The sequence below is a fragment of the Scomber scombrus genome, chromosome 4, assembly GCF_963691925.1.
Source record: "Scomber scombrus chromosome 4, fScoSco1.1, whole genome shotgun sequence".
Taxonomy (NCBI): domain Eukaryota; kingdom Metazoa; phylum Chordata; class Actinopteri; order Scombriformes; family Scombridae; genus Scomber; species Scomber scombrus.
Window position 1 is genome coordinate 13,877,221 of NC_084973.1, and position 62,088 is coordinate 13,939,308.

The window sequence follows — 62,088 nt, forward strand, 5'->3', positions numbered from 1 at the left end:
AGAAAATAAGGACGCTTCTAATTCTGCCAGAATAATTGCCTGATTATAATGAGCTTCTCCCTCTCTCTCCCTCTCTGGCTCTGCCTTTATTTCTCTGTGTGTCTGTTGCTGCTTTATGCGCACACACTCACACACCCTGTAGCCTAATTCTGATATAAATCAGTCTTCAATTGAAAAGGAAAAAAAAAAATCTGCATTAATTTTTTCCTGGTGCTGCAGCGGCACAGTGCAGTGTTTGGTGAAACCTGCTATTTTCTGATGACTTCAATGGGCAGTTTTACAGCAGGAAATGAAATATAGAATAAACAATATACAGTAAAATGACCCAAGGTGACACCCAGCATAACAATCAGACAATGAATTGATTTTGTGGCTTTCAGATAGATGATAACGCTGCCAAATGGGAGGCTAAAGTGATGCCAAGCTCATGCCAATGCCTTACAGTGTGTGTTGCATTGATAGTTTAGTGATTTTCTATGTGTGAGAGATAAAAGAAGAACAAAATTACTGCGGTAGGGGGTTGATCTGACTTAACGAACAACCACAGAACCCAGCTTAAGTCAAGAATCACACCATCATTTGGGGCATTCCTGAGTAACCTAAAACCCAATAGGCCAGTTAAATAAAGTCAGTATGGTACATTTTGGTACATCTTTAAATTATAATATTAAGTCAGTGTAAAGTGAGAAACATATACTTAATCAATGTTTTAACGTCTAAGATTTTCAATAAACACAATAAGTATTTTATATTTAAATAACCATGAACAGCTTGATTATGTCTAATTTTATTGTAACACACTATTTTCAAACATATTCTATTTGAATTTTACAATAAAATACAATGTCAGCAGTGTTATGTATTATTCATCACAATATAATCAACTATATAAAAAGGGATTTCACTTGTGAAATAGGATGATGTTCTACTATGTTTATACACAAGCATCAAATGTTTAAAAGCTATATAAAAGAGAAATACATGTAAGAAATTGTGAATGTGAATAATTCTGTTTTTGTTATTAAAAAAATAAAAAAGACAAAGATGGTAAAGTCTGTAAAGTCTTAGCAAAGTAATGCACATCAACAACAAAAGGACTTCCCACGACAAAAGTGAAAAAAGTATTGGCTTGGTATATGGTGCAAGCTACATAATGTTCTGGGGGGGGGGGGACATACAAACTTTTTGAGTAGTTGTTATTCTATCTGCAGTGTTTTTACTTTGGCTATAGCATACATTGCCTTGTTCCACCAGGATTTGTTCTTCCATCCCTCTAAAGCTGTCTAAGCCCAGACGCAGGCTAAATGAGCATGCCCACTCATGAATGCTGTTGCTTAATTACAATCCCTGATGGAAAAACCACTGAGGGAGAAGCCTGACAAAACCACGTAAGGATAGAAACAGGAGCTTTTTTTTCCTTTTCTCTAAACAAACAAAAAAAAAGGATAAAAACGTATGTGTTCAAGTGTATATGAATGTCATTAAGTGTAATAACTGCAATTTTCCCAGCCGTCCTGCATGTGCTTCAATTTAATTTACAGAAAATTAGATTGATGTATTGAACAGGAATCGTGAAAGGTTTTATTAGTGTGTTGGAAGCAAAAGCACTGTAATATGTGAGAATGGGATCTAATGTCAACAGTGGTTTGGACTGACATTTACATACAGTATATAGGAGGCACTTACATATCAGATGCCATGAACAAGGGAATAAATTAATGTTGAAAATGAAAAATAATAATTCAACCACTGTTGGCTATAACCTACAGTAACTTCAGGTGGAATTTAAACAGTTTGCTCTTACAGTTTTGTCTAGCCAGAGCAGGCCCAATTACACATCAACAAAGAGGTTATAGAAGTGAAATAAATGTAATGTTTTAACTAGTAGGACAAAGAAATGTCTGTTGATTGATGTGTCCAGAGCTTGACTTTGTCTGAAATTTAGCAATATGGTGAACACATAGTACAAGAAGTCTGTATTTGTGATAATATGATTCAAACATGGAAACTGTACATAAATATTCCTGCAAAACCTTAACAAAATTGATGAGCTGAGTTTTACATAGCGAATTCCTCCGGTGTATTTCTACGGTTAACCAAATGTCTGTTCCCAATGCCACATTACTCTATTTAAGCAAAAAACCTCCCAGTTTCTGTAAAGGAACTCACGCTACACATACATTATTCAGTAGTATTTGCATTTGCATTGTAATTTTCATTCTTGTAGATTACAGAGAATGGAGAAGGAGGCGCTGCACCAAAGAGAATTACATTCTAAACCATTTTCCGTCTTACTGGTGAGGAGTTGACATGGATTTTTGTTCTATTTTCCTCCTCTGCTTCGAGGTATACTGCTGAGATCAGTGACACACATTTCAAACTGTTGTTTGATTAATAAAAGAAGGAAACGATGTATAATGCTCACCAACACTCACGCACAAAAAGCCCTGCCATTAAAAATGAATTGTGACATTCAGCAATGAGTCTATTTGATTGACTAGGCTGAGATTTTTTACTGTAATCTTCTCATCATCTTTATTTATATTGTAAGGCTTGTGAGTTGAAACTCAAAAGAACCAGTAGGCACTGAGGAGATGTCATATGGATTAAACACTAGGAAGGGGTGTGAAACTCTCACAGTACACTGAAGATCCTGGCTATTATGTTTCATCTAGAAATAACAAGCCTGACTAAAACGAACAGACAACACTGAATAGGAAAAGGGGGAAAAAAACACAAGCTCCAGAGAGAATAAAGTTCAAACAGCAGCAGTGATAGTGCTGAGTGTGATATGGAATACAACGCGAAGAATGTACAGTATGAGACTTCCTTCAATTATAAATGAAAAGGACATCAGTGTGAAATGTATGGAATAACCCAGATACTGTAATAAAACATTGTCAGTGTCTCTCTAGAGCCATTTTAGGAAACCACATTCAGATTTCGAAATAGTAAAGATTTCATGTGTCTTAATAATTTTTCTTTCTCTCATGTGAAATACTGCATAGCTTTAGCTTAATTGCATTCATAGCTGACATCATCATTAGTAAACAGCGATCTTTGCAGAGATGCCTCATAGGCCTCGGGGCAGAATGGTAATTTTTTTTAACAGGGGAAATGTGCAATAGGGTAAATTGACACAGGATGGAGGCACACTCCTGCAGTGTGTGTGTGCGCATCTACGTGGCATGAGAGGCTGGTACGATGCATTATGGGGGTGGGGTGGGTATCCCTGCAATAAGAGAGGAGGGCTTAGCCAATGTATGCGCATGTGCAAATACAGCCTAGCCCTTATATAGCCACATGTTAGTGAACATGCCACACCGTGTACAAGCATGCAGGTGCAAACACAAACATGTGTAATCAGTGTTTGAAGATGATGCATTTGATCATTTTAAAACTCATTTAAGTCATTTTTGACACTGGATGTACCTCACTTCCACATAAATACAGTATGTGAAGAGCAAAAACTCACATCCAAAGCTAAATGCAAAAGAGAAAAGCCTCCTCTTTCATCAGGAGAGCTGTCAAAATATCACCACTAACAGTAAATTGTTGTTGAACTTTAAGCTAATTCTTTATTCAGGTTAATCTTATTGGGATCTCCACAAATGTACCACCTCAGCACATTATGAAGAAGGTCCAATCTCATTTTAAGTGGAGGAAAAAGTTTATCTAATGGAAACATATAAGAAGTAAAAAGACCTGCACTGAAAAGTTAAGCTAAATGTATTTAGTATACATGGATCTGATATAAAGTACTGTGTATTAAGTGTCTAAAGAATTAATTCAGAAAAAACAGTCACTTTTAATTAATTTAATAATAATGTATTATAAACAAAACGATTTATTGATTCATTCAGGTTTTATGCTGTATGTGGTGCAGACAGCACAATGCCACACTGTAGCCTACACACCCTGCTGTTTGACATTTCTTACCATTGATTTTACATGTAAATGCTGTCTTATAGCAGGTTGCAGGCTACTAGGTGATCTTCAATGTCAAACAAGGAGAAACAATTTATATAAATTAAATAGCCTTACAAAACATCACAATATGATTGATATAATTAAAGCTGGTTACACAATGTTAAACCTGCGGGCTGTTATTCTCATCAATACTCACAAGGCCATCGTCAAAGAATTGCAACAAAGTACAAACACTTTGGATGAATGAAATGGCCTCACAACAACTTTCTGACTGCAGTCCCACCTTTTTATTTCACACACACACACACACACACACACACACACACACACACACACACACACACACACACACACACACACACACACACACACACACACACACACACACACACACACACACACACAGGCTAGTATTCCATGTTGCAATTACACATGGGATGTTGGACAGCAAGGTGACAGCCGTGGGCATGGATGTATTAGAGCTGGATAGGGTGCCATCGCTGAGCCTTGCAGCTATTTTTTCCCAATGGTCACTTGCAGTATTGCAGTGAAATTTCCCCCATGCAGCACAAAAAGCATTTTCCCCATAGACCACCATTGGACACCTCCAACTGTAAACAAGGTAAATTATGACTCTTTGTATTGTGATTTTTTGATCCAAGGAGGTTTTATGTTTATAAAACTTTCCTCAAGCTTAAAAAGGTGATTTAAAAATCCATGACATCATCCTAATGTAAAGTCTATAGGTGCGTTCCAGTTGTACACAGATGTTGGAATTTTCGAGTTCCCAGCCGGAAATTTCAACTGGAATGACCCCTGAAGTCAGATTTCCGACTCAGAAAGTCAGACCTCACCTGCTCTGACCTCAAAATCCAAGATGGCTGCCCCGTGCGATGACAGTGTGAAAGTTGCTATGTTGTTTGTATCACAAAATAAAGCAAAATGCATTTTAATCAACTGGTATTGCTATCAATGGCTAACCTGGCTAACTTGGTTTTCTGACTTCTAAATTGGAACGATACAAACTTGGGAGTGACATTATTCCCAGCTCTGACTTCCAACTTCTGTAGTAAATGCAACGCAGCATATGCAGGAACTCATGGGTGGGGTCAGTGGGGATAAGTCTACTGTACATTCTCAGTGGGCTGCACAACACAGAAGCAAACCCAGAGGCTACAGACTTTTTTTGGTGTATGCACCAGCTGAGCAATTCTTATTGGACTCAATGGGAATAATTTTTGGTTTGGTATCCAACTCTTATAATACATCCATGAGCTGGATAGGGCACTGCTGCTCAGTCTTGAAACCAATTTTCCCCAGTGGACAACTGACAGTGTTGCTGCGACAAATCTCCCTATAGCCCAAAAAGTATTTTAACCATAGACCACCACTGTAAAAGAGACACCTCCAACTGCAAACTTTTTTTTGGTGCAGTCAAGTAATTGTTGTAGGACTTAATGGGCACCATTTTTGGTCTGGTATCCACCTCATATAATACATTCATGAATGCTTCACACACACTGATCTTTCCCCACTAGCCTGCCCTGCCATTGTCGCTGTTGAAACATTTTAATCAGAATTTCAAATGATACTGAGATTTGGTTACGGCTTATTTCAACCAATTACTCTTTTTTATATTTTGATCATCTCCCTCTTGCCTCTCAAAAATAGAGGAGGGGCAACCTCCTCTGCCTACATGGAGGAGCCTCGTCTAATTCAGACACTGTGTGGAAAAGCTCTGCTCTGTCTGTCTCTCTTTTATGGCGCTTTTCCACTACACCGTTCCAGCACGACTCGCCTCGCCTCGATTCTTTTTGCGTTTCCACTATGGAAAGTACCTGGTACCTGGTCCTTTTTTAGTACCTGCTCTGGTGAGGTTCCAAGCGAGCCAAGCCGGTACTAAAATGTGACATCGACACACTGCTGGCCGCTGATTGGTAGTTGTCGCTGGAAGAGTCATGAGCCGTCCCACATAAGAATCAAACCCGGCATTTTTAAATACCGGCAGCAGCGTTACAACCATAGTTACAGCCATACGGCTCAATGTTCTTGCTTTGTGTGTGACAAAAAGCCAAATACAGCAGCAAGTACACCACTGCCTCAATGTCCTCCATTGTTTATGTGTTTTGTGTCGCGTATAAAACGAAGTCACGGCAGTTTCGCGGAGCCGTGCTATGACGACCCCGCCCACGTTGAGTAGGTACTTTTTTGTAATGGAAAAGGAACCGTGCCGAGTCGAGGCGAGTCGTGCTGAAACTGTGTAGTGGAAAAGCACCATTAGTGAGCTGTCAGTCTGCTCCGATCAACATGTGAAGGGTTCAATTGAACCAACTGGTCCAAAATTTCAATTTTTTTATTTATTGCTTGTTTTTGTCAGTTGCTGAAAATAGTAAAATGATCATTGTTGTAGACTGCTTAAATATAACCACCTGTATGACTGTATGATCGTTTATTTTTAAAAGACAAACAATGGGGTAACAAAACCATAACTTTATTCCCCCTAAAGGAATAATGGGGATGCATTTGCACCACTTAAGGCCTGACCAATACTGGATTTTTTGGGAAAATGCCAATATCAATAGTACGGAGTAAAAAAAGTCCAATATCAATATGTCAGCCGATAATTTTATATATGTAAAGAACATATACATAAACATACTTTTTTTTGCAATTATCCCTTAAATGTAATTATCAAACATCTGTGACAAAGATATGTCACAATATCAATATCAATATGTCAGCCGATAATTTTATATATGTAAAGAATATATACATAAACATACTTTTTTTTGCAATTATCCCTTAAATGTAATTATCAAACATTTGTGACAAAGATATGTAATAAAGGCCTTGATATTTTACAATTTGACAATAAACTTTATTGTATAAATTGACATTAATGGAGTAAAACAGTGAACTTCACTAGGAATTTGATAATTATAACTAACTAAACTAACTAAATACAAAAAAAACCCAAACATATATATTAAACCCAAATTAAGAAAAAGGATCAAATATACATTATAGTGCATACATATCCAAAAAATTCCGGCACATATCGGGCAACATATATGCCCATACCAGTACATCTGTGTATGGCCAATATTGGCCTTTAATATCGACTTACTGATATATCGGTTGGGTTCTAGCACCATAGACATACATTTGTATATATGTCTATGTCTAGTACCACTTGCTCCATTGCTCAGGCACCTATGTTGGTGACTTTTCTTTAAAACTTTATTAACAGCACAGTGATATTACAATACAGACAATACAGGACAGGGAGTATTGTAGAAAAAACACATAAGCTAAACGTGTACAGTGTGATAAGATGCATATTACAGAAATACACACAATAAATAAATATAATTTTGATTGAAAAAGTAATATTGCAAACCAGCTTAAATCATATGTCTATGGTAATATTGTCCACATTTGTTTCTCATGGGTGGCTCTTCCGGCTGTGGAGGTCCTAGTGTTCATTTTTAGTAGCCCTTAACTAATCCTGTGCAAAATTGGACAGTCAGTTTCATTTTTTTTTAAGTCATATTTAAAGTCGAAAGGCATTATTTTTACTCTGTGTTTTTTTTTGTAAGGGTCGTTGTGTTTATAATTGTTGTGAGTGTGAATAATGAAATCCTCGTATTTTATTTTACTGTCACCGCACAGGCATATCTGAAGACACCGTTCATACCCAGAGCTTTAGCGTGACCTCTACTGCAGTTGAAAATACTTGGGAGCGGAGGTTGAATCCATTGATTTTTGACGATGTAAGTCATCTCTGGAAGGATACGGTGACAAATTTGAATGAGAAGCTCCTTCTTGTTTGTGTATAACCATTGCAAGAAGGGCTTATGTGCTCCTCGCCGCTAAATTTCCGACTCGGGGTGCTCAGTGTTGTCGGGGTTGAGTCCGTTTCAGCTGCACTGCATCAACATGGTGAGTGAGATTTGTCGCACTTCATTGATAAAGCATCAGCTGATAACATAGAAATATCATGTATATATCTACTGCGACTTTGTTGACATGTTTTAATTCAAGACGACGTTTGTGTTTGCAGTGCAATGATTGCTTTATCTGTGAGCCACGGCAGGTGCTTTGCTAATGTTAGCTGCAATAGGCTCATCAGCTAGGTGAGCAGTGGTGCTGAGAATATTCAAATAGTCTTGATTTAAGCGGTGTTCACTTACACATAGTGTTTTCTATTGATATTAACTGGTGTTTTAGGGTACATACTGAAGAGAAGTTTTAATTTATCAGCCTGTATCATTCAGTTTTAGCAGTTAGCATCCCATTTAGCTGACAGCAGGATACCTTTTTTTGAGAAGTCAAGGTGTGTTCACCTACCTGAATCTGCTCAGTTTGACCTCAGGGTGCCCTCAAAGGAACTGTGGAGTAACATTATTGTAAAATGTCATTATTTCTTAATCTATTCATAACTTCACAAGTTATTGTTGAACACTATCACATTTACATTTCATTGTTGACAAGGAATTTAGGAGTTGATATGTAATTTACATAATGTTAATTTACTGAGGGGAATCACACCTGTAAATATATATATATATATATATATATATATATATATATATATATATATATATATATATATATATATATATATATATATATATATATACACACAATTCTGATTGCATCCATTATAGTGTTATTAAAATGATATATTATTTTGTCTTACACCCCAATAATGTCCACAGTTTCTCCCATAAGACTGTTTTTATCTCAAATCTCAATTTAACTGGCAACAATTTAATTTGACAATATCAACAGTAAGCTTGGAGGGAATGTAATAATATCAGGCAGACAGGTAAATAATGATTCATTTGTTTAATTAGTGTCAGTAATAGGGAAATGATTGGCAGGCAGGTACAGTTATTAATTCCTCAAATTAGAGAGGGAGAGCTGATGGGTTCATAAGGTTCTTGTTTAACTGTTAAACCAACATGGCATATTGTAACACTGGGCAAAGAGAACACAAAAAAAGCCAATAAAAAGGTAAGCTGCTATATCTTACCATAATAATGACAACATCTTATTGCTTATTATATGATCTTATTGCAGTATTTGTATTATGCATTATACATACTATACATCTCTAGCAGCAACTACAGCTGCAATATTGCGATGAAAAAGTCTTAGATGTCCTACTCTCAACAGTTTACAGCTAGATAAACACACCCGAGAGCAGTCAAGATGAATAAAAAGGGGGAAAGCATGGATCAAAAAGAGGTTTAAAAGTTAGTTTCTTGGGCAAAATAGTAGTGAGATGTTCGAGCTCTTATGGATGTTGGTTATCACTGCAGCTCCCACTCCTCGCCCCCCACAGATTTCATTTGGTTGTTGGGTGGAGGGGGTCAAGCAGACTGGGCAAGATAAGAGAGTCCATGCTGGCTCAATTTCCCCCAGGCCTGAGATCCTTGCAGGTTTCCCACAGAGAATGGTCAGCACCCACCAAACCAAAGATGTATGCTTTTGACCTATATAGCATGACCATTACACACATGGAGAAATGTCTTGAGTCAGAGAGGTTGTTTGGCCACGCTTCACATCTGAGCAAGGATAATTGCCAAGTTGATGGCACCCACTCTCCTCTCTGTGGCTCCAGAAGAGGTATTGACTTCTGCTTTTTGGAGCTTAAAACATGCTGGGTGACACAGGGGATCCCCATGACCAATCCAACATCTAGGTCTAGTGTGCATGTCTGGCCTCATCACCTCTCCTGTCATCCTCATCCTCCTTCTATAGCTTCTGCTCTCTGAAATAGCTTTAACCACCACTCGAAAACATGTTTACTAGTGTTAAGTACATGGGTTAATTATTGTGATTAATTTTTTCTATGTGAGCAGAATATGTGTGAGGTAATGTTAGCTTGTTCAACTACCTATAGTGCAGTGCAGATGAAAACATTATTGCTAATTGGGTAATATTTTCAAATATGGGAATGTCAGTGAAAACCAAACACAGCTTGTATGTTTTAAGCTATTTTGAATTGAGCTTATAGATGCACCTGTTAAAAGCTTAAACAAAGTTGCTAAAGGTTTCACCAACAATATAGACTTTCCAAATCAACACCATGACACACTTTAGAAAACTAGCTGTTCAATTGTATATTTAAGAATTGAGTGAGGGCAGAGAGTTTTGTTTAGCCTGATATTGATGTTTAAACTGCAATTATACTGCATGAGGGTAACGCACCTGGCCTATAATCAAATGGACTGTGTTATAATTATTTGTCCTCTTAGAAATGGACTGAAATGTCATGATGTTTCATTAATCTCATGTTTCCTTTCCTTCACCATGAATTAACTGATGCAAAGCAGTCTGTATTCAAATTGTAGTAAATTACTTCTCCATACACTGTACATTGAATGTTGAGAAGAAAAAGAAGGTAGCAGGATTTAATTTTATATCCAGGTGATGAGTTTGCATGTGTTGACTCACTGCTACTACCCCAAGTGCTAGCACATATACAGTTGAAACCAGAAGTTTACATACACTGTATAAAAAGACATATAACCTTTTTTTTTCTCACTGTCTGACTTTATATCAGACGAAACTTTTCCTGTTTTAGGTCAGTTAGGATTACAAAAATTATTTATATTTGCTAAATGCCAGAATAATGAGAGGGATAATTTTTTAGACAATTATTTATTACTTTCTTCAAAGTCAGAAGTTTACATACACTAAGATTACTATGCCTTTAAACTATTTGGGAAAGCCCAGATGATGATGTGATGGGTTTGGAAGCTTCTGATAGGTTAATTGACAACATTTGAGTTAATTAGAGGCACACCTGTGGATGTATTTTAAGGCACACCTCAAACACACTGCTTCCTGTGTGTGTGACATCATGGGATTATCAAAAGAAATCAGCCAAGATATCAGGAAGAGAATTGTGGTCTTCCACAAGTATGGTTCATCCTTGGGTACAATTTCCAGATGCCTGAAGGTGCCACGTTCATCTGTTCAAACAACTATACGCAAGTATAAACACCATGGGAATGTCCAGCCATCATACCGCTCAGGAAGGATATGGGTTCTGTGTCCCAGAGATGAACGTGCTTTGGTGAGAAATGTGAGTATCAACCCCAGAACAAAAGCAAAAGGCCTTGTGAAGATGCTGGCTGAAGCTGGTAAGAGTGTCATTATCCACAGTGAAACGAGTCCTGTACCGACATTGGCTGAAAGGCCACTCAGCGAGGACGAAGCCATTACTCCAAAAGCAACATAAAAAAGCCAGATTACAGTTTGCAGATGCACACAGGGACAAATACCTTCATTTTTGGAGACATGACCTGTGGTCTGATGAAACTAAAATTGAACTGTTTGGCCATAATGACCATTGTTACAATTGGAGGAAAAAGGGGGAAGCTTGCAAGCCTGAGAACACCATCCCAACTGTGAAGTACGGGGGTGGCAGCATCATGTTGTGGGGGTGTTTTGCTGCAGGAAGGACTGGTGCACTTCACAAAATAGATGGCATCATCAAGAAAGAACATTATGTAGAAATATTGAAGCAACATCTCAAGACATCAGCCCGGAAGTTAAAGCTTGGGTGCAAATGGGTCTTCCAAATGGACAATGACCCTAAGCATACCGCCAAATTAGTTAAAAAGTGGCTTAAGGACAACAAAGTCAATGTTTTGGAGTGGCCATCACAAAGCCCTGATCTCAATCCTATAGAAAATTTGTGGGCAGAGCTGAAAAGGCGTGTGCGAGCAAGGCGGCCTACAAACCTGACTCAGTTACACCAGTTCTGTCAGGAGGAATGGGCCAAAATTCCAGCAAACTATTGTGAGAAGCTTGTGGAAGGATACCCAACACGTTTGACCCAAGTCATACAGTTTAAAGGCAATGCTACCAAATACTAATGAAATGTATGTAAACTTCTGACTTTGAAGAAAGTAATAAAAAATGATCTTTCTTATTATTCTGGCATTTGGCAAATATAAATAATTTTGGTAATCCTAACTGACTAAAAACAGGAAAAGTTTCGTCTGATATAAAGTCAGACAGTGAGAAAAAAAAAGGTTATGTGTCTTTTTATACAGTGTATGTAAACTTCTGGTTTCAACTGTATAAGACTTTTGTCAGAGAAGCAAATATATTTTATTGGACATCAGTTAGCTAATTGGTTATTTTTGCTCAAGTGTGTGCAGGTCCAGATACCAATGATTCCTACTGATTCAAAGAGATAGGCCAAGCCGCAGACCTTACCCTAGAGTGAGTGGATAAAAGCGCAGCATGATGGGAATGATTCTGGGCTCTTAAGCCTAAGTGAATATTGATCTAAGTGTGCCAGGTTGATATTGAGCTAAATCTTTGGGTACCGACCACAGGAGTGCTGGCTGTTCATTCTCTTGGGTGCTTGGAGGCTGACATTGTGACTGATATTGCAGGCAGAGTGTCATTTAGTGAACATACTATTAATACTAATTGATTCATATTACTTAAGTTGGTTAATAAATAAAACCATTCATTTTAATCAACATTAATCCATATAATTAAACATATAAAAGCCAATGTATTTTAAATAGTTATTATTTATTGTTATTAATTATTGTTATCAAGGTAAATGTGGCATTTTTGTTGTTGTGATGAGGTGAGTGATATGTATTATAATCTACTATATAGTTTTAAGCCATTTTCACATATGAGCCTGGGAAAATTTCCAGAGAATCACGTCCAGACATTTTCCAGAGTTTCTCTTTCACACATGTAGCTCTCAACAGGACATTGTCCATGACAGATGCATTCTCATCTACTGGATATACTACATTTGGTTTAGGTGAGGGGATGTGCTTGGGTAGAGCATGCATGATGCAAAAAGTTCACTGCAGCTTAATTTGATTTATTTAAGCTTGTCACCGGAAATAAAACCGCTTTTACGAGAAACCACAGGAAGTCCCATGTCCCATTAGCGCTAGCTTCACAGCAGAGCGTTCAGGCCCAGTCAAAACAATGCAGCTTAGCTGGCCTGCTGCGTTTCTCCAGTGCCAGCTACATTAAAGAACTGTCATCAACACACTCAGTTGCTCACTATGAATTCTCCAGAAAATGACCTGCTGTATTCAGATTGGCTCAATCGAACATTACACAGACTTTGTACTAGGGAGCTAGCATGGTACATTTTTATTTAATGTCAGGTCAGACTGATTCAGACATTTGCATTCACACTTACATCTCCTCTGTATAATATCTGGAAAATTTCACAGTGGCATTGCATGTGTGAACGAGGCTTTAGATACAGCAGCCACACACATATATAGTATGTTTTCTGGAAATGTGTACAATAAACCTTTAATAGATGAACTTATAACTTGGTCAAATGTATATCTGGCTAATTTAGTGAATCAAATACCTGCAACAATATCAATCCTCCAGTATTGCCATCAAGCACTCCTGGTCTTTGCTTTGCAAATATGCCTACAATAGCTTAATACAATGTATTTAATTTGATAAAACATAATAGAAGAATCTCTTCTGGTTAGCCCATATGTTGTCATGTCACCTAGCACTTCTTAATTGTAACCTTGAACATGTTTTGGCACTCATGCCAGAGGCTTCTTCAGCTGGTCAGATAAGTAGGGAGGCATGTAAACATTCACAGTGTTATTAACCATGATGTCACATGAGAGTTGTTAGGATCATTTGGTCAAGTAATTGAGAGCCACATTAATTAAGGTGTGAATGATGTTGAGGGACTTGGAAAGGGATGTCAAGGTGGCATTTCTAAGTAATCTGATAGCCTAAAAGACGACTGCATGTCACAGAGGTCCTGGGTTCAAATCGATGTATGCCACAGTAACAATAAGTTAGTAGTGATGAACTTTTAAGCTGTACACAGTGCACTCCTTGCTTTTGTTTACAGTAAAATGAAGGTCATTCTGTGTTTGAGCTCTGTTTCTTAATCAAGGTTGTGGACCCTAATCTTTCAACAGCTCGTACAGTATTTACTAAGAAAACATGCTTTCCTGTAGTGATTGGCTGAAAGCATCTACCTTATGCTGTGTCATTGGCTGCATTATAAATCAAACATGTGACCTAGAAAAGGGCCATGTGTTCATCAAAATGATTGATTTTCTTTGGATCATTGACGTGCTCAGAACATTTCATGATAATCATTTATTCATGTAACTCTTTCTTTTTTCACTCAAAAACACAAATTTGGTCATTCCAGGCTGTCAAATGTGACTTTGCTGCTTTTCTTGGGTCTTTCATTATAGTAAATTTAATATTTGGAGGTTTTGGTCTGTTTGTCAGACAAATAACGGCATTAAAAGGCATCACCTTGTGCTCTACAGTAATCATTTTTTGTAATCATCAATGTTTCAGTTTTTCTGATGTTTAAAGGTTGTATATGTTACTAGTACGAAGCTATTCACATTTATTTATTTGTTTATTTATTTATTGCCAATGAGTGAAATGATATTACCATAACCTAAAAATTAGATATTATCTGACTTATCGTGGCATCCTGGGCCAGAAACTCTGAAATTAAAAAATTAAACGGATGTGACTTTTTTCAAACTCGTATAAGTGCCTTGCCTCTCTCCTGCTAATGTCAACAAACAACCGGCATGATGACACAACACAACAAAAATGCTGCTATCTGACTAAAAACACCCTGCAGATATTAGCTCTCCAGCTAATGAGACAGCTAGCTGCCCCTGTTGACAACAACACATTTCCCAACAAAGGACAGCCCACTCCCGAGCACACACAGATAAAACATTATTTCTTAAACAAAGGACTAGAAAACAAGCTCCAGAGCAAAAGAACATAACTTACCCCATTTTGTATTTTTCTGTTGGTAGGTGGTAATAAGCTCACATTTCATAACAAAACTGCAGTGAGTTGCTCCCCAGCCACAGCGCGTTGTATCCTGGAAACAGCCTGTAGCTTCCCAGCTACAGCGTGTCACTTCACCTTCAATAGTCTCCCACTACAAGCACGCAAGCATACAAGCTTAAAGTCCACAGGTGTAACTATTTAGAAGGAATTTTTGATTTCTACATACAGAACCTTTTAAAAGAGTAAACAGTTAATGGAGGAAATTATTGCTAGATAAGTAGATAATGTAAATAATTGTTAGTTGCAGCTTTAAATATTACATATTATAGGCATAAAACAACATCTCTCTGATATAATACATAGCTAGCTCCAGGAAGCTAATCTCATTTTATTGTAGTTAGCTTAAAATACAGATGTCGTAATGAGATGCACAGATGTTTGATAAATTGTCATGAAGATGAAGATAAGTCGGTAAAATTTTGATGAGACTTCTTCGGTTTCTTGAAAAGTTTGTTTTGACAAAGTCTCTCGTTCTAAATCTTTAAAAAACATTGTGGCTTCTATATCAACTGGGTTGTGTGTTTTGCACTGACACTTGTCATTTTGTGAATGTTGCCTCCTAAAAGGTGCAACACAAATAATGCAAATACTTTCAAAAAAGAGATCGGAGTTGCATCTAAAATGCATTCAGCTGATACAGTACAGGGTTATTCAAAACTACGAATCTTTATCCGTTCATATGAACCTGTAGTTCTTATGTATAACTGCTTTACGTCTTGTGTAATTACTATTTAAATGTGATTTTAACCCCCCCTCCTTTTTCTATTTCCACAGGGTGTGATCGGTGTGCAGCTGGTGGTTACCATGGTAATGGCCAGTGTAATTCAAAAAATCATACCTCATTATTCCTTCGCAAGATGGCTACTCTGCAGTGGCAGGTAATTTAGAATCCTGTACATCCTGTTTCACAGTTCTTTCAGAGCGCCATGGTTTCATTTCTGCAGTTCATTCGCCTTCTGGGAAGTTTATTTCATGTAGAGTCAAGAACAATGGAGATCAAAATGTTTACTCAGACTGTTCAAAAGGGTTTGGATAGAAGAAGAAAAAGAATTATTAAGTCATACTGCAAAGACCAAAAGGCATCAAAATATTTGGAATGACCCAAGAGGACGGTGCATAAAAATAAAGTGCTCGCCTCATTTCCTCTAATTAGTGCCACATATTTTTTTTTTTTCAGTAAACAGCTTCTTGGAACACATTTAATAATTAATTATTTTTTCTTTTTAGGGCACTGGTGAAACATTTTTTGAAAACTTTACCCTAAGTAGGAAGCCTGGAGTATATTTTGTAATTAATTTTCCATAGAAAATAAATATACAAATGAAAAACAAGATGTGCTGCGGCTCCTTCTATCCTCCTCTAACCCACAGAGGCTGACAAGAGGCTTCCTGAACAAAGTTAAGGAGGTTCAAAATGATGCTCCTGTTGTAAAGCCTCTCACAAGTGCTTTTTAGATGTATATCAGAGTAACTGATGCAAAGTAAAGCTTGAGAAATGTATTTCTGCAACTGTTATTCAGAGGTTAATCATAATGCTCCTGTTGCTTTGAGTCATGTTCATAGAACTAGGACATAATGTCACTGCTTTCAAAAGCATTTTTCAGTAAGATTTTATATATTATTTTTTGATATGAGAAATCTAAATGGAGAAAGGTAAAAGTAATTTACACTTTTAACAGTAAGTAAAATTCACTTCACTCTCACCAGCAATTTAAGTGAACAGACAAGAAATTATACAATATGTCTCTTGTTTAAAGCCAAATCACGTAACCTACTCTTTCCATACCTCAGAATAATCATAGTAAATAATGTTCATTTTATTATATCTAACAGTTGCAAAGTGGGTCAGTAAATCTAGCTTTAGTCTGTGTCCTCTTTTTCACTTGTTCCTCCCTTGTCCATGTCTTTGCCTGATTCCACACATCTCTCTCCTTTTCTTTGTTCACAGTCTGCGGTGGTATCAGCACCCCACGGAAGATGAGTTGAGGAGCTTAGCTGGGAAACAAAAAGGACAGAAGAGGAAAGACAGGTAGGTGTTGGTGGGGGTGGGGGGGTGGTGGTTGTGGAGTGGAGCGGGGCTATGGTTTGGGGGGTTGGGGAAATGCAATGGCACAGAGGAGGTACGGAAGGCAGTCCTTTCATCAGAGAGGGAAGAAAAGATGAGAAGCAGACATTTGAGATGGATGGAGACCACAGGCATGTCGGCTAAGAGATGAAGCTGATGTGTTTACGTGTTTATTGATGTTTTCTTCCTTTATGGCTCCTCATCTGGGCTCAGAGCAACTCAGCTTAGAAGTGGCCCTGTCTAGTGGATGTGAGGAAAGTTGGTTCTATTTTTTTTTTGGAGCCAATGCTATTTTGGCTATTTTAGAGGATGACAGTTTAAAAGGATTGCATCCACTCTGAAATCAAAAATTCCCAAACAGCAATATTTCTTGGTGGTCAGATGTCAAGCTTTGATTCTGGAAGATGATTTTCCTTCAAGACTACTTTGCAATAAAAAAACTTTAACTTTTCAATTTTTCAGGGCTGCAGGTGGAGGTTGAACCATATGTCAGTCCAATGAATTTAGTGCTGTTTCCATTGTACTCTTCTTTTTAAATGTGTATTTAAATTAGAAGTCACAACTGAAAGTTAATCCGTACTCTTCCACATGGTGTCCAGCTCCTAACTTAAGGCAGTTTTGTAGAACAATCCTTTCTCTGACCCCCGTATGAGCTATGTCAATGCTCTCCAGTACCACATGTTCAGTAATCCCCCGAAGAAAAAGATGGACCACTGTCCTTTTGCCAGCTCGTGCCATGCAGCTCCGTTCCCTTTGTTAACAGTCTGACTCCCTCAGTCAGGGGCAAAGCTGAGCCCCTTTTTTCCTGTCAGGTGCCTCAGAGATGAAATCTGTCCGGGGCATGTTTGGCCCTAGAGTCTTGCAGTGGTATTGTCCTGTGAATTCAGCGCACACACAGGGCTGAACAAACAAAGCTCAGAACTGAGTCCGGTCAGAACAGCCACCTACCTGCTGTTTGTGACTTTGTGCTCCCTATGTATTCCCTTTGGTCATGGAAAAGTACTGTAGTATAGAAGTAATAAAAGTTCACCAATGCCTGCTTATTAAAATTTGTATGACTGAGCTGCATTAAATGTAGCAAGAAGGAAAAGTTCATGAGGTGACATCTGCTTTACTGCACATTAATTTGATTTTGACAGTCAACATAGGCATTATAAGCTGATGGATTAGCTTTGGCAGTGACTCTACTGGAAGGTAGGATATTTGTGTACTTTGATAAATATTCAGCACTAATGTGAAATACATAATTGAGTGTTTATAGGCCAGAGCATTGAAACCTCACTAGTATGCTCTTATAGTTGAAGGACAGATCTCCACCTCAGACTACCATCGTGCTAAACCTGCAATAGCGATCCTTGAAATGGTAAAAGAGTGAGCTGAAATGTTTTGACTGCTATGCAATTTTCAATTTTTATAAAAGGTAAAATGAGACAAAAATTACTCTTTTCAGCATAATCCTGGATGTTCTAATTTGTATTTCTACAGAGATTGAAACATGTCAGTGGTCTTGCATTTGCTGTTGCATTTTAGAGTTGCTTTTTCTCAGTTTTCCTGACACTAGTTGTTTTGCTGCTCTGTCCTCTTTGCCCTAGGAAGTACAATGGTCACATAGACAATAAGCCGCTAACAGTTCCCAAGGACATAGACTTACAGCTGGAGACGAAATGCATCACAGAAGTCGACACATTAGGTATAAATCAAAGAGGACATATGTCTACTGAAGAAAGTTTCTTCTTGAATGTTTACTCATACGCTTTTATGTGCATATGCTGTACTATATACATTTTATTCTTGAGTATCGATCAGGATTTAATTATACTCTTTATGCCCCCAGCGTTGCACTACTTCCCAGAGTTCCAGTGGCTGGTGGACTTCACAGTAGCAGCAACTGTGGTCTATCTGATAACAGAGCTCTACTACAGTGTGGCTCAGCCCTCAGGAGAGATGAACATCAGTGTGGTCTGGTCCCTACTAGTACTCGCCTTTGTCATGTATCCTTAAATCAGTCACTCATTGCATCTCACTTTGCCTTTTTAGCAACGTCAACTGTTGTTTGAATTGGTAACACATCTGTGCTGCATGTCACATCTGTAGGTCGGTTGCTAACATTTTGGGTTCCAGCTGAACTAACCTGTTTTCTATGGAGTCTCTTCTGCTCACATTACAATTATTTTCACTCACCACCATTCTATATATGCTGTGGGTTAAACTATCTTTGTTTATAAGAGAGAACAAATCATTCCACCTTGATTGTATGGATGCAGCAGTGGCAGCAAGAGGCTATAAAATGACTCCTAAAGCTCCCACTGGCTTGACTTCCAGCACCTTTATGCTCCACCGCTACCTGCTATTTTGCTACGCTGAATGATGGTTAAATAATATTCATTATCCTCGCCACCAACCACATGAATCAATCTTTCCAGTGCTCCTGGTCAGGCCCAGCTCACCGTGGTTAGATGGTGTGTCATTTCCTGCCTACGTTGGGAGATTGGAGGTCCAATTTTCACAGCCCAACAGACTGATATGCTTGGGGAAAAGGACAGACCGGGGAAACAGATGAAATGGGACTATGAAGATGAGGGAACATGTTGGCTCAATATATGTGTTAATGGGACACTTGATTTCAGTTTTCCTATTTCAGCCATGATGACATGTTTTAAGACTCTCACCCTTGAGATCAGCGCTACTGCTCTGTTAACCCTCTCTGATAATAGTGGAGCAGCATACTCTTCAAGTAGTTGCATCTAATAGCACATCAACCCCCCCCCCCCCCTCCTCCTTGTTTACTGAAATATATAAATGTGTCCTAACCTTTGGCCAATGCTGACAGGCCGCCCACTACATGACGGCTGTATTGCATGGCTGTATTTCTCTTTTCAACCTCATTCTGGCTAGAACTGGTCTGGTGAGTGTTTATACAGCTGTCTTCACAATCCTGAAAAAGGGTCAGAAAAGAAAGAAGAGTCTTTTCGATTGGATACCATTCTTGAAAGGGAGTGAAATATTGGCATGTTGTCACATGAAATGTTGCAGAAACAGTTTCACCTCCATGGTAACCAGAGTTCACTCCAGAAACTTGCTCTGTCCATACCCTTCTGATCAGGGTGGACTGGGGCAGGCATAAAATACTATAACCTTGTAGGCATGCACCGGTGCCAAAAAACCCACACATTCCACATTCAGCACCTTCATATATTGTGGCATTAAGTGTCCAAGGGTTCACACAGGGTCTCTAAGTATGCACAAGTTCTGTGTGCTTGTGTAAAGACGAAACATTTTGTGTGGTGAATAGGGTGTGAGTTACTGTGTTCAAACAGTTTTATATTGATTGATGTATAACTGATTTCTTTGTGTAAAAGGCATTGGAAATGTATCCGCAAAGCGATGCTTAATATACCAGTGTGCTTCTGGAGATGTTTTTCCTTGACACTGTCACTGCAGAAAGACCCTTTATTCTCTAACGGCCCACTATTTCAAGCTGGAGGAAGGAGGAGAGCGCTCACTCTGCATTACTTTTGCTTTCTTCTTTTTTGTCAAAGCCATGGCCATTCTCATTGTCACTGAAAATTACCTGGAGTTTGGTCTGGAGACTGGTGAGTGCAGCAACATGCTTTTATGTCAAGAAACTTAAACTGACCCTGTTGATAACAACATTTTACCACTTTTGACCCTAGTTAGTGAGCAGAATTTTTTTTTTTCTAGGTTTTTCTAATTTCTCTGACAGTGCTCTACACTTTCTGGAACACCAGGGCTTAGAGTCCCAGTAAGTACATTATAAGTATTCCCTTAGTATCATCATTTTTGTTTTCTCTGCCTTCATGAATTCTTTATGACTCATGAACCTACACTAGTTTCTCACTGTGTGTATTCTCTTTTACAGGGGTCCCATATCCAAACTCACCTTCAAGCTGATCCTGGCCCTACTCTGCTCTCTGATTGGGGCTTTTCTAACTTTCCCTGGTCTGCGATTGGCCCAGATGCACCTTGATGCTCTCAATCTGACCACAGCCAGATTTACACAGTGAGTCCACTACAGTAATTGTCTTCAGGTCTGTGTTCACTCATGTATTTTTCATCGAATACGTTTGATATCGTTCCTTATCCTTAAAAGTAAGGATGGAAAGCTCGTACATCATGGCAACCTTTTGTTAAAAAAGGGCAATTTTGTTTTAAACAATAATGATGGACAGTTTATCAACAGATGAAAGAGATAATCTATTTGCTGAAGTACTCCTCAACAGTGGAGTTCCTGTTTTAGACCAGGTCAGGAACAATTGTAATGTCTATTTCTTTTTTTTTTTGGTCACTTTTGCCAGTTGCTCATGTTATCCTCACATATACTGTTGACACCAGTATCTCAGGTGAAAACTATATCTTCCATGTTATCTCATGTTTAATGAATTCATTTTCATTGGAATAGAATTGTGTCTTGGTATTATCAAGTGTGGTCTAGTGTGTCTTTGGTTCTAGGCTTGTTTAATACATGATGTGCTCAGATTGGCCTCAAACACAGCGTTCAAATATCTCACTATCCTTTCTTAGTATAAGCATAGCGCAGTTGTATGTGTCTCCTACTTTTCAGAGTGTGTCAGATACAAGAGCACCCTGTAAACCAGATGAAGACTTGATCATTTGGGGCCGATTTCTATTTCAGAACTCACTGGGTGGCACGTCTACGAACATGATGGGGTGTGCAGTGCAGGGAGCACATTGCATCCAGATAATCCACTTTGGCATAGCAGACTCTCCAAAATGGCCTCCTCTTCCATTCCCCTCTTAACTGTCATGAGCTTACATCCTCAGACACTGTCACTAACGGGGATTATCTCCAAGCCCTTTAAAATCTATGCTTTGGTTATCTTCTCAGCCCTCTCTGGGAAAGTTGTTCTGATAATGTGGACCTTATTTTTCAGTGTGTTTACATGAAATTCAGATTAAATAGCAACTATTTTAGTGAGTTTAGTTTTTCTTGAATATGTGGAACTCATCGATGGTTATTCTGAGTAAATATGTCTTTATAAGTCTGTCTTATCCTTCACCTCCCCTTTTCTGTAGGACTCTGCTTCATATCAACTTCCTCTCCCCCCTTATCATGGTCCTGCTGTGGGTGAAGCCCATTTCCAAGGACTACTTAATGAACCCCACTCTGGGAAAGGAGAGTGTGCCTTTGTAAGTAAAAGTAATTATCTGGTTCTGGCAATCCCTTTAAAAGCCTGATCCAGATGTGCACTACACTGCAGGTTCCACGGCCAGAATGACTGCTATTATTTGTTAGCTGGTTGTTCATTCCAAGATGGCATCTTCGATTTGTTACATAAGTTTCAATTCATGCATGTGATATGACTGTGATAGCATCAAAGTCCAACCTGATTAAGACTGGCACTTGTTACAGTACCCCTTTTTAACCTTTTTATCTCTCAATTTCACACTCTTTTACTTTTTCTCCTGATTTGTGTGTGACATCTTTTGCTCTTGATATCTTTTCTTTTTGTCTCATTGTCTCTGTCTACCGTTTAAATGATGGAGCAGTTACATGATGTGTTGAGTTCGTGGGCCAGCAATGCTGTCATCCCTTCATCTTCCTTCGTCTCTTACTCACTCCTGTCTTTCTATTAATATCAGGATGACTGAGCAGACGTATGATACGTTACGGTTATGGGCCATCATACTGATGTGTATGCTCCGGCTCACCATGATGAGACATCATTTGCAGGCCTACCTCAACCTGGCCCAGAAGGGTGTGGACCAGATGAAGAAGGAGGCGGGGCGGATAAGTACCGTTGACCTGCAGAAGATGGTAATTGAAATGATTTGCATAATAATCCTGATTATACCATCTGCAATTCTGTACAGCTTGACTGATTAAAGCTGTGATTCCATAGTAACCACTTAGATGGAGCCACCTTGCTGGCCTTACAGAAGTGGAACATTTTAGGAATAAGCCAATTTCCCCTTCTTAAAAGCAAATATAGACACATTTAGGGCCCTATCTTTGAATGAAGGAGCAAAGCACAAAACTCATCTATGCACAGAGCATGCATTATGCAGGAGGCATCCTGCACACCTGCAGTGCACTTTGAAATTGGATACAGTATCAATGGTGGTTGATCACATCATAGTCTTTATAAGTCCCCCTAAACATGAAGCACTGTTTGGTCTAGTCCAGACTCTTGCAAGTGTGATTATGTAGCAGTCAGAATATATGGAGCTGAAAAGATGATGTCAAACGCAGGAAATGTCTTTTTGATTATTTGTTGAGTTCCATCTGGAGATGTTGAAAGTTATGTGCTACAACATGCATTTGAAGGAGAATATCAGACAGGGTTGATGAATCAGGTGCACTTACTATTGTTACATGTTAAAAAATTGAATCATGATGAAATATTTAATCACATGATGAAGCTTAAAACGTAGTGTCTTACTAATGTTACAGTTGATCATTTGCCAATAAGCCTTCTATATATTGTATCGCCACCCGAGATGATGTGCGAGATGCTTTTTTTAATTGTTGTTTGTTTTTTGTCGAATCAACCATAGTCTTATTAGCAGTTTGTGTAACAGTTCATAGTAATGGTGTTCTTCCTCTCTACTTTTACCCAGGTTGCACGTGTTTTTTACTACTTGTGTGTAATTGCACTACAGTATGTGGCACCACTGGTGATGTTGCTACATACGACTTTGCTGCTAAAAACTTTAGGTGAGTAATTCCTTCCTACGTAGATAGATAGATAGGTAGATAGATTGATAGGTAGATAGATCTTTACTGTCATTGTCACCAGTACAACAAAATTTAAAATATGTCAGTTTCTCTTTTAAGTTGCAGCTATTTCCTCACTCTCTTAACTACAGGTGGACACTCCTGGTGGGTTTATCCTGAAGAAGACCTGCCTTGCACCCATGAAATGAACTCTGATTCTGTAATGGAGGCAGTACCAACAGCAGCCCCCACACCAGCTTCAGTGATAGAAACAGGAGCACGGGCATCAGTAGCCCAGCTGTCGATGGCCCTGGGAGGCCTGCGGACTGTCTTCAGCCCCCTGCTTTTCCGAGGCCTCTTCTCCTTCTTTACTTGGTGGATTGCAGCCTGTCTGTTCTCCACCTCGCTCTTTGGCCTCTTCTACCATCAGTATCTCATGGCAGCATAGCAGCACCAACCTGACGGCGTCACCCAGACTCCAACAGGACTGCAAGATGTTCGGCCTGATCAAAAAAGGACTGCGTGGGGCAACAGAGGCCTATCAATGACTCTGCTCCACAACTCCTCCTTTCTTTTCTCCCTCTCTCATAATAACTGACCATATCATCAGAGCTCCTGGTTCAACTTCCAGTGCTTCCTCCACGGATGACTCTGTGAACTCTTGTCATTGTTTTTACTACTACGACCACTACCTTTTTGTTTGGAGAGCAAGATTTATAAACTTTAGTAACAGACTAAATTGTGAATTGGAATAATAATATGCAGTGTCAGTGGGTTGCCACAATAATGAGAAATTGGTCCAGATTGCTGTATGAAATTTGAATGGTACTATGAAGTAAAATACTGTATCTCAGATGCTGACAACTAATTACACATGTTAAAATGTTAAAATTCCCACCAGTTTTAGATGAGCCAATGGGGAGACTTAAACTGATGTTCTTGTTAATACGTGTTCACAGTTTTTCATATGGAATGACGTAAACTCATCAACAATTTCAGATTCTTGATATATTAGTGGTAGGTACTTCAGTAAGCCCTAATTTGAGTAATTTAGTAATGTCATTTTCATCACAACTTGAAACGTGTTAGGAGTCAGTTTTTGGACTGTTGCCTTCCAATTGAAATCCCTTTCATTAACAATGAATTATACCAGAAACTCATACAGAAAAACCTTTGCATGAGTCCATACAAAGTTGTTTTGTTGGTATACATGTGCAGGGCCCTGACATAAGAAGAGTCCCACAACTATCTATATTCCTTTCTGTATTACAGTCCAACACGTAGCTAAATTGCTATAAAGGTGCATTGCAGCCTATAAAAGCTGCATTTGGGGCACAAAATTCAATCTAGAAATGTTTATGGAGGCTAATGTGTGATATTTTAGCCCAAAATCACCTTTACCCACTCAGAGTAGTTTATTCCTCACATTTTCAAATGCTTCAGGGAACTGATAAACCATTATTGTGGCTCCCTGTGTCTTTTGATCAGAAATATTAAATTTGCGTGTCAATAGCCCATTAAATGCCCAAATTCCATTGTCCACGGGACAAAGGTGTCTGGGAGAGTCTTAAAATGGTCCAGCAAGGACCAGTGCATCTGTCTGTAGGAGGAGGAGGGAGTGGCAGCCTGTTGATATTCCCCTGAATGTCTGGTTGGGAAGAACGTTTTTTTTTTTCTGGTGATCTCAGGCGTCAGCTGAGCAGGGTTAGAGCATAGACAGTCCGGAGCAAGATAAGATGTTAACCTCAAAAACATCTCATGGACTTGAAGGTGATGTATTTAAATGTGTCTAACTGAACTTGACATCAAGGACAAAACTAGGCTCTTAAAATAAAAGGCGTTCCACTAGGCTTAGATTTTTAATTTGCATTGTAACCTCCCTGATAAAACTGAGCCATTTTTGAAGAGATGAGAGAGATTTAAGCTGTTTTTGAGCAGGAATGATGCTTTAAAGGGAGGATGGCACTTATGGTTCAGTGAAGGTATGTGCTTGTGTCCAAGTGTCTGTCTGCATGTATAGGATCGCTGCTGAAGGTCAGCTGTAATCTGAAAGGGCTTTGTGATCAAGAGGAGATGATGTCAACTAATGTTGATAAGCTAACGCCTTTATGTTCTCCTTTCCTTTTTTTAACCTTTACCCATCCCTTTACTCTTAAACTCATTTGAGAACAATCTTTTATTTGTTTTTATTGTTTTTTTCTAATGGATCAAATTGTGGATTTGTAAAACTTGATTTTAAAAATGGTGCCAAGTGAGTCTGTTCCCCTGTCCCCAGTTGCTGTAGATTCAGTGTCTGCCAGTGTTTGAAACTAAAATTGGACACTGGTGGCCTTATGATTTCTGTAGATCCACATGAAAAAAAGAGGGAATTAGCTCTGGTGCACAACAGGACATAACAGTATTTACAAGTCTCATTGCATATTGTAATTCTTTGGGGGTCAAATGTACGCACAATAAGTCATTGTGTTAATGAGGCACTGGGCCAATACGATTGTCTAGTCTATTCAAGAATGTAGGATACATGGTGGTACACAATCGCACCGTTGTCTGGCATTTTGTTTGGTCATGACACTTGAGCTGTGATTTATGAATTCCAGCTCTATGAATTTTGTACAAGATACATTTTACAGAGTCGAGCAGCACCATATCACATTTTTCAGCTCCTGATGTCAAAAGTCTTAGCTTCAGTTTGTGTCTGTTTTAAATGATGGGGAATATGCACATAATGAATGTATCAATCCTGCCTAATTTTAGATTTTTTTCAAGAAAATGATTTGTATGGTGAGTTGATTTAACACCCCCACCTCCACCCCTGCCCTTCCCGAGCTCTTTACTTGTCTACTACCATCTGTTAATCTGCCTTTCCCACAACTGTGTGTGGTTAGGTCAAACTAAATCTAATTTGTCCTAATGACTTTTTTTAATTGATCTTTTTTGGTATTTATTATGTTGAGGCCTGTAAACATTTCTTATTTTAACATCAAACACTTTATTTTGTTATTCGAGTGCATGGTGACTTAAATCAGTTGTTTGACAAATCATTTGCAAATTAAGCTTTTTTTAATACTCTGGTCTGGTCTGGTCAGTCATGAATTAGCTGGGGTACTCTCAGAATTCATCCTTTCTTCTGTTTGTTACCACTGAAAGTGTTTATTATTCATTGTTGGATTCACAAACATTGTTGTTCTTTCATGTATTTATTTCTGCTTTAGATTTTGTCTTAAATAAATTATGTTCTTTACTTTGTCCATTTTTTGAGGTATCTTTAAATCACATACCTACATGACTAATTCACTAGCTTCATATATAGCCTTAGCAGTGGCATAACAGGGAGATGGGTTTATCTTAGATGCTTTACATGAGTTTGGCACTTCGGGTATGTTTTTGTTTTTAAGTTGCAGCAAGATCGGTCCTCAAAAGTAGAAATATCTGCACATTGATGGATTTATTGGTCACAGTCATTAAATGCTGGTAATTGTTACCTCGATGGGGCCAAACTCAGTTTGAGAATTTAGTTCATCCATATTCACCTCATTTTTGAATGAACTGCCAAAATAACAGCAAGTCAGTATCTTCACTGAAGTTTCATGATACTCTGGCTTATACAAAATGACTTAAAAGAAAATAGTCGGTCCACTGACTCAGTCTGTCTCTCCTTGTTGAACCTCCTCTTTCCACATCATACAAACATGAGTACCAGCTTTTGAAATTTAGTTGAGCACAACTTTTTTTTTTGGCATTCTGCAAAACTGTTCACATATTTTAGCTAGTTCTGTGCTTGAAAAAATTAACAAGCTTCTTTTTTTTCTTTTTTTTTATTTGTTCCAAGTCAGCGTATGGAAAGCTCTTAAATAACTTCAATAAAGTGCTGTGTTGTTTTAAAAAATAATAATTTACCTTATCTTTTCTTAACTTAACGTTTCAATGTGCTTGAAGAAAATGATAATCCCCTACTCAAATTCACAAATTGAATCCCAGGTTACAAAATATTCCCATGCAGATATTCGTTCCTGAAGCCTCAGTGCTCCATCTCTCTCCATCTGAAACTTTAAATAAGCACACATGGTCCTCTTTTGCAAAGCAATGCCACCATTGCATTGGACTTTAGAGCTAATGTGCAATTATAGTAGCTCCTTCCAAGGTCTCAGGCAATGTTTAAAATTGTGTCTTTTTACTCAACTCAATAATAATGTAATTGTGCTTTAGCATCACTGCACTTATGAAGTGTGTCCTCGTGCAAACTGGCATTGATTCAGGCAGTCAATGGCCATCGATTTGCCATCACCATTCTTGTGGGAAAGGTTAGTGGAGTAGATAGAGGGATGAAATGAAAACGCTTCCAAACTCCTCTTAATGCACGCTATTCTGTGGGAATAACATCGGGCCAGTTAATACAGGCCTTGAGTGCCATTGTCCACATGAGCGGGAAACTGGGCCGATGCATTCATTCATAGGTAGACAGATCAATAAGACAGCTTCCAAAACAAACCAGTGGAGAGGTTCTTTTATTCCTCTTGAGTGGGTCCTATTCATCGAGGTTCTTTCTCCATAGAGCGGTGTGGCGCTCTGCTTCAGGAAGGGGAGCAGAGGACCCCCACCCCTCTGTCCCCAGTGCAGCCAGAAGAACTGAGAACCTTCTGCAGGGGCAATGTTATAATAGTGGGCTTTCTGTGTGACAGAGAATGGTGATCCCATCCTCATGATGATTGTGAGAAGCAGCAGCCCAGACTTCATGATTGACCTGACCTTGTATTGTGAATAGCCTAAAAGAGAGCACTTTACATAGCTTGAACTCCTCTAACCTGTTTTTAAATTTTACTTTTTTTTCTTTTCTTTTCTTTTCTTTTTACAATGATACCTCCAAATTATGAAAAAGATAAGAAAAACAGAAAAGGTGCCCCCGCTGAATTTAGTGCCAATTACAGATTATTTGACTGAGATCAGCATGTTGCAATCACCTCAAATGTAATACATGCAATTATCATCTTTTCATTACCATGACAACAGCAGAAAAGGAAGCACACAATATTTAAGCGTCTATAGCTGCAGCGAGCGAGTGGGCTATATATAGAATTGTTTATACATTCCACAAAGCTGCATTAAAAAAGCACATAAATAATGACACAAATCAATATTTTATTGCTAATTTAGATATAAGTGCAGTTTATTGACAGGTAGTACAAATACATGGAGAATTCACAATTTATGCTGGTTTAACACAATACATTAAGAATATTATGAGGTGTATGTCTGAGTTTTAAATTAACACAATTTTTTAAATGAGGAAAGTAATACACACTAGATTACAAGCTTTATTGCTGTTTTTGAGACAGTTGACCAGAAAGTGTATCATCCTGCAAGGTATAAAAGTGGGTTTCTCTGTAGCAGAGGCAGAACATAATACAGCTGCAGTTTTAAATATCGATTCATCTGTCAATAATTTTCTTGATTCATGTATTAGTGGTTTGTGCTATAAAATGACATCATCATTAAGCAAAGCCTACGGCGCAACCTAAAATATCTTGATTTGTCCTGACCAATTGTCCAGTCTATCATAGAAGACTTAAGAATATATTTACAGAAAACATTTACAATTATGAAGCTGGAACCAGAGAATTTTAGTTAGTTTTTTTTAAATGCCTTAAAACAATGTATCCATTATCACAAGTTGCCAATTAATTTTCTGTTTATTGACTAATTGTAATAATACTCTGCAAGGCTGAAGTTGTCATAACATTGTGGCATTCCCTTTCATATTTTACACTGGTCCTCTATAAAGCTGTCTGTGTATATGACTTTAATTGAGTTAAACTTGCACCAGTTACCAGTGCAGAGTGGGGGAAATGGTAAGGAGAGAGAAAAAAGGAAACAAAGATACTGTAAGCCTCTCATCAGGCAAAGTAAATTTAAATCTCGTCATGGTTAAAATTTGAGGTCCACTGCCTCCTGCTAGAAATATGAAATGGCCGACTGCCCTCGTGGTAATCACTGTTGCTCTTACATTAATTCTTCTTGAGATGAACATTGTTCCTTTGGGGTTTCCGTGCTTCATTGTTGTAGTCCTTTAATTAGCGGCCCCCTGATAGACACTATACTACCACAGACACAGCTCTACAATATAGCTGCTTCAAGAGTGTGTGTATACATGTATTTTGTGCTAAAATGAATTGAAACCAACTGTGACAATGTTCCTTTTTAATTTAAATGCATATAGATTAAACTCAACTTCATTATTTCTAATTAATCTAGCCTATTTTCAATATTAAGGAGAATTAAACCAAAATGTGTTGCAAGTGCAGTTTCAGCAGCTTCAGAAAGCCACACACACTAATTGAAGATGCATTTTTTAAATTGTAGCAGAGATGTTGCTCATTAACAGTTTTAGCACCAGCAAAGATCCATTTATTAGAGTCAAATATCTCATGATGTACCATTAATATTCACCTTACTCTGGTTTCACGTTCTCTGAGTGAGAAACATTCACCCAGCCAGACTACTGTATTTTATTAAGATGTGTCTGGTTCATATAATCCACATTTCACCACAAAACTGTTTAACATATTAATGGTACGTCCCTAATTAATTGGCAAATCAACACCACTGTGCTGTCACTGTGCACAGCTTAATGTCTTTTTTAGTACTTTGACGGTCCAAAAGTAGAACATTAAACCCACAGAAGCCTTATAGATTTTTCAAATAATCAACATGAATGAATCAATTAATTATATATGTATATATATACATTTTTAAAAACTTTGCTCCGTCCCATTTCCTTTGATGATAATCCTACTGTAGATGCCCCCTTAACAATAACAACCAACAGAGTGGACTGCCCCCTAGTGCCACCAACTGAGTGTGACAGTGCAGGGAGGGGGAGAGGGTAGAGCCTGCTTGAGCATTAGCAGAATGCCAGCATTTTCAGCGCCATCCAATCAGAGAGCACCTTGGTAACGCGTTCATACATCCAGTGGAACTAGGTGGAGAATGCAAATGCTCTGAGATCAAGGTTTCTCCTTGGCAATGGTGTAGCACTTGTTTCTCCCCTTTCATGTCCAAATGATGATGGTGATAATAAGAGGGGAGGACAGGCCTCAGACTGAGCCAACGGGGGGAACTAGCGTCGATGAGATTTTTGATATGGAATGCTGCATCATATGATATTAGTGTCATTCATAGAGCAGTTTGATTGACAATTTATTAGAAAAAACATATGAGAAATGCACCATTGTCTTCATCCATTTTTCATGTTTGAATTGCTGACACTTTGATGCACTTTGGTGAATGTGGTGCTCAAACTAGGACAAAGGAGCTGTAGCCTACATAACTTTTTCTTCTCAGGGTTTTTCTCCTTTTCTATTCAGTAACAATAATAGAAATAATACAGTAATAAACACATTTCTGTAATTGCTTGCTTTGTGGTGCTACGCTCTAACAAACCCGCTTATATAAACACACGTATCAACATGTCTGCGTGGAACTGAAACCTGCATCGTTTTGCTTTAGGGATCCTGTTGTTCTACGTGCTTAAGGTTCAACAGACTTAATTTCATTGGTGTTATGCTTTATTAGGCTGATGATGCACATTGCATTCACAGAGCACTTCAACCTCCAGGTCCTCCCACATTGCTTTAAAGCCAGCCTATGTTCTTAATTAAGATAATGTAACTCCACGCTGTTTTCAGGAAATGTAAAACTGATTGGAATGAAGGCAGCAAATTCTGAACATTACTCTGGATAAAGGGAGACATTTATTTCAAGCCTGTCAATTAGCTTGTACCTTAAATATGATGAATGGCTGCTGCAGGATCGTGAATACTTTTCTTACAGATTAGATCTGATTCTATTCATATCGTCATATGCAATGCAGTGATATTTATTATAGGAGATAAAACAAAGACATGTTTCGAAATACATAAAATACTAGAACATACAAAACATAATAACAGAGCATTGTGTTTGTGCTACTGTGACTGTTGATCACACATGGTGTGATATTAAAGGGGCATTTCAACAACATTTGACAATATCTTTGTTCATCCTCTTCTATCCTCTAGTCCGCTGGATTTGTATTGTAAAGAGGAAAAAGAACATTTATATTTACATTTATAGTGTATATAGTTGCAAAATATATTATCTTGTAAGTAGTGGTTTGTCCACTGTAATAGATATGATATGGTATGATATGATATGATATGATATGATATGATATGACATGATATGATATAGACAAATTCAGAAAACAAAATGCGTTAGATCATTTCAATAAAAGTGTGTAATCTTGTCAATCCTTCATCCAAAATTCACTTCCAAACATGAAGTTGTTCAGTGAGTTAATTTCCCATTTGATCCTGTTTGAGAGGATCACATATTGACACCCTGTTGCTTTGAATGACCCTTGACCTCTTGCTGCAACCTGCTGCAGCGCATGTCAACCACCGAGGAGGGCAGCAGGTCACAAGAGTCATTGAGAGGAGTCCCGAGGGAAACTGGCCCCTGGACACTGGGGCCCCCAGCTTCTCCCCGTACAGGCACGCATACACATGCCGTAGCTCAAGTGTCTTCTGCCACACTGTCTGCTGTGGAGACATGGGAGTGTGAATGTAAAAGAGAAATAGCTGTTTGAGACATGGAATACATATTTATGCTGTATATGCATCAAGAGTGGATGTTTTTGGATGTTTGCAAAAATGTGTGGTGTGTGTATGTCTGTGTGTGTGTGTGTGTGTGTGTGTGTGTGTGTCTGTGTGTGTGTGTGTGTGTGTGTGTGTGCCCCTTTTTTAAGTTACATATACACTCAGAAGACATACCTATGGGGGAAAAGGCTGAAAAAAGGCTTGCAATATTTCACTCTGGAATATGAAAGAGGTACAGCTATAGAAAAATCTAGCACACTTCATCATTATCAATTTTGCTTCTAATGAAAGACTGAGAATTATATATCACTTTTAGCACATTAGAGAGAGAATATAACATAAAAATGCTCAATTCCTTTTGAAGGTATTTCTTTTATTCCTCCTACAAAAAGACTATTATCTGGTAGTGGCAAATGCATATTAAGCAAGAATAGCAACTATCATTCATCTTCCACAATGCATAGCTGTAAATTATGGCATTATCTCTGCTGGCATAGAGGGAAGAAGTACAAAAATAAAAATAAAGTAAAGGGTGTGGAAAAAAGGACAAACACACATACACACACACACACACACACACACACACACACACACACACACACACACACACACACACACACACACACACACACACACACACACACACACACACACACACACACACACACACACACACACATATATGCCCTTCAGCCTGTAGCCAATGAGAAAGATTATGCTTGCCCTTATCCAGTAGGGCCTGTCAGATTTATTTCCAACATCAAGGGACTCTCTGCTGTCTCCAACCCCATCCATCAGTGCCCTGCCTGGGTTTCTGTGTGGTCAGAGTCCTGGACAGAGGCTGGGAGTGGAGAGCTAAAGGAGGCTGTGTGAGTGTGTGCCTGGGTGAGGGGAATGGTGTGTGTGTGTGTGTGTGTGTGTGTGTGTGTGTGTGTGTGTGTGTGTGTGTGTGTGTGTGTGTGTGTGTGTGTGTGTGTGTGTGTGTGTGTGTGTGTGTGTGTTTGTGATGGGAAGGGGGGCATCTGAAACAGAAGTGGTTGCCAGGGCACACAGGCCCATGGCATTCTCCACTGTCTGGCATCCCAGGGTGCAATGGGAGCAGTAGTCCTCAGTAAGTCACCAGTGGAGGTGAAAAGCACTGTCACAGAGATGAAAGGGGGCTTCCCCCCTTCCTCTGATCTGTGAGAGAAATATGAAAAAGACAGACGAATATGGGGACGGAGCGAAGTAGAGGGAGAGAGCTAGAGAGAGTTTTAGAGAGCGTAAAATCGCTCTCACTGTATTTCATGTCAATATGTCTCACATTTGAAATCCTTATTATAGATTGGGTGTGGAAAAAAGGGATGTGCTTTCATTGTTCGGGGACATGTCCCCTCACACACACTCACGCATGCACATGTATATTCACACACGCTTACGCACACACAAACACACACACACACACACACACACACACACACACACACACACACACACACACGCGCACACACACACACACACACACACACACACACCATTCCCCTCACCCGGGCGCCTGTGCCACACCACCCACCCCTGTCGTTCTGCAAGATGTAACCTAGCAACTATTTAATTAAAATAGCATCAGCAAGGATAGAGGCTTTTTCCCTCCCTTGCAAGGATTTCCTCCAATCTCAGTGCTTTTCAGCACACCATGAATCAAAACTGACGCCATGTCTGCCACTGTATTGTGCCCCTCACACCCCCATCTTTGTTTCTGCATTTGGATATTTCAACAAATCCTATAGCTTGCATCATTGACACCTGATTGGTAGACTGTGTCTGGTGTCATATATCTGGTGTGCTGGCATAATATCTATGCTTTAACTGGCCACAGATTTAAAGCAGGACATTATTATGCCACAGAGTTGTACAAACAAGGCCATCACCTCTCTGTCCATCAGAGTAGTCTATCAGAAATAATAGAATGCCTCCTCTTCAAGCCCTTCTCCTCCTCCTCATCCTCCTTCTCTTCTTCTTTCCTCCCCATGCCTCTTTTTCTCTTTGTATGCCAAATCACAGCAACGTCTGTTTCGACCTAAAAAGAGGCGCCTCTTACCATGCTCTACATGTGTGCCAAGCTCGGGCAATGCGGAGCAATTAGAGGAAATGTGAAGCAGCTCTACATGTCGGCGTACATCGGACTCACTGTCACTCAAACCACATTCATGACTCTTCTGCTCTGAGAAACAAAAAAATAGAGCAATATTCTGGTTCATGGCTGTCAAAACAGAAGGCCCAATCTGTATTTCTCTCTCCCTCTTTCTTTTTTTTCTCTCTCTCTCATGCTCTTTCTGCAGCTAATGGATACCCTGATGTGTCACAGAGCAGTGAAGTTATCTGTCCTTTCTTGATTTTCCTTAATGTAACGTTCTGTATAGTACAGGTGCAGCAGACATATACGCACACCTCTTTTCACTTGCTCTTGATAGGAGGACATCTGACATTACTTAAGAAGCAATGCAGTGAAAGTCATGGTAAATGGATTTAATGATCCTCCCTCCAAATGGCCACATTATAGGGTTGACCTCCACTTCAGATACATTCATGCTTTCCACCAAAAATGACATATTTCTACCTTTTATGTGCCTCTTTCCATCTTTTCTCATGTGCACTATTTCCATTTCTGCAGCACTGCAAAACCACTTCAGACACTGCAATTCAAACGCAGACATTTAAGACCAATGAAAAAGGAAAGAGTTAAGAAATGTAAAAGGATAAAATCACATATGCACTTCTATCTAATAGTCACTGAGAGAATCACTTTAAACCCAATTTAAGGGGGTGCTGGCATTGGACCATTTAGTGTGATCTTTTCAATAAAAATATAAATGGAGAGAAAATCCTCTTAACTTGAGGAATATATTCAAATTTGAGTATGTGTCTGACTGACTTGAAAAGGACTGATAGCCAAACAGAATATACATATACTAAATACAGATTTTAAAAGTTAATGATATTGAGATTTTTTTTATCTATATTTTTATGGAATGATTTTAACTACACTAAAGAATTAATAGTACAAAGCTCCCTCTTTTTGTGCTTAAGAAACACACATGTTGAATTAATCAGCATTTGTACAACGCTTGTGTTGTTACAGATAATATTTAACCTTCAAGAACAAATGTAAAATATTCCCTAATTTTCATAAATGTGCATGTGCAATATGTATCTATAGGATTATTTCTGTAATCATCTGTATCCACCATTGCCTATGGCTTATATAGCCTATGTAAATCTTTGAGAGTGTGTGTTCACACAGTGATTTGCATAATGGCACATGATTTTGACAGGCAGGACAAGAGAGAGGGAACCCTTGACATTTTTATAATGGCACTTTACAGGGTGGACAAGGTTGGGGGTGGGGTGGGATATGTGAGCCTGTACCGGTGGAACAAAATATAGGGACCTCCCATGTATCTAGCACTCATGAAGTGAAACAATGACATCCAGTACCTTCTGTTATTCGGCACACTGTATTTCACACAGAGGTAACTGCCCGAAGGAGCAGAAATACATGTAGGATGTTGCCACCGCTAGCTGAAGAGTATTTTATTTTACAACAACAAAGAATCTGTATGCCTCCACTGTTAATGCTACTCCACAATTCCATCAAACTGATGGCTTTTGCACAGAAGAGGAGACCTTAAAATGCACAGAACATATTCAAAGTGGCTGTTTAAAATTGTATATAAGCTGGTTGATGGGGAAAAGTAGAGCATATTTCATTAGTGTATCACATCTGTATTGGGTCACATCCTCTGAGATATTCATGTTGATGCTCCAGAAAATCATTTTAATTCTTCAAAGATGACAATTTCACATTTCAGGCATAGTAGTAATTCTCTCACAGGCCATAACCTCAGAGCGTTTAACCTAATTTATCTCCGCCCCCATTGAAGATATACTATTTTCATACATGTTGGTAATGCATTTTCTAACAAACATCTACTTATGAATTTTCCTCCTGGGTTACATCAGTCAAATTGAATGTAGTAAACATGTCCCTTGTCAATACCGATGAGATTGATATAGTCCCAAATCACAGAATGCGGCATGTACGGCCGACACAAAGGTCTGTGGGAGAGGCCACTAGCAAATTAAAAGGTCACGGACTTCGATGGCTCTCCCTTTACCCTGACACACGCCCCTATGTCTTGTCAGAGTGACACGTGCAACAATGCCGTTTTATTCATTTAGCCCAAACAGCTCAGACAATGCTGTCCGTGGGAACGCAAGGCAGACAGAAAAGGTTGTCTGGGGTGAGGCCCTTAATTGATCACCAAGGATAATTTTTTGTCATCGTCTGGGATGTGACCAACAGCACTTATAAACAGCCATCAAGTAAGAAAATGAATCAAACAGGATTGCTTCCATGATAAAATGATCCAGATAGTCCAGGTTGTAGCTGAAGAAGTCCAGATAAAAATTATATGTATTAATGATAATAATTAAACTTTTGGCTTAGTGATACAATCATGATACCATTTTGTATCAGTATTAAAATCAAAACTACAAAGAATATGTGTGGGTTTACAGCTAGTAGCTGTGGTGTCTTTTACTGTATTTTTAAGCTGAAAAACATAATTTTATAGAGCAGTGAGATGGTATTGGAGACAGACCTCGACAGACACAACAATTACTAACACAATATTTGGCCCCTCATCCTGGGTATATCTGTTCTGATCTGAGCCCCTATTTTTAAAACTGGCTGCACATCCGTCTCACTCCATGTTTCAAGTCTCTACTATCCTTACACGCAAACACACACTCACACATACACAGATACCTCATTAAAATGCATAAAACCCTCATTCACACACACCCACCCCTGCCGCATGCATTAATTAGCACGCTGGTAACAAGCTAGCCTCTCCATTCACACCCTGAGCCTCTTTTATTAGCATGACAGTAGCTAGCAGTGGCCAGGGGCCCATAGTCTGCAAGGTTCTCTCCTCAGGGCCCCTGATTAAAGAGAGAACCCCTAGGATGCAAAGCTCTCAATTCCTTTCATCATTGCACCCATGTGGCGTCTCTCGGATGATCCCCGGACCGCAAACTGTCAAGTATACCTGTTTCTATGGGCCCGGCCCCCTTTCCATCTCTTTGACTCTCCTCTCCATCTCTCCACACTCCATCCTTCCTCAGCTCACTCTGACCCACTCCAGTGTACTTTCTTCTCAATCTAATTGTCACCTCCTATCTCTCTCCAGACCCTTGTGGTCTCCTTTTTTTCCTCTAGTATCGCTATCCCTAATATATTTATGCAAAAGGAGGAGGCCTGGCTGGTGTCGGTTTTCTCTTTGCATGAGGATGCAGATCACAGAGGCGTGCTATTCCAGATCAGCTCTTGGATTTACAATGGCAGCCCCAGGTGACCCGGAGAAGGGTGCTCATTTTTATAAAGGCTGATCCTCATTTCTCACTCCTATAGAAAATCACCTTTCCCCTTCTCAGTGGAGAGAGATTCGGACAGCCTTACACCTGATGTACAGGGTGGCTATCATCTCCAGGCCTCGCCCATCAGGGTCTCCCCCTATGCAGCCCGGATTTCAAGGCAAAATGTCTCATTAGCTGTGGTCCTTGAAAGAAGGGCACTCCATTTCAAATTCAGTTACACATTCCCTTTGAATGGAACTAGGAAGCAAAGGAAAGAAGAGAGAGAGAGTAAGGAGAGAGAGAAGGCATGGGAGACGGTCTTAGTCGAAGGCTGAGGCCTTGGACCCAGAGGGAGGGAGACCAGAGAGGGGAATAAGGTCTGCTGAGGCAGCCATAATTTCACGCCATCATTACCTCTATGGGTGGAGATTTATGCTAATGCCATTTCAGGGAAGAAGTGCTGGACAAAATGGGTTTAGAGGGTCAAAAGAGAGCCATGTAGCTGCTTGGCCATGGCATAAGTTGGGTATTTTTTTCTCAGAATTAAACATTTTCCTGCATTTCAAGTTGTTCAATTTGTATTATAGGTCTATTTAAATTTCATTTCCTCACTAACTCACAGTTGATGTATCAGAATGAAATTATTAGGTGAAAAGTGTGCAGGAGCATTTTGGGGATTGGTTGCACCTCTGTCAATAACTTACACATAAAAACACACAGAATGGCTGCATTTCATGAGATACAGCACCTTACCTAAACTGACTTCTGACATCCATTTTGTTACACCCATGACACTGCATATGACAAGCCAGTCAAAACGCCATCATACCATCACACCAGTTGAGATAGAGGTGAAAATCAGATTTGGCTTAACCTGGTGATCCTGCGCCCCCCCCCCCCCCCCCCCCCCCCCCCCCCCCCCCCCCCCCCCCCGAGCTGTGAGCTCAGGTGGATGTCTCGCTAAGCTCTGTGGTGGACCAGGATTGCTCTGGGCTGAGTGGTGTAAGATCCGTGATCTGGACCTCATGTGGCTTCAGGATAGCCTCCTGGAGCTCAAGAATGCTGGTCCAAGAACTTCACGGCGTGGCAACCATGTAAAGCACTGTCACTCTCTAATGATGGCTGTACAGCTGTGGATGCATGCAGCAGGGGGCGAGCTGACTTTCTCCTAACGAGGAACAGTCTCACAGAGAGGCAGGTCAGGGGTGTGAGGGCTAGGCAGATATTGTAACATAACACATCACACAGATGAAGAAAATGTCGTCGTCTGCCGCTCCAGCCAGAGAAAAACCAATAATTAGGATTAGTTGATGTTACTAAAAGCAGGTAGGGGTGCCGGTATCCTGCAGGGTTTCATAGTTAATGACCAACACGCAACAGCAGAGAGGTCGTAGTGCAATAACATGGGAATCGAACGGCGCTGACCTTTCAGGGATTCCTCACTCTGACCTATCGATTATGACACCTATTGATCTACCTTTCTGCTGTGTTCTGTTGCAACTGTGACATCAGAGATGAGATCAGTGGTTGAAGTCTGTGCCATGGTGAGATGGAAGGGGGTGGATAGATAGTTATCATCAAGACCACCTGTCATTCTTCCAGCCCTTCCATACAACCTCATCAGAACGCTCAATAAACACAGCAGGAGCTCAGGCTATGGGAATAATAAAACAATTGAAAGGATAAGGACACAGACATAAAGGAAATAGGCCATGACAGGTTTCACAGCGAACCGTAAAAACACCTTTAACAATATAAAGTGTTTGCAATTCTGCCATCTTATTAATTCAGGGTATCAACAATACCTTGACAGTACTAGGGGATTATATAACACTGATCTAGCGTTGAGTAAAGGCATTTCTGTCATACAAGCAATCCAGGGCAAGAAGTTATATCATCATTTACAACATATATGCAAAGATAAACTGAGCAAGGTAGTGTGAGGTAACAGTTCAAACATTTGAGTTGCAACCCCTCGAAACCATGTGTTGTATTTGAGGGTATTAATCACATTACAGCAATCTGCACAGACAACAATCAACCAATCTATGACTGCTTTTTAATAGGACAGGTGAGAGCTGGAAAATTCTCTTTTATTTCCAGGAGAACTTTTCTAAGGGTGGAGAAGTACCCAACTCCAGAATGCAAGTAGGGCGCCAGCAAACATAAAGGGCCTGAGTTAGAAATGATGGGATTGATGCAGCCCCACTTTGTGATTCAGGGCATAATAACAGGCATATTTAACATAAAGGTCTCACTTATGACACTTTAGTTTTATTCAGAAAATCAGTATAAACTATTTTAAGAACACACCAAATGCTGGGATACATTTCTTTAATGTATTTTAAGTGCTAGGATTTCTGTGCACCTTCCGAATAAAGCCACGCATGTCTAGCTTTTTCCTTGCGTTCATTTGTCAAATGAAATTTGATTGCCTGTCACGGAGCCTGAATTGAGCACTAACAACGTCTGCACTACGTTTTCAATCAATGCACAACATCTGGCTTCAGTATGAGCATGTCTTACTTACTATATTTCTTAGCTTTTGCACAAACAAGTGCCAATCACGATAAGGCTATACATTAAGTAGATGATTTGATTTTCAGGCAAGGGAGTGCTCGTCACCTCCAGACACTGATACAAATTTGTGAAAGTGTGGATACTTTAATATAATGGCTGTCAAAAGTCAATTTCTCCCTCCTTAAGCCATCTCTCATTGCTGCAAATTGAACTGTGCCACACAGATACGAAGTGTAGAAAGAGACGCACACAAATGGTGTGAGCTAGGAGGAAACTGAGTTGAAACTGCACAAGGCAGCTGCTCACTGTTAGCAGTACAGGAGGGTGAGCACTTGTGCCCTACGGCACACTGCAGGGGCTAAAACGTTCCTACACATCTACGCAGGCAGCTCAGAGACTGGAGGCATACATGGGATTACATCCAGTGCTTTTGCCCTAGGCAGTCACCAGAAGAGGCCCTCACACATACAGTAAAACTGGATACACAAACACTTGAGGCACAGTGAGGCACAACCACATGCAAAATCACCAAATACAAATACACACAAAATGCAAAAGGGTGTGCTTACTGCATATTTTCCCTTTTTCTCTGAAAAGCAAAACATGAAATAAATAAATACAAAACACACACACACACACACACAAACACACACACACACACACACACACACACACACACACACAACTAAGATGCACAATGAGGAAATATCCACATTCGAGTTTCTTTGGTCATTATTGAAAATCTTAATGTCAGTCTTTCTCCCTGAGGCAGTCAGCAGGTTACTAATATGAGAAATTCTTAGAGGAAGCAATGAGCAAGTTTTAAAGAGGTTTATCTTTATCTGAGGAACAGTTGATGTAAAGTGCAAACAGTCATTTAAATATTGTTAAATAAATATGATGAAGTGTCAAATTACAGGATCAGTTATAGAATCTGCAATCGAAAAAAACAAAAACACCTGTACATTTTTTCACTGTACTGCAGTGCCCAAGGTGAAATATCTCCCTCTTTTACTACTCATATAAACACCAAATACACACAAGCACACATGCACGCACCCCCTTACACACACACACACACACACACACACACACACACACACACACACACACACACACACACACACACATATCTATACATACACACACAAACACAGCAGGATCTCTGTGGTGAGCAGATGAAAGTGCACTCTTCTTGGCATTGTGTTGTAGGACCCAGGGGGTATTCTTGACAGTCTGCTACATATACAAAACTCCCTAGACAAATGCACACACACGCACAGTAATGTCGGTAGCACATGACAAACAGAAAAACTCAGTTAGTACTAAAAGGTCAGATAAGGGCAAGAATGTGTTCCAGTTCAGTTTGAAGAGAAGATGCATGTATATGTTTTAATATATAATCATTATGTAAGTAACCGTTCCCAACAGACCACAGGATTAAAATTGATCTGAAAGTTAAATTTTTTTTGGCTGTGATTTCTGGTACAGTTCAATATTACACATCTTTGAAATCAATCCCCATTCAGGTTTGGGTTAGTTTATGCTTCACTTTACACCTTTTAATGTGTTCTCATCCCAGCTGAAAGTGAGATATAAAAAGAAATGTCAGAAACATTTCTCTTACTCTTTCAACCCTTGTGCCCATTAACAGTTAGTGCTTGGAGTAATTGTGATTTGAATGTAACCCCAAATCTGTTTAATGAGAGCAATGATCCATAGAGGGAGCACAGGTAAAGTGCTTTTAACGAGAGGGCCCTTATTTTACCAGCCAGAGAGGAGCAGAGAGGAGCGGAGCTGCTATTTCACATTCAGCTTCAAAGCAGCGCTTCAAATTGTGCCGACGAGACTTCATTTCCTCTTATCTGCCAGTGTATAGGTCCTCCAGAGTGAGAGTGCACAGAGTGAAAATGTGAGGGAATGGTGGGTGAAGATGTATAGAGCACACGGCACCACAGAGAGACGGGAAGGACTCAAATTAGCTGAATATGAGAAGGAGAAATGGAGGAAGTTGTTAGACATTACAGCTGTATACTCAGAGGTGTGGGCTCTATAGTTATGTCCACCTCCAGACAGATCTTGAAAGATACTTTATAGTGAGGGAAAGTCCATATTATTCATTTCACAGGGGCTGTGCTTGCACTACTGCTACATAAACTCATTCTTGCCTTGACTTTTCTAGGGTTCTTAGCATCCTTATAAATGTTTTGTATGTCTATTTGAGATGGAAGTGAAAAGTCAAAGAAGGAATGCTTCCATCATGCTGAGGTCAATGTAAAAATGAAGTCAAACATCAAGTAAAAATTAAAAAGGCATTTCAATTTTTTTTAATTTTTAATTTTTAAGCCAAAAGCATTACATTCTTAATTCTCATTGAAAAGGATGAAAAAAATGACTCATGTTGATTCATACATTGTGGTAAACTTTAACTGGGCTCTAAAAAATGTGCCTTTTTTGTTCTGTTCATTTTTGTGTTTGAGTAGTTTTGTGTTTTTAAAAAAAATATGCAAAACATTTAAGCTGAGTACATTCCTTAAATCCCTGACTGCTTGTCTTCTATGGATTTCTTATTTGTTTTAAACGTTATGCCTGACAAAATCTGTCTGATCTAATGTGACATGATACCCAATGCCTACAATAAATGGTTCACATAAATTATATTGGGTGTTATGTAGCTCCATTAAAGCCCTACAATGGAGGATCAATTTGCCATTGTGGTCACTTTATCAGGTGATTTTTGTCACTGAAAAAACGCTTGCCACAAACTCAAACTGTCCAATCAATGTTTATTTTGGTATTCAGCTTTCACACATTATTATAGTATTATTTTCATTTGTTGGTTTTTTTTTAAACTGCTGCAACTAAAATGTCATCTTAAACTGTCATTGTCAAGTAAGTATTGAGCTTAATGGCTATAAAATAAATGACATCATGGCAGATATTATCTTCTGTGTTGCTTCATGTGTTTATTGTACACTTTGTATGCAGGAGTGACCTCATGGCATGAAAAGTAACTTACCAATGGTGCATTCGTGACATGACATATGTACCATAAATACAGCCTGCATTGGTTAACCTCTTGGTACAAGCTGCAGTATCTCCAGTGTCAATTAAACAAAGAGTCACAAAAAAGCAGTGTGATCAGTCACACTGTAGCTATGCCCTCAAACATTATCTAACAAACCATTTAAATGTTAGAGATAAATAAAGTGGCACATAGCTGTAAAGGTGGATCTATAATATAGCTACCATAGTCGGTGAAGAGATGGAGGCATAAATGTATGTAATGTAAACTATGTCATAGGCCAGTGGCATGCAATAATGCAGTTAAGGTGAGTGCATAAGTCAACTACGATGAAGTGAACGATGAGCTTTATCTGTGGTGTGTTTAAAAGAGAGAGCATGTGCTTGTTTGCAAATGTGCCTCAATGCATCTTTGTGTTTCTATACACACTCGGAAACAAGAATTAAATTGGAGCAATCTACACACCAAGGCCTATGCTTTAGTAGGCAGGGAACATAGAAATATATATATATTTTGTCAGTAACATCCTTGCCTAAATCTCCTGGTGTTCCATTACCGAGTGATAGAAATCCTAGTGGGGAACTACCACCAACTTGAATGCCCCCCTTCCATACAACAAAGCATCTTGGACTAGAGAAATACTGCTGGAAAGCTTTGAGGTTGGACTGAATGAATGAAAAAAGAGAAAATGTCCCCAATTCCATCTTCGAAGATTTCAGATAGAGAGTCTGACAATGAAAGTACATCAAAGGGAAATGCAGACCCCACAGTCTTCAAAAGGCACCGTGAGCAGCACATTCAGGGTTATTAAATAGATGAATATTGACAGGGTTTTTCCTATTTGAGGTGAATGGCACCTCAGCTATCTCCACAGATCCAACAGGACCAGAGAGATGGCAAGCACAGCCGAGCGCTCTCCACCTCCCAGCCATTCACAGCAGCTTTAATTGACAGGCAAAACCCTACAACGGCTCCGATACGTCCTTCAGCACTTTGGCCCCATTCATCTCACCAAACAATCCCCCTAAGAATTTAACTGGTGGGCAAACACGCAGCACATGGGTATTGACGGGGGCACCTTGGCTGTCTGTGTGAATATTTACCCTGTCATCAAAGGAGGGGCATGCATATAAATCTATGCCTGCACTCCCCAGTTCAGGTTCAGGCTTTGGGAGTGCAGGAGGCGAAGAGAGAAATAGCCCTCAGAACAGCCTATGGAACGTGATACAGCCTTAAACCTATGGAATATGATAGAAAATTAGCTTGCTTTGTAACTCTGCAGGTACGCAGAGGTTGTTTAAAATGTCAGATCCATGAATAAATACATTTGAAAATAAAATGGCACTCTCCCACACATCAGGGCTATTCGACTCGAACAAGATATGTGTGGAAATGCTGCGGTGCATCCAAAGCAACAACACTCCTTTTTTTAAATCTAAAGGTTTTATGCCCTCTTCCTGCAGTGAAATTGAAACAAAGTTTGGTTTCTAGTTTTGTAAAAAGTTGTGACCTTTTCCTCAATATTCGATTCTGTTGTTTAACACCTGATAAACCATCCCTATTCCATTGTTCAACACCTGATAAACTCAATTCGTAAGGGCCAGGAAACAATTCTGCTAAAGAGAGAAGCAAGAAAATAGCCGCAATCAGCCACTAGATTGCAATGTTTTGTCTGCGATTTGGAAGAGTGGAGAGATTCTATCAGGCTAGTTCTTGTGGCTGATATGCTACTGGTAATACGTTCAGCCCAGGTAAACTTACATTGGGATGAATAGACATTTTATTGAAAGTTTTATACATTGCACTCAGGAGCTAGCATGGTCTATTGGAGACAAACAAACCATGCTTCTCCATTTTTCTCCATGTGTGAGAATTCCCCATCTCTTCCAATGTTTTTTTCTTATTATTATTATTTTTTCCCCTCAATCTTAAGCAGATTGTAGCTTTATCTTTACTTTATATTTGGGAGAAAAAAAGCAGACATATATTACATGCAGTTAATGAATAGGACATGATGATTAATAGGAAAACTGATTTCTTAAACAAAAGTACAAACTAAAGTTAACGTGGGTGTATTTAAATGCACCATATTACACAGGAGTGACCTCAGAAAAAAAGAGAAAGACAAGTGAAGAGACACAGTGAGTCTTTAAGGCATACAAACAAAATGGCTGCCATTTGTCACCACAAATGCAGCACCAAGAGGAGTGTGTGTCTGTGCACACACCAGAGACTGTTTCCCCCTCAAGATCCTCTGCTGTTTCTGTCTTTGCTCTCCATAAGAACAGTGGTAGTTGCGGTGGTGTGTGTGTATGAGTGTGTACGTCTGTTGGGGTGGAGAGGGTCTTTCTCTGCCATCATCCCTCAAAGCTGGCGAGCTTGCCCCCCTCTCAAAATCAACAAAGCTCTAGTCACACATTACTGTACACGTCAACTCCACTGCAAAACCTGACTCCTGAAAAACATTAAAAAAGGATGACCTTATTATAAGGAAGAACGCCGGTTATATTTTTTCTGGCATGTAGACAGAGAAAAAGGTGATAGTAATGGCAGGATGATATGTTTTATTTATTCATTTTGCTGATGTCTATTTATTATTCAATAGCTCAGTGTGTTAGCTTCAAATGACATCCCATGAATACAATAGGCAAAATGTAAATGCACATCTACTTAGCTAGGAAAAGAGTAAGAAAGAGGGGATTAGTATGTTAATGTTGCAAGATCATGCTGTCATATGAACAAACATATGGCATAGTCACTGAATGTAACTAAAACAAACTGTAGAATTGTAAACAAATTATAATCAGATTATTCTACAGACAAAATAGTAAAAGTGTTTTGTCTTTGTTCAATTTATAATGAAATGCTCCAGTTTTCTCATATGAATGACTGAAACACCTGTGGTCACTCCAATTGTCTAAATAAAGTAATTAAATCAGTAATTTCATTAAAGATATTATCATTTATATCACTGATATTTTGTCTCACAATGGACATATTTTACCATGTGACTTTAGCTTAATTAGTTCTCATGTACATGTGAATCAAAATACTTTCTAATGATTTTTTAAAATTATTTAATCCTTTAACCTCTTTTGGCACAATGTTATTCTTTTAAAATGTGTCTTAAACAATTGATAATAGAACAAATGTGTCTTTTTCAGTTGATTCTGTAAATGTGCTGTTTTAATACTGATCCCTCATTAGCAGTAACCACCACCATTATTGAATTGTCATCCCCTATTTTGTTGTCACACACCTTGACAGTTTTTTAGTTTTTTTTACACAGCACTGGTCACTATGCTCGCCCCATTAACACCATAATAATATTCAGCTTCCTTTTCCATTGTCACAATTAGTTATTAGTACAATCACAGACCAGAATTTATAGCCAACATGTAAAATAATCATCTTCATACTTATACAAACCTGCTAAGGTGTGTAGTCAGACTCACATCTCTCTCTCTCACACACACACACACACACACACACACACACACACACACACACACACACACACACAGACACAGACAAAGCCCTTTGTGCCGTCTTCCACACCAGCACTCCTCCAGGGGCCAATACTGTGCTCCAAAGCCCTTTAGAGGGGCAGCAAGCCGGAAAATGACCCCATGCTGTCCCCGCTCGCCTCAGCCCCGCCTGGTTACGCCCGTTTCCCAGGGACCCGCTGAGGGTCCAATGCCCCTAGGCCTCCCTCTCACGCCACACTACCTCCCAGGGCCAAACGTTAACGGGGGCTCCTCACCGCGGACAATGGGAGCCGGGAAACGTGGGAAAGAAATGTCACAAGGCTCTCTGACAACCGAGGTTCGACCCCCTGACCTCCAGGACTGGTCCCACTGGGCCTCTTTATGTAAACACAGGGTGTCCAAACAAAAGCAAACCCTGTGTTAATCAGATTCATAACCCATGTGAGAAGATGCATAGAAGTTAAGGTGTGGTAGCCTAACTTAGGTTGGGACTGGTAGCATATAACATATAACAAATATGTTTGGTTTTTTTTCTTCTTGCGTAATGTTTTCTTTCTTGCTTTTTGTTGTTGTTTTTTTCCACAATAAACTCTACTGATAGACGATATAATTTGGATCATTTATCGTATTTAACTCTTTAAAATAATATAGTTTACCAGTAATAGCTGAAATACCTCTTACATGGCCGGGGACAAAGCCTGGACAAGCGTCTGCTGTTTGAACACCCCACTGCCTTGTAAACAGTCCTGGTCATTTAACCTCTGACCTTCTGCCAGTGTCTCTCTCAATCCATCCACTGCCTCCCTCCATATGGGAGATGCAGGTCAAATGAGGATATGGTCAGCCACGCCGACCACCAAGGGGTCGGGGTAGGGTGTGTGTGTGTGTGTATGTGTGTGTGTGTGTGTGTGTGTGGGGGGGGGGGGGGCACAGAGTTTTACTGAGCGATGGTAGGGGGGCATTTGTTGTGAAGTGGGGGGTTAACAAGGTAATGATTGGCACTGAGCAACACTCGACTTAACCCCCGGACTACTTGGACTCCTTGTGACTGGTTTTGGTAGGATTAATGTGTGATTAGTGAAAGTCATGTATTGGTCTGCTACTGACAGTTCACACTATTTTAGTTAGTTATTTGTTTTGTTTCGGGGATTTTTTTGGTATATTTTCATTGACTGTTTTTAATTGTTAGATGATATAAAATAGTGCATATAGTATATTTTTTATTTGATCTTTAAAGAATATATCAGCCCTTCATTAAAACATAGGGGTGCTTAGGGCTGTGGTGGTGGGGCTATGTTGTTTGTTTGTTTGTTGAACACTACACAATGCTTTTAAATACACACATATAGAATGTATCTTTCCTTATGACAATTGCTAGGTAAACACTTGGATATGGTGTTACAAAATAATCCACCAGGAATGTGTGTTTGCATGTATGTGCTTTATGACATGAGGTTGTGTTGCAATAAAAGTTAAGCCCAGTTCAACATTTTTGCTGGATGACCACTACGATACACCTCACATTCATCACACCGAATGTGAGGACTGCACGGTCTGAATGCCCCCATAATGTATATAAACTGTATGTAAAAAATTGCTTAAAAAAAGAAAAGAAGTGTACATACAGTATATATTACCAAGTAATTCATTTAAATGAATATCAATACAACATGAGCTCCCAATTAACTAAGCCTTGTGTCTGTTTTATTCTTCACGGGTCACATCATTCTAATGATGGGCAGTGAGGCAGCTGGTCATTCTATTTATAAAGAATGGGCTTAATCTGTTTGCTCAGGCCCTTAACAAGGTCCAATTGATGACCTCATTGGTACAAGAGCACATGTGTGGGTCAGACCACTGTGGTCACTGGAGGTCAGAGTTCGCGAACCATACACCACGACCTCATTCCCAGGGGGACCTTGCTGATGGACTCCTGCACTAGTTACCGGACATCATTAAAGGCTTATAGGCTGGACTAGTGAAGGATTAATGACCTTTAGCATGATGAGCTGCTACATTTATTTTAGACACATATAACCTTGCAGAATTATGTCCAAAGTGTAAAAGAACTTGTCAAACAAGTAGAAGTGCTTGTAAATGATCAGGAGGTTGTAGCCATAAATGCACAACACTTGCATGTGTTAAAGCTCTTGGTGCAACAATAGCATCACACCAGTTGCACATGTCAATTGTCAATGTCCACTGACCTTGATATACTGTGATGTTACAATATAGGCAAATGCACAGTTTTAATGCAGACTGGATAAGACCACATTGTAGTTATTGAATTCTCAGTGTAAAACCTGCCTACCTAAAGCACAATGATAGAAAGCATTTAAGGTTGAAAGCAGTGGGCAAAAATATGCACGGGAAGTCATTAACAATGCAGAACTGTGAGTGAATGATAATTAACTCTCTAGATGGGGTCTTTAGAGGGACAGTCTTTGAGTATTGCATTTTCCAGCGTTGATCTCAAGGTTAACTATTCTGCATAGAAAAAAGGGGCCAGAGGTACAGCATTTCCTGACCACAAGCTATATCCAGGATTAGCATGTAAATATGCATTTTGTATACATATGAGCATTTGCATTGGAATTTTCATATGAATTAGCACCAACTCTGTTGGGTCTATTATCCATTCAAAACACATCATAATCCAGTGTCTTTAATAGCAACATACTGGGTGCCCTTTTCCACCTCTTCCCAGTCTTCTCATATTTCTCCACCTCCTTCTCCTCATCACAAACCCCAAACCTACATGACTGTCCTATTTATATGAGTATAGATGAGATGCTGCATTGTCCCACGTCTCCTTGTAACCCTCATGATCATAAATCTGCCTGCATGGCCTGTGATCGTTTATGAGCACTTTACATGAAGATCACTCTCACAAACAACGCCCTTCAGCCAGTAATGAAAGCCAAGCGTCAAAGTTGAAGATCAATGTCAGGTTATGAGAATGGTGACAGGGCCTGCTTATATGTATATAACCCCATATGTTAAAAAAGGGATCTCCAAGGGATCTGAAAAAGGAACAATGTGAGATAATAGTGCAATCCATTATGACAGACAATGTTTTGCTGTATGACAACACTCAAATAATGATACATGAACTCCTTGTTTAAGTGAACTTCAAATCTTTTAAATAAGCTGCCCATCAAACAGTACCAACAAAGGTAAACCAGAGAAATATCATGTGTGAAGGTTCATTCTCGACCTTGAAATAGTGGTTAGACAAGTTCTTTCCAGACAACTGAGCAAACTTTAGTCGCTGATAAAGACTACTCAAATGCAGCCCAAAGTAAAACATAAAGAAATAGCCAGTAAGTGAGCCTCAGGTTATTTGTTTGTGAGTGTGGACAACTAATCTAGAAAACCATTTTTGTTTTGAAATTTATGAATAACCACCATTACTTACAAGCTAATATAACATGCATGCAAATATGCATGAATGCTTTTTAGTCTAGATAGTTATGTCATGATTTGGATTTTAACCCTTTGTTAATGAATTTGCATTATTGCAAGACTCAAAATCCTCCAATCCACAGCAAAAATGAATGTCCAGAACTTAATATTGATAAATCCCCTTAAAGCTGCATTCTAACTGAAATAAACCCAATCCCCAGATTCCGACTTACTGTCAGCCTGTAGCTGAGGTCAAGGGTTAAATGACTGAGGTCAGAGAGTCTTGAACCTCTGTCTAGGGACCTCTCAGATCAATGAAAGGGTGTTGAACATGTGTACTCATAATAGGAAATAGATTAGAGGAAGGACAAGTGTCAGATGGTCTGTGGTCTGTGTTGTGGAAAACTCTATAATCCTGCTTTTACCCGAAAAGAAAACAAATATATAAATCCACAAAAAACTGTGGAAATGGCCCTCCCACGTATGCCAGTGATAACACCAGGAGAAAAGGGGGGGAGCAGTTAAAGAAAAAAGAGAAAATGTAATATGCTTGACGTGTACGCAGATGCAAGCTCTAAATTGCATGAAGAATACAGAAACGTGCTTGGAAAATGGCAGCTACTCTGGTTTTAAAACTTCATGGCTCCTTCACAAGAGAAAAAGCAGGAAGTGGTAAATGTTCCATACCTGTTATTATAAAACAACAGTGTGATGCATACACTATTCTTAAAAGACATTCTATTCTTATAAAATCATAAGGACTGGACATTTTGGGTTTGGATTTGACACATGTTCACATAAAATGTTATTTTTTCACGGATGTCAAAGTACATTGCTGGAAAATGAAATAACTTAACATTTAATATTGAGATACCCATTTGACTTTTTGTGCCTCCTTCAGACCTGGCTGTAACCAGGCAGGTACCAGCTCAGATCAGCAGCCCACTCTCTGGCCTGGGCCACAGATTAAAAACACATCTCCCCTTTGCCCACTTTCATCTAAGGCCAACTGTCCAGCCAAGCATACCCTATGCCTCCTCACCCCTGCCTCCTCTTATCCTCGTCCTCCTGCCTCTGCTTTCTCTCTCATGCAGGGGGCCGAGAGTGGCATGCAGGGACAAACCTGGGACCTTAAAAAAAAAAAAAAGCTAGAAGAAGAAGAAAACAGGAGGGGAAGGGACATTGTGGGGTGGGGATGGTGAGGAAGAAAGGAGGCGAGGAGAAAAAGAGAAACGCACATTGTACTTTTCAAATGGATGGGAAATGATTCGCTGGGATTTGCTGACAATTATACGGTGGGGTTTAATCAATTCGGACCATTCACAGCGTGGAGAGGGCTGATCCCCCAGTACAAAGGAACAGACCGTGGGAGGGCGGTACCTGAGAAAGCGCCGGCCTGGTGTAAGTAACATGAGGCAACACTCCCCTCCCCACACATTGCACCGCAGCATATGGCCCCTCTCTGAACTTATTAGCTGGCGGATTAAGGCCAATCGTAGAGACCCAAGGGCCTGTGGCTGCCTCTGTCGCACCCTCCCTCACCCCTCTTCACCCCCAGGAATGAGGCTGACTGACAAGGGGCATTGTGTTGGGCACCTAGATCGCCACACCCCTCACTTACCCTGTCATGCGGTGCAGTTTGATGAGGTTATTTGGTAGAAAGAACAGGATCTGACCATTAACCTTACAGCCACAGAACACACTGTACATAGGCTTAGAAATGACTGTGTTATATCGGAACAGCTCCCTTCAAGCATGTCCACATCATAATATTTCATAAGATAATTTTACTCATTTCCCTTGGCCACTATGGTAATACTACCTGCAAATTAGCCAACTGCTCGGCTATGGAGTGGATTAAAAGCACCTGAATGTGAACACACAGATTAGCCCTGTAGATATGAAGTCTAATTAGCATCTCATTGCAACTCGACATGCAAGCTCAACATGAGTGCAGACACGCTGAGAGAAAAGGCTCCATTGGCCAGGGGTTGATTATAGGACCATTATGCACACAGTACTTAGTGAAGGGCTGAGAGTAGGAATTAAGAGCTTGATGGCTACTGCGAGGGGACCTGGGCTGAAGTACAGGGGTGTTAGCAGTCAACAGGGTCTCAGTTCTACAGGAGGCCAAGACCGGGGGAGGCCATACAGTAGTCTCTGGCCTTCCTGAGTATTCATGGAGAGAGATTTGACAAGAGAAGAGCCCCCTATTTAAGCCCTCATTTGATCTGGCAAGCGGCAGGTGATCCTCTGCCTCTTTTTGTGTCAGACCACAGGGGTTTGTCGACCCTTCGTGACCTGTCTTACCTGGCGCCCTTCAGGACACCTCATTTGGAGAGGAAGCGAGAGGCTAATTCAGTCCTGGGTATCCACCCATCATGGAGCTCCACCTGGCCACAGGGTTGCAGGGTCAGCTCCACACTGAGACAGCGGGGATGCTTGACGCCTGCTTTGCTAATCCCCTCATACTGGGAGGTGTTGGAGGACCTGAAGGTCAGAGATGGAGCAGAGAAGCCATCTTCCTAGTTCTTTTAGACAGGATTAGAGGCCCAGCAGGGGTTGGTCTTCAGGAGCGAGGCCCCCGCGCTTAGAGATCATGAAGCCATTTCAAAGAAGAGCAGAGGAAGGCCCAGTTTCAGTCCACTTTCTTCCTGAGACCACATGAACTATGACCTCATAAAGAAAGGTCCTATCCACAACTTATTCTGACAAGCGTGGCAACAGTGAGTTTATTGAAGGTACAGAGTTGATGGCATGCAATATTGTCTATTGTGGGAAACCTCTTCTCCATTTCTGTGGCTCTCTCCAAGTGAGTGCTTGTTTGTTTGTTTGCTTTCAAGAAAGAGTTCTCGTTAGGCAAGAGGCGAGCAGTTGATCTTTAATGAGAGGGGAAATCCTCTTCCCCTTCTCCCTGCAGAATGGTTTTCTATACCTTATCTTGAACTCCCCCTTGCTAGCTTTCATGTGTGTCTCGTCATTCTGGGGTGAGTGACTGCTCCTTAGAGAGACTGCGTCTTTGAGCACCAATGATTAATGCTCTTTGAGGATGGGGGGAGGCACTGCACCTCACCTTCTTTACATACAAAGCAAAAGATCCTTCTTTTTCCTACACAGACAGTGATGCCATAGAGAAAGTCTTGGTAAGAGGAACACACAGGCTGGTAATTCATAGACATAAAAATAAACAGGCCTTTTTCTCACAGATCCACCCACCTCAGCCCAATCAACACTTGTGCACTTTGCATCTTACAATTTCTGACTCTCTCACCTCTGAAAACACCCCAGAAGCACGGCCTCTCTCTGTAGAAGCTTCCCTCTCAACAAAATTAGCCATAGTATGGACAAGCAACATATTTTAATAATGACAATGAGTAAATACATCCAGTGCTAAACAAACAAGGCAATAGAGATGTACAGAGAAGTAAAAAAAAAAAAAAGAACAATTAGCATAATTGCATTTGTATTGAATCTGATTTCTTGCCTTCTTTGTATGACAATAAAACTCAGAGAACACGTTCTGAGCTTATCACTGATTGCCACACTAAATGCTTGTAATGATCAAGAGCATTTAGCAGAGGCTTTTGGATAACCATAGTGATAAAATCCAGAGTAGCATCAATGCAAGGGCAACTGTTAACATTTCAGATTAGCTCCACGCTAAACCTCTGGGTTCATTTGGTTGCATTTTCTTCCATTATCAACTGAGTGAGCAGATCCAGCTGGCACCGATCCATTTCTCTCTACACACTGTAGCACTCTATCTCTGTCTGAGCCCACTCAAATCACGTTAGCTAGTCAAATCAGGTTAGCTCCTCTTTAGCGTCAAACATACTTTTAATTCAAAGCATCACTTCATCGACACCAGTGTTGGCATGCCAGAGCCTGAGTTGTCAGTGCCTCTGCACTGATCCACATCCACCAGGGTCAGACAGATCAGGCTATTGAGCTACTGTGTGTGTGTGTGTGTGTGTGTGTGTGTGTGTGTGTGTGTGTGTGTGTGTGTGTGTGTGTGTGTGTGTGTGTGTGTGTGTGTGTGTGTGTGTGTGTGTGTGTGTGTGTGTGTGTGTGTGTGTGTGTGTGTGTGTGTTTGTGTGTGTGAAGAAGGGTGGTTGGACTATGAGATATTCTAGGGTTGGATGAGAAGAGTTACTGACAATGTGTCAGTCCTTCACACTGACATGTGTGTTTGATGGTACACACAGCCTGTTGTCGGCCTCCATGACCCAGTGCTGTCACAAAGGGTCGAGTGTGTGACAACGTGCTGCTGTTTGTGCTGCTGTTTGTGCTGCAGAGGACCACGGTTTGTTGAGGGTGGGTTGGTGGGGGCAAGGATGAGGGTGGGGGTTAGAGCTAAGGACAGGGGTCGTGTCGAGATTGCCAGTCTCTCTGGTTACAGTAGGGCATGGAAATACACTAAAAAAGCGTTTTCCCACCATCTTCATTCCACAATGATTTCAAAATCCTCCAAGAGAACTAATAATTTTGCACAATGCAATAATTTCAGCACATGTCCATGTTTTTAAATATACAGTTACAGACACAGATGATGAACTACATTTAGTTTAAGGTGAGAAATGTCAAATCTAATACATGAAATTGTCCTTTTGGACAATCCAGGGAAGTCTTTTCCACACGAACAATTACGTATTATCCATATGTCAATCATTGTGTGAACTTTGTGATTCTTGTGGTCATTCATTTCTGACCCACTACAAAATCACTTGAAAAGCAGACTTGTACACAGAGAGTAACACTGTGTCCTATCTATAATAAATCAGCAGTGTGAATGCAGAACGGCAGTGGTACACAGAAACCGTATTTCAGAGCTTTTACTCCCAGGGCTTGGTGTAGACATTGTTAGAGTCCATCTATGAACCAGGCTGGATTTATCAACAGACCCCCACTCTTATCCCACTCGCTGCCTGCCAGGTACAGTTAATGTCCATTTCTATAAGTAAAAAGGTTCCAAAGAGCAAAGAGATGTACAAGGTGCAATTGAAAGAGAGATAGACTCTCTGTCAGAAGTTGAATTTTGTCTTTTCATGTGCCTGAGGCCAAGCGTGCTTCATGTAAGACTAAATAAGACTCCCTAACCATGTGTGAAATATATAACAAAAAAATAACAGGACTTGGGCTGAGCTGCAATGGCCTTAAGTTGCAAGAATGAAACCAAAACTCACGTAATTATGTTTAAAAATATATTAGAGTGTGCTTTTTCATCCTCTTGGAGATATTTGAGATTGCAGTATTATTACACGGTGTCCAAAGAATCCCTAATAACGTCACTGTCTTAGACATTTTTCTGATGTCTTCCTCCCGCGCTATTTCTCTGATTCCGCTGCTGCAATTTGATGCACACCATACACATGGAACAATTATGCTCTTGAAAATAACTGAGACTGCAGGTCGCTCTGACTCATATGCATGCTGGGAGGTGGAGTCAGGTAGTCTGATTGTCTAAGGCTAATAACAGTAGAGTGGGAGGAAGAGGTGCACAGTGGAGAAGTTAAAAAGGCTACAAGGCTTACAGTGGGTGTAGGCGGATGTCTGGGTCTAAACATGTACGTGTGTGTGTGTGTATTTCTAGGAGGGCACAGTGTAAGTGTAGGCACAGTGTGGTAACCCTATTCTGATAAATGTGTGGGATGTGAGGATCGTTCGGGAGCCCAAGAGCCAATCTGCCCAGGACCTTCACTGTAGCCTGAGGGCCTCCTCAGTGCATTTCTCTACCTGCTATTCAAACAGTGCAGGATAGTCAGAATAAAAAAGCTTTTCTTGTAGTTTCAAGTATGTAAATGTGTTTTTTCTTTCTTGGGAATTCCACAGCGTATCATGTAAAATTGTGCAAGAAAATTATTCTAGAAATTAGCCACGACTGGAAATATTAATCAGTAAATAAATGTTTATGATTTGATATTCTACTTGTGTTTTACTTGTTTTAATACGGGCAAAATATAAAGCAAATCCCTAAATCACATTTTCACCTAACCGACTATTATTGAAAAAGTAAATCAAAAATGATTTTTGGTTAATTGACTTTTTTAAAGCTATTATTGCCGTTATTTTGCTGACAAGTCCATTATTAAGGGTGGTCCACATTAAACCAAATGCACAATGCCCTCCTCTGTTGAAACTGTGAATTGGCCGCTTTGTTACAGTACAGAGAAGCTTTGCGACAATCACTCCGCAGCAACACTGCAATAACTGCACTGTGCATCAACAAATAGACATTACAAAAATGCCAGAAATATAGATGACACAAACATGTTGTAAATGTAATTTCTGCATTTGAACTGATGAGCAGTGCAATATACAGAGCTGGAATCAAATAAAGACTGTGCAGAAGGAAGAAGAGAGTGATGCAGAATCAGAGTGTGATGAGCTGAGCAGCAGACAGAATAAGGTGGTTTTGATCAGGAGTTTCTCTGGGATAATTGTCAGGATCTGCTGTTTGGAAGATGACTGACAAAAGAAAAAATATGACAGTGGAATTTGTTGAGGAAACATGAAAATGTGTCAAACATCCGTCAAACAAAGAAATGCAATATTTATGGATTCTTGAAGAACCTCTCTCTCTCACACACTCTCTCTCCACAAACACACACACACACACACACACACACACACACACACATGCAGATTGTTAAAGTATTCTCAGCGGCTTCTCTACAAATCATTTCGCATGTTGTCATGCGTCTCCCTAATGTTTTCTCATAAAAGGATTAACATGCAAAAAAGGCTGTTTACATAACAATGACGAGAGTGTTTAAAAATCCACACTTTAAAACATGATTATGATAACCATGAGAAAGTTGTAACAGACCGCAGGCATATGTGAGAGAACATTTTTTATTCTGTTACTCCCCCTAATGTCATTGATGATGAAAGGACTACAAATACAATACAACACATTTACACCGTTTCAACTAATTTTCAGGATTTATAAACTGAATTTTTTAGTAACCCAGTTCACCATGTGTATTTAATTCCAATTTTCCTTGATTCAGTTTTCTTTTTCTCTGATTTCTTTCCTAATTATCATCATCAAATCATTTGATACAGGTTATTCATTTTACATATGATTTAATATTTACTAAATAAATAGAAATACATTTGTGTGTTACGTTAGCATGGAACACGCAAATGTGCACTTGCAAACATACGCACTTACACTGCTAATTGAAATACAAATCTTGAAAGAAAGAAAGAAAGTTTTTTAGAGAGCCCGTTGATTAATTAGAGCTATCTGTCTGTAGACCTCCTGGTAGACAACCTCTTCTCCCTCATTTCTCTCTCTCTCTCTCTCTCTCTCTCTCTCTCTCTCTCTCTCTCTCTCTCTCTCTCTCCCTCTCTCTCTCACACACACACACGCACACACACACACACACACACCCCCACACACTCACAAACACACTCCACACCTACTAAGAAAACAAAACCCCACTAATCATTTGAAGTCTGTGCTTTGTAGGTGGGGCCCAGTCATTATCAGGCCACAGCAGTGCAGGTTTTTGTTGGTCTTAGCTTTGCATCCTCAATCAATCGCTAACAGGAAGAGCTTTAATCAGGGTTTTAATGCAGCTGTACAAGAGGTGGGCCGGCCTATTGTATGGGTCTGAAAGGCTGATCGGAGGGGAGTCCTCTCGCGTTTCTTTACATTCACCTGCTGGGCCCTATTGGGTCTCTTTCTGAAAGAAAATGACAAGGGAAATGAATAAAGAACACAGGCAAAGTGTGGGTCCGCTCAATCAGCCTATGGGTTAATCAAGGAGCTACTTGTCATCTCCACAGAGCCTCACAGTTCTGGCGGTTAGGCTCTATCCCCTTCTCTTTCCCATGCCAATTCAGACACACTGAGGAGCTGGGCCGGGACGAACAACAGCGGACCATAACACAACCATGAGCTAATGATATGCTGCTCTGAAATGAATGTATGAAAGGGAGGGGGGGTTCTGGGAAAGGAGACGAAGAGAGGAAGACAGAGGAGAAACTTTATGAATCAAAGAGAAACACAATTTTGAGAGTCTGAATTTATGGGAAAAATAATTGAAAGAAATCTAAAACCGATTCCAAAATATTGTACTGTGGGAAAATAAGTTTTTCTGAAAATTATTTTTAAAAACTCATTACATGCAAACACACACAGAAAGCCTGCTGAAACAGGAGCAGCTCATTGGGAGCTTGGGAGTGCAAAAAACTTTAATTTTTTGTTTAGTTTGATCTTGTTGTTATTAATGTATTGTTTTTGGTCACTTGGACAAATATTCCTTACGTATCTGCAGCCATACAAATAAACTATTTTAAGGGCGGTACAATGATATTTAAAAAAACAACAAAAAATCTGCCCTTCAGAACTTGAACTTGCTGAGCTGATAGAAGAATTATGGGGCAGTTTTATCAAGAAACTGTTACATGCAAAGGTTCAGAAGGGAAACATTTACTCAGTTTCAAAGCCTATTAAATGATGCTCTTACCCCATCTAGTGAGGAGAAAGAGTAACTCACATCATCCACAAAAGTGACAGAGCTTGTATGTGTATGTGTGTTGAGGACTTTGCCCTAATGAGCCTTTCAAAAATTCTCAAGAAACAGAATTTATAAAGGAAAATGCTGACTTTTTTTTTTTTTAAAGGGAAAGAAGCAGAATATTTTTAGATTAGGTAAACATTTCAAATACATAAAAAGTCTAATGTGTTATCATTGTATTAATTATGTACTTCTTCTGCTTTATATTCCTCAACACCAAGACCACAAGAGGGCATTATTTAATCAGAGCAATGTGGCAAAATCTGTTATACGAAATCTCTCCTTAAGTAAAGAAATATATATATGTAAATATATTTGTATACAGCTTTAACCTATTCAGATAAAGACTAAAGCAGAAGCAGACAAAATCTGTGATTCTATCACCCCAAAAGTATATAGTATGTTCAATTATTTTATGATTATTATTATTACATTTCAACCAACATTTAAAAGTTTAAGACATTTGAGAGCAACAAATGTTATTTCATAACAACGAAAGGTAAATAATTCAGGATAACAACTTTTTTTGCCTGTGTAAAAATAGATAGATAACAATAGTTAATTATTGATAATTAAATTGTATTTATCTATAGCCATTCATGGGATGGGATGAAATCAGATTTAACTTAGCAAATGTCCAAATCAACATTTTGTATCAACATGTTTGCTGTAACAAAAAAAAAAAAAATAAATAAACCTAATGTTTATGACATTTGCAGGATAAAATGCATGCAATTTGTGGATGAAAGTGAGTTCTTTGGAATTATGTGTGTACTTTAAACGTCACATTTGTCAGAGACAATGTAGACTGGAGACTAATGGCTGATCCACCTGACAGGGCTTTTTGTTGGAGTCCACAGGAAGTCCATAGAAAGCCTTCAGTGCTCTCCAGCACGGAGTGATGCACTTATAAGAAAGCTCTCTAACAAAAGGGATGGTGGCAATTAGGAAAACAAAGGAGGGGAGGGTGCCAATGATTATAGCAGCAGCACTTCAACAGCCAACACCCAGCTTTCACACTCAATTTGAGAAGCCATGAAGAATGTCAGAAAATATCCCATGTAGTGGTTAATATTTGAGAAAAAATACTTCAATAAAAGGCTCTGTGATCGTAGTTAGAGAAAACATGAATAAATACAATTCATTTAAATCTGTGTATTAACATGTATTTGTATTGCATCAAAATGGATGCAATTTTCATATAAGACACATAAGAATGAATGTCTTTTTCTTTGTCAATTACTATGTCTGTCTTTGTATTTCTTCTATTTCCTGGAATTAAAGAAGCATATAAAATGTGAACCTGTCTGAGTAAAAGAAATTGAAAACGAACATTGTATTTAATTCATAATGGCTTTGTTCCGACTCACTTGTGCATGCTCAATTAACAAAATTCAAAGCGAGAAAAAATATGCTGCATGCAAACGCCTGTCCCATTTTATCCATTTAAATTTTACAAGTCACATTTAAAGCTTATTTTGGCTGATTTTCAGTGTTTGAGAGTGGATTTTGACAGACGCTCACTGCAGAAGGTCAGCAATTCACCTGTAAGTCGAGAAATTACCCTGCCTAATTTTTGCTGTCCTTCAGGTGCAGCCTGACAGCCTCCTTTGCATTTTAATGCAGACAACCTGATTATTAAATCTTAGGGGTTTTTTTTTATCTGAAATAAATGGTTTGGGTTGCTGGGCAACCTTACTTGATCAAACACGGCTCCCCTCCCCCATTTTGAAGCTCCTAATTCTTCGTCTATATTCAGGCATCTAGTTCTTAATTAGATTAAGATGCATAACCCCCGCTGGGAGGATATTCATACTGATGTACACACATACACACACACACACACACAAAATATAGGGTTAAGCTTTACTGATGTACACACATAAAAAATGTACTGTTGCCATCAGGGATAAACTGCTTATTTATTTTGTGTTTAATATCTAAATGTTTTAAAGTTCATTTATTTCAAATGTCACGCTTAACTCAGAGTGCACTTTGTGCAATTCATTATAATATCAGAATGACATTATTATCAGAATTCCAGTTGAAGATGGTACTTTTACACATGTAATTCAGAGATATTACTGTATATAAATATTATATAAAAAAATACATTTTTAGGGTAAAACTAATTTGGACACGTTAATGTGTACCAGTGCTTTCTAACAGAAAACATTCACACAGAAATACACACAGGCCTGTGAACAGTGCTAACAGATTGGCCACACATTATTCTGCCAGCACACTGCAGGTAACCATTTCATCCAAATGTCTTGACTCTTTGGAAAGTTGAGTGCATTGCATGTTGATATAAAGGGTCATTTCGAGGACTTGTTGTAGCTTTGTACTAGGAAGGATTGGATTTTCCTCCCTACAGTTCACTCAAAGCTAAGGTGTTCAGGATGATGGAGCTTGATGCGTTTTTTTCACTCCTCTCTGTGTGACCACAAAGACTGCGCTGCATGTGTGTAAAAAGATTTAAATCCTGGCAACCGTTTCTAAATGAGCATGGATTACTTTGTTTTCTAAATAAAACATTTCCATATGAATGCAGTGTAGGGGGAAAAAAATCTGAAACATCTTTGCACTGTTTGCATTTGTCTTCAAGGTAAAGTTAACATGGGTCATCAAATTTCCTTCAATTTTCACTGGTCTAACTGTGGAGGAAGAAGTTGTATGCATATAGCAAACCAAGGACAGTTGGATTTGCCATAAAGAGTATGTCATTTTCGCTCTGCCTAGAGCTATGGCTTTGATTGAATCCTGAAATGAATTGAAATGTCACAAATCCCTACCAATATGCCAGAAATGAAAATTGGCCTTGGGGTTTTAAGGTTCCCATTAAGGGTGTGCTTAACACATTCTGTTAAGTGTGGCTGGAGTGCATCAAAAATGCAACATAATTACGTGTCTATGTGCACTCAAGCAAAATGTCCTGAAAATTCCTCGATGCTGAGCAAGTCTCTCTTGACGAGGCTCTTTGCTGAAGAGAACTGGGGATCAGGCCTTGACAGGGCTGAGGCGACAGAAAGGCTACAGGGCAGCTGGCTTCATACTAAACCTGCCAATATTTGAGCAATTATCGTGTCAGACTGGCACAAAAAATGCTGTGTAAACCCTGCATTTTCCTGCAAAATGTTGATGAGCTTTGAGTAGAATTTTCCCAAAAATGTGAAAAAACCATGTTCAACCTGAGACCTCAAAGCAGTGATTCTGAATAATGCATGTAAAACTAGCTTTTACTAGTTATTTCTTTTATATATAATTTAACTCACCTGACTACTTGTACATCAAATTATAGAATATGATACCTTCTGCAATGTCTTGTTTTATTAAAAATAATCCACTCTGCCTCTGCATCAGCATCTCTTTTCACACTGGTAATGTCTGTCTCACTCTGAATGCACTGATTTGATACAACTGTCCTTCCTTTCCACCACTCATCTCTCAGGTAGCTGTATTTCCAGGAAACAGGAAAATGACTCTCCTCGCTGCTTAGTATTCACGTCACGTAAAGTGGGTC

General features: G+C 39.5%; 1 protein-coding gene across 2 annotated transcripts; it reads left to right on the plus strand.

Annotated features, from left to right (window-relative positions):
- The first annotated feature begins 7,651 nt into the window (after positions 1-7,651).
- tmem161b (transmembrane protein 161B) lies at positions 7,652-26,810 on the plus strand. 2 transcript variants are annotated; one of them, XR_009925049.1, is made up of 13 exons: positions 7,652-7,872; positions 15,583-15,686; positions 16,756-16,836; positions 18,465-18,562; positions 18,707-18,863; positions 20,314-20,465; positions 20,575-20,635; positions 20,753-20,893; positions 21,928-22,041; positions 22,495-22,669; positions 23,473-23,569; positions 23,722-25,220; positions 25,265-26,810. XR_009925049.1 is itself a non-coding variant. In XM_062417588.1 (12 exons), the coding sequence occupies exons 1-12, from the start codon at positions 7,870-7,872 to the stop codon at positions 24,015-24,017; spliced, it is 1,479 nt and encodes a 492-aa protein (XP_062273572.1). In that variant the 5' UTR covers positions 7,652-7,869; the 3' UTR covers positions 24,018-26,810. The 2 variants fall into 2 exon arrangements, 1 of the variants encoding a protein (XP_062273572.1); XM_062417588.1 differs by having other exon boundaries at positions 23,722-26,810.
- The last annotated feature ends 35,278 nt before the right edge of the window (positions 26,811-62,088 follow it).

What these genes read in the sequence shown, in the direction of transcription:
- tmem161b (XM_062417588.1), top strand. An exon ending in CACCAGGGCTTAGAGTCCCA is followed by an intron (nt 20,636 to 20,752) that starts GTAAGTACATTA and finishes TCTCTTTTACAG; the next exon opens with GGGTCCCATATCCAAACTCA. An exon ending in ACCACAGCCAGATTTACACA is followed by an intron (nt 20,894 to 21,927) that starts GTGAGTCCACTA and finishes CCTTTTCTGTAG; the next exon opens with GACTCTGCTTCATATCAACT.